Source organism: Medicago truncatula, chromosome 2, assembly GCF_003473485.1.
Source record: "Medicago truncatula cultivar Jemalong A17 chromosome 2, MtrunA17r5.0-ANR, whole genome shotgun sequence".
NCBI lineage: Eukaryota > Viridiplantae > Streptophyta > Magnoliopsida > Fabales > Fabaceae > Medicago > Medicago truncatula.
The window spans coordinates 50,862,730-50,915,996 of NC_053043.1; the positions used below are offsets into that span (position 1 = coordinate 50,862,730).

Sequence of the window (53,267 nt, forward strand, 5' to 3'; positions counted from 1 at the left end):
CTGTCTGTAAGGAGTGTTCAGTGGAGGAGATGTGGAGACTGGGGTGGATGGAAAGGGGTCTGGTGTGGGTGTGGAGGTGTCGTTTGTTAGCGTGGGAGGAAGAGAGTGTTAGGGAGTGTTCTATTTTATTATATAACATTGTTTTGCAGGAATCCGTTACAAATACTTGGAGGTGGTTATTAGATCCAATTCATGGCTATTCAGTGCGGGAAGCATATAGGTTTCTTACTCATTCAGGTGAAACCGTGGATAGGACTCTTGTGGATGATGTTTGGCATAGACATATTCCTCTCAAAGTATCTCTGATGGTCTGGCGTCTGTTTCGAAATAGACTACCGACAAAAGATAATTTGTTGACTCGAGGTGTTCTTCACAATATGAACACCACCTGCGCGACACCAGGGTGTGATAGCACCGAAACGACATCTCATTTATTTCTTCAGTGTCCCGCATCCAGAGAGCTTTGGTATAAAGTCTGGAATTGGCTAGGTATTTCTTTGGTTACACCTGCTCACTTGCGACATCATTTTATTTAGTGTTCCACTATAGTGGGCTTGCCAAGATCTTCACATTTATTCTTTAGGACAATTTGGTTTGCAATAGTTTGGGTAATCTGGAAGGACAGAAACTATTGTATATACAGCCTCTACTTTCATTGCTCTTCTTGAAAAAATCAAGCTAAATTCGTTCCTATGGCTAAAATCTAAGCATGCTTATTTTTGTTATAGTTATACAGAATGGTGGAAACACTCTTTGTTGTGTATGGGTGTTCAGGTGTAATTTACTTTTTCTTTTTTGTTGCTGCTGTTTCATTAGTGACATTGTGACTATGTAGATACTTTTTGGTGTTTCTCCTTCTGCGCACGCCTTGTGCAGGCTGAATCAGCATGGTTTAATTTATATCTCATTTTTGATTTGTTAAAAAAAAAAAACTTGGTTCCACTTTAAAATAACAAAAATACGTCTTAAATTGAAATTAAATTTCTTAGAAATGATTTTTTTTTTCTAGTCACCTTATTTGTTATTTTAAAATATTAATAAAACATTAATTATAATTAGAATGTTACTCAACCCATTATCAAAACAATTACTTTTTTAGGATATATACTTTTTTTAAGACATATATTTGTATTCATTATTATTATTATTATTTTTATGGAAAAATAAGTTAATTTTGTTTGACAAATAAAATGATAAATTTAGCAATTAATCCATACAAATTTGAGGAAAGAAAATCCATCCCAACTAAACTTCAAGATGAATTCACACAATGTTAATAAATTAAAACCAAGCTTGTTGGCTCCAACACAACCAATAGAAATACAGAAAACAATTATAAAAATGAATATAATGTATTTTTTTTATGTTCATATATATAAAACGGTTGTATAATTTAGCAGAGATTGTCTGTCTCTTCCTCGCAAGTTACTTGTTCTTGTTCATTTGAATGGCTCTTCAGCTTCAGCTTCAACTACAGCTTCCTGCTTCTATTGGGCGCGTGAAATCAATAACGTGCCCACCACGTGCACGAAAAGCCACAACCTTCGCTACTCTATCACAACCTCGAAGTGATACCGTGAACTGGGTGGAAGCAACTTCAAGCTTCTTCGACCAAGACAAACGACCCATCATGTTATTTGATGGTAAATAATAATCAAAACCCTTCTTCTTTGTATTTTCAATGGAACAAACGTCTTTTTGATGTATGTTTTTGTTGATTCAATTGTTTATTGTTATGAGTTTGACATACAGGGGTGTGTAACTTGTGTAATGGAGGCGTTAAGTTTGTTCGTGATAATGATCGAAATAAGTAAATTATCTATCTCTTTTTTATTCTACTAATTGTTATATGCTTTTCATTATGCTTCATATTAAAAATTGGATTAATTAGAGACAAAAATAGATTAGTTATCTTGTGTTATTGTAGTTCTTAGTTACATAAAGAACTTGATTAGTTTACTTAGTTGGTTTGTTTTATCGAATCTCATCGATGGCGTGTCTGATGTTTATTAGATTTTTATAATAGACTAACTCATCTTTACAAAACCGGTTTATAAAGTGACAGATGTTGTCACTTTTTTTTTTTTTTTAAAACCCAGTATCCCGGCCAAACTCCGACTAATTTGAGGGGTCCAATCCCACCTTCCACTAGTGGGGAGCCCATTTAAAGTCGGAGCATAGGACATAACTCTCTATGAACTTAGCCCATCGAAATTGACTTGATCTTTAACTGCTAAAGTTGTTGTCATGTGACTGGAAGGTCACAGGTTCAAGTCCTGGAAACAACCTCTTGTGTAAAAACAGGGTAAGAATTGAGGTTTTTCCTAATACACCCCCACACCCAACACTATTTGGTTTGGTGGGTGACCAGAATCAACCAAGGCTCTGATACCCTAATGAAACTGTTATACTTTCATTATTGTTTCTTAGAGTGACAAGTTATTGATACAAGGCTTTATATAGCCATGGTGAAGTAATAGCAACTAACTACCAACTGTAACCAACTCTTAACTAACTTGAATTGATTCAACTAATAGAGTCTAACACCGACACATGTAATTACATTGAATTATGTTATTTTCTCAAATTATTATTGGCGTTGACGTGTCATTATCGGTGTTTGTGTCTGTGCTTCATAGATTTTGGCACAAATTTGGAATTTGACATCAAAATTTGATAACAATTTAGATGATTGATGCAATTCATGGTCAACTCAATGCAACTATATGGGTAACTATGTAGGTAGATGGTTAATGAATATAACAATGTCTCGCACCTATGAAACACTAACACATACACGAATATCGGACATGTCGACACCATTAATAATTTGAAAAATGACATAATTGAATGTAATCCCGTGTGTATGTGTCGGACACGGCTTCTATTGGAATTTAGAAGTGTTAGTGCTACAAAGGTTGCAACTCATTGACCATTCTCCGACCGAACACAATTAACCACGTTTTTGAATGCCATTAACCGTGAATTTCTTTTACATTGTTATATTCATTATCCATCAAACCAAATATTTGAACTTTGTTAACTATACAATTTGTTGTTGAATTTGTGTATGAAAATATCATTCTCTTGTTATTTATATTTTGTTGGGATGGGTTTGACAGGTCAATTAGATATGAAGCTCTTCAGAGTGAAGCTGGTAAGATGTTACTTAGGAGATCAGGAAGAGCACCTGATGATATCTCAAGTGTTGTACTTGTTGAAAATAATAGGTATGTATGTCTATTCAATTTCACATTTCCAAAATCATAACTAATTAGACCAGAAATTTTCAGATTATTAGCCTATTTCTTTAGGGACTAGGAGATAAAGGTTTTATGTGTTAAACAATTTCAGTCCAATTAGAATTCTCTTTTTGTTAAAATTTCAATTTTCTTCTCAGCTGAATGGATTACTCTCTTATAATATTAGTCTGTTTGGGTTGACTTATTTGAGTGTTTATATTGACATAAGTACTTGTACGACTGTTTGGAAGAACTTATGAAAACAACTTATGACATGTCCATAAGTTGTTTTCAGCTGATTTTCATAAGTGTTTTAGAATAACTTATGAAAACAATTGGTCTTTATTTTATCTTTTGTTATGAAAATAGCTTATACATAAACACTTATATAATAAGCGCTTATCTTATCTTTTGCGAGTAAAGAGGAAATGTAAATTTTATCTTGGTGTTGGTGGTTTATTCTATAGATCATACATAAAGTCAGAAGCTGTGCTGAAGATAATGGAATACATAGACCTGCCCTTTCCCCAGCTAGCGTTTCTTTTTAACTTCATGCCTCTGTAAGTATATTTTATAGGTTCTTTATAATTTTTATCATGTTGTTTTTTTCCTAAAGAGAAATAAGGTTGATGATATATTCAACTTATGACTGCAGATTTGTCAGGGATTTTGTTTATGACAATGTTGCAAATAATCGTTACACGGTTTTTGGCCGCTCTGAATCATGTGAAATCTAGCATCATCCTGGTATGAATACTAGTGATAACTGTAATGTGTAATTAAGTAAGTTATCCTCAAAACTTCGAGTTGAATAAATTCTACATGTATATGTACTGTAAAGCTTAGCAAACATGCTTTAACTTGATATAATCGTTTTACTTGATGGAAGGATAGAACGTCAATTTGTAATAATATCTTCTGTCTCAAATTGTTTGCATTTTCAATTCTATCAACAGATACTTCCAATTTCTTCATTAGCTTCATCAAGGAATCAATAAATTGTTTTATTGTCTTTCTTGTTTGCCATTCTTTTTTAACCATGTCTAACTAAACTGAACTCTCTTAAGTCTAAACCTTAACTCATTTTTTACACTCATGCCAAAATATCAAGTTTCAGATAATTTCCTCAGGTTAACCAGGAATCATTACACTCAACCAAGACTTATTAGTTGAGTTGATCTAACACTTAACGATTATATATAAGAAAACGAAAAAGCACCAAATCCTTAAAATAAGTCTCCAAGTTCTAAGTACTTATAAGAAATATAAAAGTTTTTAATCAGTGCACATAATAAGTAAATTGAATCAAAGCCTCGACTCTTGTTCCTATTAGATGAACTAATCATTCCACCGAAAAACTAATAAATATTCATTGATGATGTATCTACATATAGTCGATTCTAGAATACAGAACAAAACATTTTTTGTTAAATGATGATCTATGCACAAACACTACTCCACATGAACCAAAGGAATTTCCTATATCCATATAAACAGTCATATAGATTATTGCATAGTTGGTGATATCATCTCATGCAGTGGAATTTGTATCTGTATCTTCTGGATAGTGTACAAATCATAATTCAGAGAAGCATTTGCGATCATGTACAAGTTTTGATCAAAAGAAATTGGGAGGTATACACTTCCAAATGGGCGATTTTGGATAGTACATGAAAACTGAAAGAACAGGCTGTGGAATCAGAATCAGTCAACTTTCAGTATTCCCTAAGTAGGAAAATACATCATTTGATTCTCCTATGTACAATGTAGCTAAGCCATAGGCATATCTGTCAAATGAGCAATTACATCAAATGTTAAATGAGGTTAACCAATACAGATCAAATTCCAATTCCATCATTATAATTGAACTTAAATTTATATACATTGTCACTGTTGATACTTTTCACATTGCCAATCAATCAAAATCGTCAAATTATTAAAAACTTTTGGCTTTAAACATAAGTATTCAAAAAGTCACACACATGAATGATAGTGATTTGTTTGATGGCATAATTTTTTTTTACATTGACAACACTGTATCGAAATTAAACTCAAAAGAAAATCATGAATTACTTACCCGATAAGTAGCGTAATGACTGACAAGACCAGGAAGAAATACTGATAGCCTTTATACTTGGATTTACGTTTTGCATCATATCCTGGTGGTATATATTTGTTATTCACATAACCAAATTGAGGGCGCATTAAAATAACAAAGCCAAGGAAAAATCCAGATAGGAATCCTCCTATATGAGCTGAATTGTCCACATGAGGTATAAATCCAACAGCCAAATTTAGGCCAATAATGAGCAGTAGACTTGTTAGAGCTGCACACTGTAGAAGTAAACATTGTTTCAAATCTATCTGTTAGAACAACAGCCCTGGTTCAAAAGTAAAAAGATACAAAAGATGCAAGTAGAGAAAACACATATTTGATCACTTGGTTTGACCATCTCTGTGTTTTCGACCGTAGAGGCTACAATGCCTCTTTATAATCAAGCTTATGATTTACAAAGTACAACCTGTACTTAAATGCTACAGTCCAATTTACAAGATTACCTTTGAACTGTACTGTAAGGGGTTTCTCCCCCTACACCCCGAGTCGCGGAACACTGTCCTTTTGCGCACACACCCACCCCATGTATTTTTTCTCTCTTTCTTTCAAGACAACAAAATATATCATTATAAAGTACCTTATTTAAATAGATAGTCCAATTGGTTAGAAGCTCAGAAAGCATGGCTCCCAGAAGTCCAAAAAGTGCACCTGATGCACCAACTGATACGGTGTTTGGTGCTTTAACATCTCCCATATGCAAAATAGATAACAAACTTCCACCAAAGCCAGAAAGCAAATATAGTACTCCAATTTTCACTGCCAAATCCAAGAATAAATATTATAAATAAATCAACTAAACAAAGATAACAAAGAGTTTCAACTTGTTGAAAAAAAACTCAATAGAAATTGAGATATGCTTACAAAATCCAAATTCATTCTCAAGGCGAACTCCTATGAATAAAAGACTAAACATATTAGCAAGTAAATGTATAACTCCTGCATGAAGAAACATGCAAGTAATGAACCGCCATACTTCATTTTCACCCACCACAAGGTCCCTTTCAAGAGCTCCTAATACCCTCAACCTGCAGAAAGTAAACACAATAACCCTAAAATGACCGTCTAAGTAAGACAATAGAAGCATAGTTCAAATTGCTGTTGCGCACCGCAATTTTTTATATTTTGGCAAAATGCGGTCGATTCAATTGAAATTGTAGCTGCAACGTCATTGCAGAGACCTCAAATTTCGTTATATATATTGTGGCTGCAATTGATGTTGCAAACCGCATTTTAAAACCATGCATGGATGTAATTCAGGATATGCATTTGGCATAATCATTCACATTGATGATTCAAAAATCCTATTTGTACCTTTTAGTTATTTACATCATTTCAAAAATCTTAAGTTTTCAATATGAAAATGCAATATACCATGATGTTTTAACGAGAAAGCTAGGTACATTGTTGAACATTATACCATGATATTGAAAATGATGATGATTATGTGAGAGAGAAATTGAGAGGGAGAAGATTCTCACGTGCGGACAGAAGGGCCAAGGAGAGGGTTTTCATTGAAAGGTTGAAAAGAAAATTTTCCCAAATATTGATACCAAAGGCAATCATCTTCATTCAAATAGCCAGGGCAATCATTGATATACATGCTATACACGAACATTGCAATATTGGCTAAAAAAAAGAGTGGCACCAACCATGAGAACCATTGTGTTGGCGGTGGCATGTAGAAAGTAGGCGGTGGTGGCGGGGGATAACGAGCCGCTTCAATATCGGAGAACGGCGACTTTTTCCCCATGGAAGGTTTTGAAGATTGTAACGAACATGCACATGCACATGCACATACAGAGACAGAGAAACAGAAATAGAAATAGGATGTTTTGTTGGCAAAGGGAAATGCATAAGAATGAAACGGACGAGTCTTCTTTGGGTTGGCTAGCCTAGCAGTTAAATTAGGTAACTCATTTTCCCCCTTGTATAATATTTTTTCTTCTTGAAAGCCCCTTTTATTATAACATAATTATGAATAATGATCCAATTTGTTTCTTCACATTTTCCTTGCGCACCAATTCAGTCCATGATATAAAATAGTATCCAAATTAGTATCTAACATTTTTATAAGGGCTTCCTTAATTTTTTTTTTATAAGGGCTCAATTCAGACCCTCATGGACTAATTTGTACTGGTTGGCTTGAGATCTTGGAGTTTGCTCTTCCAAAGGTCTCAGGTTCGATACAGAGCTTGCTCTAGCTTTAAATGGGGCCCCTGCAAGTGGGCGGTGGGATTGGTCCCATCGGATTAGTCGGTTCTTGGACCGAATACCGAGTTTTTTTTCTTCAAAAAGGACTAATTTGTCTTCTCTATGAAAATGTTAAGGACTAATTTGTTATTATTTATTTATCAGAGACAGAATTAAACTGCATGGAAAGATGACAACGATTTAATTTTTGTTTTTTTAAAGTCCGTTTTATAATAATTTGTTATAACACTATTATACTATAAGGTTAAATATGTTTTTGATCTCTCTAAATATATCAACTTTTATTTTTAGTCTTACTAAACAAATTTCTTCAAACTTTGGTCCCTCTAATTTTTAAGTTATTCATATTACTTGTTGCAAGTGACTTTTTTTTGAAGACGTGTCACTGTTAAGACCTTAAAATATCTGGTTTAATAATTTCGCTATTTAACCCTTAATCTTTATTAATTTATCTATAACTTCAAATTAAAATTAAATAGTTAAATATGTTTCTGGTCCCTAAAAAATTGGGACCTTCTAAGTTTATTCCTAACTTAATTTTAATAGTTTTTTTTGTCCCTACAAGAAAAAATTGCCGCAATTTTAGTTCTTGCTAAAATAAAATTTGTTTATTTATCCTTTAAATGTAAAACTTTTAAACGGTATTTCACACACATGTTTAGAACAATATAAAAAGCTTATTTATTAAAAATTTAGGTTAAATTGCATTTTTGGTCCCTTAACTATTTAGGTAATATCGCTTTGTCCCTTAATTAAAATTGGGTTAATGGTGCTTTACCCCCTGTAATATAGGTTATTTTTGGTTTTTCCCCTGTAAAATATTTTTTTTGATTTACCCCTCCGTAATTTTTTTTTTTTTTGGAATACCCCCCTAATAGGTCATAAAACAACGATTTTATTTTATTTTATTTTGAATTTTTTCGTTTTTTTATGACCTATTAGGGGGGTATTCCAATTTTTTTTTTACAGGGGGGTAAATCAAAAAATATATTTTACAGGGGGTGATGTAGTATTTTTGCATCAAACAATAGTAAGTATTTATATCGTCTCCACAGGGACTGGTGCGATATTCTAAGCCGTTCAACAATTAATATCGTTCTGAGCTAGGGTTTCGAAGTTGTTTTTGTTCATAAACTATATAGAACTACAGAAAGGTAAATGGGACGAGAGTTAACAGGGAAATGATTATGTTGGGATTAAACTTCATCAACCTATTCATATGTATTCTCGGATTAGTGTTGCAAATCCTAATTATCAATTGATATTATCACATATCGCTCGACAACATCATTCGTGTCCAAATGACGTCGTGCATTCTATTGAGTCGTTCAATCGTTGATTTCCCAAACTACTAAACGATCCACTAGTCGATTGTATCGTTGTATAGTTGATTTCCCAAACTATTCAATGATGCAAAAGCTTTAAGTTCCAATAGTCAAAGTGATTACCAAAACCTAATTCCATATCTAGAACAAGAGATTTGATAGAAGATTATTCTAACCTAGATTCAAAAGGTATTTTTCAATCACGATTCAAATCCATAAGATCAAAATGGAAAACAAGAATAACCTCAACATCAAAAGATAACTAAGAACAAACAACATCATAATCAAAGGGAATACATACTAATAGAGTTGATTACATTCAATCCCAACAAAAAGAGTTTAGCTACACATTGTCATGGTAACCTTACAAGGAGAAAAGAAGAGATGAAATGAGCAAGCCATGATGTCTCAATGATCTTGGAGATTACTTCAATCCTTGTGCTCCTTGCTCCTTAAGTTCTCTCTGGTTTTCCCTTGCTTTTTCTCTCTCTCAAGTGGTCTATGATATGATATGATAATATCTGGATTAAGGTTTGGGGCTATTTATATAATTCTGGAAAATTGCAGCGTGGCTTAGCCACGCTCACTTTGCTTAGCCATACTCAGATTTCTTCCCCATTGGGTTTCTGCCACATCAGCATTGGATGTCCAAAACCGCCTTAGCTCGCCTAGCCACGCATATCTCTCGCTTAGCCACGCTTCATGGCTTTGACTTTGCTTAGCCACTCTCCCATATTCAGATTTCTTTTGCTCTCTGACTTGCATTGCTTTGGCATGGCTTTGACTTTGCTTAGCCACGATGACAACATCTAATTTTCTTCACTTTCTTTGATCTTTTTCTCTTGGCAAGCAAATCCCTACATAATTGGTTGGTATTAAACATAAAAAGCATAAAGTGGTATTAATCTATTATTTTGGAGCTTTTCATGAGATAATTTGTAAAACAAGTAATTAAAGTGCCTAAAATATATATGTTATTTAACTAATTTCTGGCACTTATCAGGGGGGAAAACAAAAAATGACCTATATTACAGGGGGGTAAAGCACCATTAACCCATTAAAATTTGATTTATTTTGGTCCCTTAACTTCTATCCGTTACACATTTTGGTCCTTTTTTAATTCAAAAATGTTAGATTTTCTTCATTTTCTTCTCCTCTTTTTCATCTTCATATCATCTCCATCAACCTTCAACAACAAGAATCCCAGAAAAATTCCAGAAGAAAATGAAGAAAACCTAACGTTTTTGAATTAAAACTAACGGAAAGGACCAAAATGTGTAACATAGAGAAGTTAAGAGACCAAAATAAATCGAATTTTAATTAAGGGACCAAAGCGATACTATACGTAAATAGTTAAGGACCAAACATGCAATTTAGCCTTAATTATTATTTTTTAACATGAGACGAATTAAATATGAATTTTTTAATCGCGAAAAATTCAAGATAAAAGTAACTAAAATATGGGTCTAGAAATCAGATTTTGAGATTTTTTTAGCGGGGAAGTTTTTTATAACGATCTAAACATGTATACAAAAAGTTGTTAAAAACTTATAAGAGTTTAAGGTTAGTTAAACAAATTTTGTATTATTTGAGACAAATTATTAAACAAATTTTGTAATACTGATACCTTAAAAACTAATAAAATTATTAAAATTAAGTACGGACTAAACTCATAAAGTTTTTATTTTATAGGAATCAAAAACATATTTAACCCTTAATTATTCAATTAAAGATTAAATAGTTAAGTATTTAATTAGTTAATGATGTTTTAAAGTCTTAACAATGACATACCATAAAAAAAATCAATTGGAACATGAAACATAAACTTTTGTAAAAAGTGACTAGTATTACAGTCACTCACGGAATTATATTTTTCACGAAATATTTTTTCCTAATTTAAAACCCTTCAACCGTGTCCTAGATTTTCTCAACAGAAAAAACCGTGTTCTTGACTTGGTTTGAGAATATATATATATATATATATATATTTTTTTTTTTTTGAAATAAGATTTGGTTTGAGAATATATCTTCTAACTAAAGTATATTATATTTTCAAATCAAATAAAATTGATTGCTTCCTAAAAAATTGTTTCTTGTTGATAAAGCCAAAACCCTATTTCATAACTATAAATATAGAGACCCTGAAAGAGCAGACATATAACGGTGAGACGAAAAGAAGAGTTTTTCTTTTTCTTTCTGAAAGTGCTTTTTTGGTATGTTCCTTCTATGAATGTTATGTTATAGTAGATTGGTTTTAGTAGAATTTGTTTCATGTATTTGTTTTTTCATGTGTGGTACACTTATAGCTAGCATGCATAAACTTTGTTTGGGTTGATGGTGAGATTGTCGGAATTATGGTGAGTTATTATTATTTTGGCAAAAACAAAACTACACTTTTAAAATATTACCACCATGATTTTATCAAATTCATCGTTCATCCAAACATACACTCAAATAATAATTGTATACAGTATTCTTCTTTACGATTGAAAACAATATCTTGAAAAGTTCTATAACTCTTGGTGGTCTGATTTGAGGACCACTGTTTTCTTTATTGTTGAAAGGAACGACTGCAAAATTACATTACCATTGTTCTCTGTGTTTTTCCTTTGATTCTAATTCTGCATCTGAAGTGTAACGTATTACTTGTTGATTGAGTTTGACCGAGAAATTTTTAAACGAAGCTTGTTATTTTTCTCGTTCAGATTCTACAGTTGAAAGATGGATTTTGATGCTTCTGTGAAGAAGATGGCTACTACTACACTGCCAGTTAAGAGGTTATTTGATAGCAACAATTCCATGGACTTTTCTGTTAAGAGATCAAAGGTATCACTATATGATGATCGTGACAAAGATGAAGATGATATTCCTTCGTTGAATATAAATAAAAGGTCAGGCAAATCAGCTGATATTTCATTTTCCTCGCTGAGGAAAGAACTTGCATCGTTAAAAAAATCATTTGAGGAATGCAATGGACAAAAAGTAGAAGAGAGGCAATTGCGGTCTATAAAGAGAGATATTGAGAAATGCTGCAAAGAGCTAGAAAATAAGGAGACCGAGGTTAAGGAACTTGAGTCTGAAAAGGGTGAATTTGAAGGCCTGGTGGAGGACTTTGAATCAGAAAAGAAGCATTTCGAGAGCCGACAAAAGGAATTTGAATCAAAAGAAAAGGAATTTGAAAGAAGAGTGAAGGAGTTCCAGTCAGAAGAGGAGGAATTTAAAGGTCGAGTGAAAATGTTTGAAACAAAGGTAGAGGAATTTGAAGGAAAAATGCAGCAAATTGAAAACCAAACTGAGGACAATCTCAAATCTGTCAAAGCACTCGAGTTAAAAGAGAATCAGATTGAAGTACAAATCAAGGATCTATTTGATGAGGAAAAAGAATTTGGTAAATGTTGCTATTCATCTATTTTATTGATGTTGATATTTTTAATAACCTGATCTACATATTTAAAAAAAATAAATAATAATTTAATGATGTTAATGCAGTACTTGCAATTCAACTATTCTATATCACACAAATAATAGTCCTATTTGTAGTTTTGGCTATAATATCAATAATTCACTAAGGTTCTATATTGACTTTGAAACTGTTAGTATAATGTTTTTCTTTCTCACATGCTTTCATAGTATATATCTTTTTTAATTCCTTGTCACCTTCAATTTTTGTTGCTTAAGTAAATATGATCAAAGAGCTTGACTATCTGCTATCTAAATATGCAGATATATCTAACATGGATGACCAATTCAGTATTACCATTGATGGCACAAGCGAGGAAATTGGCATTCTAGATAATTTGCGAGAATCATCAGATCCAGCAAAACTTGTTTTGGATATAATACTAAACCCTACGATTCCACTGCCTAAGAAAGGAGACAAAGCGGTGATTATTGATGAAGGCTGGATCTATCTGCTAGAACAACTGATGATAATCTCACCAAATATTATTAAATCTTGTGTAAGAGATGAAGCGTTGAAGCTAGCGTGTGAGTTGAAAGCTAACATGAAAGAAAATACCGAAAATTCTTTGGAGGCTCTTGGATTTCTATTGATTTTATCGATTTACGGATTGGTTAATTACTTTGATGAAGATGAAGTCTTCAAGATTTTTGCTTATGTTGCGTCTGCTGCTGAATACAAGATAGCTGTGAAGCTGTGTAGGACACTGGGTTTTGCAAATAAAGTCTCTGGTATGTTGATTTAGAAATTCTTTAGTCGGTTCGGTCACCAATATTTCTCTTATTGTCTCTATGCTTATGTTACATCATATAATCATGTCTTGTAAGATTAATAAGATACTAGATGTAGGTAACTTGGTATAAAATTGATATTTTGTGTGTTAATGTTTGGAAAATGAAATAGACTTGAAATTTGTTTAGTTTTTTGTTAACACAAGAACTTATTTAGCCTACATTATAGAAGTTTAAATGATGTGAATTTTTCTTACACCTTGCAGATTTTGTTGAGAAATATTCAAGATGAAGAAATTTGATTCAGTTAATTGGCCGAGAAGGATCAACAAGTTTCTGCACTAGAAAAATTTATTGTGGAAACCTGCTAATAGGATTTGACTACCACTGTTGGATTCTTAGATTTTCATTTTCGAGGCTTAGTTTTGTTATGTAGAAACATTTTCATGTGTAATTTGTGCACTCATATTTTTTTGTAACGAAACCTTTAAGTTGAATGTGAAAATGGCAATCAATTTTAGTTTGAATTATTTTGTTGTTATCCACTCTTACCATCCATCTCAAAGAAATAAGAGCTAATATGAGTATTGAGATTGGTTTGTGCAGCTCTAAACTTATTTTTTGTTGAATTAAATTAATTCTAAAAAATTGATTGGATTACATTGAATTTGAAGTAGAAATATTTATGTTTGGAAAAGTTGATATATTCTGCCAAAGAAAGAAAATTTGATATAAAATTTATGGATTTGATTTGTTTAATAATGCAAAATCAAGAGTTATATATAGTCAAGATACGGATGATTAATTTTGCATGTATATAAAAAAATATTAAAGATTCATACCAATATGAGTTGACTCGAGAGAAAATAATTAGACATTCTTTTAAGGAAAATAATCAGACATCTATCATGTAGCGAATCAATTTTCAAATCTTGGTTAAGGTGGTCTGAAATAATTTTAGCTTTTTTTCTTTCTTTCTAAATTGGGTTATTTGGTCTTATTATTAGCTCATACATACTATTTTGCTTGTTTCCTAAATATCATTTGATGTTTGTTTTCCAAATCATTGTATTTCACTATAAATAGAACTCTCGTGTAAATATCACAAGAGAATAGTACAATCCTCTCTATTCTCTCCTTCCATACATCTCTTTAATCGTGTTCTTCTTACTATCATTCTAAAAGTTTCATAACAAAATAATTTTTTTTGGAAGAGACTAAAATAAAATATATTAACTGATACACGTGGTATTTCCCGCACAAGAAGTGCCAAAAGAAAATCAAGAAAAAAATTAATGAGTTACATCAAAAGTCTAAAAAGTAGTATATAAAACAGAAAAAAGAGGCAATCCGTTACAATATGACTCCCAAACAAGAGAGATGATTAATACACAACAAATAATAGTTAAAAGCAAAATTGATGTGATTCTCTTTTACCAAGGAATAAGATTGAAGCTTAATTTTTGAAGAAGATGTTGAAACGAGTCCTCCCTTTGTTGAAAATCTCGAGAATTTCTTTCACGCCAAATGACCCAGACACATGAAAGCCAAATCAGATGACTCAGCAGATAGTTTTTGGAGAACTATTTAAAGTTTTAAATTGGAGTAAATGTTCTGCACATTGAGCAGGGTGTACCGTAATAAAACCAAGCCACCTAGAAATATCATATCAATTTTTGTGAAATAGTCGCATGATAGAAAAAGATGAGCAATGTCCTCCTTCGATTTGCCACAACCACCCACACAATGCTGCACATTAGGCTAAAGAACTCACCTCCTGGTTAAATTATTCGTCTTAGGGATACAATTACGAAGCAAACACCAAGCGAAAAGACCAGCCTTTAAGGGGACCTCTTTATTCCAATTTATGCTTTCAAAAAAAGCCTATCTATTTATACAGGTCAGGCTTAAACTTTTTAAAAAAACCTATTAAATATTAATAGGCCGGCCTATATATAATAGTAAATAAATTATAATATAATAGATCAAATTAAAGTTAAATAAATCATCTATTTTTGTTGTTGGAGCAAAAGAGGGTTGCAATAAACCAACCGGGGTCTTTAGCTTATTTGAATTTAGGCTTAATAACATTTTTTGTCCCGTAACAAAAAAAACTATAAAATTGTCCCTTAAGTTTTGCAACTGTAGCAGTTTTAGTCCCCAAGGTCAATTTTTGGTAAAAAAATAAAATAAAATAACAGGTGACACCTCATTTAGGGTGCCACGTCAGCGTAGACCGAGTCAAAATTGGTCTTGGGGGCCAAAACTGCCACAAATGCAAAACTTAGGGGGCGGTTTTGTAATTTTTTCTTAAGGGACCAAAATCGCAACTTCTTGAAAGTTAGAGGGTTAAAACTGCTATTAAGCCTTGATTTTAAGCCTATATATTTAAAGGATATAGTAAAATAATATATATTTTATTTAAAGACTCAATTTAAAATAGTTTTGTAAAAAAAAAAGTCAATGTACACTTTTAAAAAGTCAGGTCAAACCTTAAAAAGTTACCTATCACGAGTAATATTGGCTAGTTAAGTTAATGGATAGTTCGATTCAGCCTATTGCCATCACCCTACTTGTGATTCATTTACTTTTCTTTCTCTTCTCCAATTTTTACTTACGAAGCTAGAAAGAAGAAATATATTAACTGAACCACATTGGCCTCCCCAAAATTAGAGTGTCAGGAAAGGATAGGGAAAAGTCGAAACAATTACATCAAGAGTCTAAAGAAAACTAAATAAAAAGAAAAACACCCTAAATAACAACACATAAACACAAAAGGGGAATGGGGGTGTGGGTGGGGTTAAGGCACCACATATTATAGTTAAAATCAAAATTAGTGTGTCTCATCTTTGACCATAAAAAAGATTGTAGCTTAATTTTATTTAAAACATGTTGTAACGAATCCTCCTTTTGTTGGAAAATATACGTGTTTCTTTCTCTCCAAATCATCTTGACACTGGATAGTCAAATGAGATGGTGAATTGAGCGAATACTTTTGATTCACACCTACAAAGTATCATCTGCAAATTGTAAGTGAGAGATCAAGACGTTTTCTGAGCGACCAGTCTTAAAACCTGTGAAGAGACCTACATGCACTATTGCATTCAACATATGATATTAAGGCCTTCAGCAACCATGAAAAAGAGAAAAGGCAAAATAGGGTCACCTTGTCATAACCCTCTTTCAAATTTGAACTCGTTGATTGGGCACCCATTCACTAGAACAGACGCAGAAGCAGCGGTCAAGCATTCCATGATCCATTTTCACCAAAGAGTTGGAAAGTTCATTTTAATCATTACAACATGTAGGTACCTCTGATCGACTAAGTCAAAGTGTGTGTTTGATATACCGATGGCGAGAATTGATTTTGATAGAATTGAGTTTGAGAGAATTGATTTTGGTTAAAAGTGAGTTTGAGGGGAATTGATTTATGTTTGGATACACTTGTTTAAAAATGATTATTATGAGTTGATGTTGTTTGGATAGTTTGAATTAAAATCGATTTTGAATGTAAAATGACCAAACACCCCTATTACATAAAATTTATCACATTTGCAAAGGCTACCAGACGCGTGATAAAAAACATCACTACAACCCAACCCAACTTTCAACCAAAAAAAAAAAAGTGTGATTCTTTTTTTCAACAAAAAACATAAAAAAGAAAAAACAATGTTTACACTCTTGTTTCTGTCGCTTTCTTTTTTCTTTTCTCCATAACCTTCTTTCATCTATCAACACGGATTCTTTTTTCCTACATCTCAATAATTTCATTCATCCTTTCAAACAGAGTGAAATTCAGAGGAAAATTAAAATCCCTTCTTTAATGGTTTCATGATTTATCTGTTTATGCCTTGCAGAGAGATAGTCAGATCTGTGTGTGGTTGTGAGTTTCAGAGGTAAAAAGTGCAAGATCTGGGTGAGGTGAAGAAGAAAGTTATGGGTAATTTGGTAAAATGTTTCAATCACCAAAATTTAAAATCCAAACTCGATTTTGCTTTGCCGTAGAAGCTAGGATTTTCAGCTTCATCTCTACTGGCGTTTTGGATCCAAAACCACGTTTCAGTGAATCACTTTTTCTTCATCCAAACAACACAAAAAATGGGAAAACTGCGTTTTGTAAAGTAAACGTGGGTTTGGCTTCTGAAAACGTGTTGCCAAACACACACAAAATCCATTTCAAAATCAACTTTAAATAATAATAACTCTTTTTTGTATCGTCGAGTGTAACACCCCGACTTCCCAACAATTATATTAATAAATAAAATCAGAGTTAAATCAACAACGGAGTGTTACACCGCTTTTCAAAATTTCTTAAATAGGATATAAACTATTTAATAAAACATCCTTCATAAATAGTAATAATTTGCAGCGGAAAATATCTTTCAACGTTAAACAACTTCCAATAAATCCTTGGCACTTGGCCTCAACAAAATATCCTTAATGATTAAAATCAATATCAACAGGTTCATAATGATACATAAGGAATGAAAACATGACAACGATATCCCATCCCGTTACGTATCAGAGCCCTAAGACACTTGAGCCACCACTTCTAATATTCTTCAATACCTGCAAGTTACCCATACGAAGGGCAACAATTCCAAGCAGAAGGGGTGAGATTCACAAACAATAATAATAGATATATATATAAATCATCAACTTAATTAAATAACATAATTAACAACGTATACCCAATGATAATATTCATACTTCTTCAATTTTAATAACACTTACTAATCCAATCAACAACAACGACACATCAATATTTATCAACGACTACAACAGCTCATTCAACAACACTCAACAACATCAACCACAACAACTCTCTCAACAACATCTACAACACCAACTCGCTCAACAACATCTACAACGACAACAACGTGGTACTAATTTCAACGGGTTGAATGACTAAGCATTCCGGGGCATAAGCCCCCAACAATTTGAATGACAAGGCATTCCAGGGCATAAGCCCTCAACAGTTGAATGACATAGCATTCCAGGGCATAAGCCCTCAACAGTTGAATGACAAAGCATTCCAGGGCATAAGCCCTCAACAGATTCCTAATCATGAAGGACTCAACTTGTGTATATCAGCATACAACTCAACTACGACAACGACAACCAACGACAACGACCGTGCATAATAACTATGACTCACTCCCCAACTTGATCAACATCAACAACCTATGACTCCGTTACTTAGAACGACAACTCGCCACTTACAACTCGAACCAACACATTGTACATTCTAATTGAATGCAGTTAAGTATAAACCAGCGATCATTAACAATCATAATCAATCAACAGCAACACAACAGTATACAACAGCATGATATAACAATATCTTATACAATCCAACGATGTCTAGCATTTTCACATAATCCAAGTATTACTTATACAATTTTTATCACATTAATAACCTCAATTTACCCTATCCAGCTTCACAGTTCATCATTTAAATCCTATACATCTTTCATTGCTATCTCAAGGTTCAACTCACAACCTCTCGTGCGACAAAGTCACATGAATTCCTAACAACGCAGTCTGTCAAGCACTAGCTCGCGAGGCGAGAGCCTCTACTCGCCACGGCGAGTTAGGGTAAAACACTCTAGAATCCATTCTGACCCTATTCCGAGTTCAAACTCATTCTAAAACTTTGCCTAATCATTAAGGTACATGTTCAGGCCCTCACAAACACCTAAGGTTAAACTCACAACTCAAAAACACAGAATCTTGCAAGCTCTCTGCCCACACTCGCCACGGCGAGTAAACTTGCTCGCTATGGCGAGCTGCGAAATGCAACTCGCGAGGCGAACAACTCCTGCTCGCGAGGCGAGCGATGATCTTCATCACTCGCTATGGCGAGGATCATCACTCGGGAGGCGAGCGATGAATAACAGTACGGCCAGGTTACAGTTTTTCTCAAAAATTCACCCAAACCCATTGTTCTAACCTTAAAACTGATTCTAAACATCAATATATGAAACATTTAAGGTCTGTTCATCATTTCTACATCAATTCACCCTAATTCCATCATTTAATCATCAATTCTCATCATAACCCTAATTCCCAATTCTCCAAATTTATTCATAACTTTTGTTAAAACATAATCAGAATCATATACACTAAAATTAATGTAAGTTAGCCTCACCCTTACCTTAGATAATCGAAAACGCAGCCCTTCTTGGTTCTCTTCCCTTTTCTTGACTTTTCTCCCTTTTCTCTGTTGTACGTAAAAACTGTTTTTTCCCCCACTTCTATTTTCTAATTCTTTAATAAATATAATCTCCCAATATTCACTTTACTCCCCCTAAGTTTACTTAATTCTCGTATAACCCCCAAACTCCAATTAAATCCTATTTCTCACTTATTCTATTAAATAATAAAATAGTCATTTAATAAAATATACCACACCATAAAATCAACGTAAATCATTTAAAAATCATATAAAAAACTTTAAATCAACTAAAAATAATTAAATAAAAATGGGGCGTTACATCGAGCATCATCCACCAACTCATTTTCTATTAGAATTCCATCAAGAATTTGTCTCTCTTGAATAAAGGTTGACTAAGATTATGAGATTATATTGCCCATCATACTTCTCAATCGGTTTCTTAACACCTTAAACAATACCTTATACAAGCAGCCCACCAAAGATATAGGGCGAAAATTAGCTAACCGTTGAAAGCGATAAAAATACTATTAATTCCTTTCGTTAGCTCTTCATTCCAATGAAATTCTAATAAAAAATGCATAATATATCATCTTTTAAATCAATCCAAAAATCCTTAATGAACCAGAAATTAAATTCCTTCAGGCACCAGACTCTTATAATTGCCATGTCTCACGAAAAATAAATTAAAAAAAAAACGACTTGTAAAAAGAAAAAGTTTTTTAAGGCAAATAAATAAAATTGTTATATTCACGAAATATCCGGATTGTAGATTTGGTTTGAAAATATATAATGTGAGTAAACTATATTTTCAAATCAAATAAAACTGTTTCAGTAAAATTAGCTTGGTTTTTAAATTTGATATAAATTTGATTTGATTCGCTTTTTTTCTTTCTTCTCACGCACGCTAAAAAGTTGTTTCTTAATTACTCCCAAACCCCTATCTCATAACTATAAATATAGAGAAGCCCCTAAGGAGTTTTTGAAGGTAGAAACAAAGGTGAGACAAAAACAAGAGTTTTTCTGAAAGAGCTTATTTGGTATGCTCTTTACACTTTTTTTTCTTTCTTCCTTTGTTATTTCTATTTCATGTTAGTTAGACTATGTTACTAATTACTCACAGCTTTACTCTATTATCTATATGCAAATTTTCTTGTTTCAATATGTAATAGCATCTATAATTAAACAATAGTGCACAATCAAATTTAAGGATCACTGTGTTTTCTTAGTTGTCGAAAGGAATCTTTGTTGGGAAGTATAGGATGTTTGTAGGATCTTATACCTTCTTTGCTTGTATTGCAAGTATCTCAATTGGAACAAATTATTAAAACCCTACTTCTTGTTATTATTTTTCATGCTTTTGTTATATAGATTTCCATGCCTTTGTCAAGAAAAATCAATGCCTCGCAATCTTAGACTTAAAAAATGTGTATATTTATATGTTGTATTGCTTATATCTGTTTACGTTGTCCTTGTTCTTTGTGTGTATTACTCGATGATTGACTTAAAAACTGTGTATATTTATATGTTTTTTCTTCTCATGTTTTTTTTTTTCCCTTTCAGATTTCAGAAGATGAATACTACACTGCCAGTTAAGAGGCAATTTGATGATAACAATTCCTTGAAAATCTCCAATAAGAAATCAAAGACATCGTTGAACATAAATAAAAAGCCAGGAAAATCAGCTGATAATTCATTTTCCATGCTGAGGAAAGAACTTGCATCGTTAAAAAAATCATTCGCGGAATGCAACGGACAACAAGTAGAAGAGAGGCGATTGCGGTCTATAAAGAGAGATATTGAGAAGTGCTGCGAAGAGCTAGAAAATATGGAGACCCAAGTTAAGGAATTTGAGACTGAAAAGAATATACTTGATGGTCAAGTAAATGAGTTTGAATCTAAAAAGGGTGAATTGGAAGGCCTATTGAGGGACTTTGAATCAGAAAAAACGAATTTCGAGAGACGACAAAAGGAGTTTGAATCAAAAGAAAAGGAATTCGAAATAAGAGTGATGGAGTTCCAATCAAAAGAAGAGGAATTTAAAGTTCAAGTGAAAGTACTTTTTGAAGCAAAGGAAGAGAAATTCGAAGTAAAAATGCAGCAATTTGAAAATCAAGTTGAGGACAATCTCAAATCTGTCAAAGCACTCGAATTAAAAGAGAATCAGATTGAAGTACAAATCAAGGATCTTAAGTCAAAGCTGAATAATTTTGGTGGACAACCAAAGGAGCTTGAGTTGACAGAGAAACAACATGATGAAGAAAAAGAATTTGGTAAATGTTGCTATTCATCTTTCTTTTATTGATGTTGATATTTTTAATAACCAGATCTATATATTAGTTTTTTTTGTTAATGATGTTAATGCAGCATATCCTAGTCAAGTTGAAAAGCTTGTACAATTTCCATATCAAACGCGCGCGCGCACACACACTCATACACACACTGTCAAATTAATTTGGATTATACTTTTCACCCTTGAACATTTTTAGAATCTCTTAAGTGAAAAAAACTCTTGTATTTTTATCCATAACTAAAGGGTTAAACCTAAAACTAATATGGTATTGCTAATGATAGATTAGTATATTAATGTACACTCATACACACACTACTCCAATGATTCAGTTAAGGTTTTATATCGACTTTAAACTGTTAGAATATATCTTTTTGAATTCCTATGATCACCTTCATTTTTTGTTGTTTCTGTAAATATGATCAGAAAGCTTAACTATCTGCTATCTAAATATGCAGATACATCTTACATGGATGATGATGGAGCAAGTGAGGAAATTGACATTCTTGATAATTTGCGAGAATCATCAGATCCAGCAAAAATTGTTTTGGATATAATACTGAACCCCATTATCCCACTTCCTAAGAAAGGAGACAAAGCTGTGATTATTGATGATGAAAGCCGCATCTATCTGCTAGAAAAACTGATGACAATCTCACCAAATATTAAACCTTGTGTAAGAGATGAAGCATTGAAGCTAGCGCGTGAGTTGAAAGCTAACATGAAAGAAAATACTGAAAATTATTTGGAGGTTCTCGGATTTCTATTGATTTTGTCGATTTATGGATTGCATACTTATTTTGATGAAGATGAAGTCTAAAAGCTTTTTGGATCTGTTGCTGGATACAAGATGGCTGAAGAACTGTTTGAGACCCTCCATATTGGTTTTGCTAATTAAATTTATGGTATGTCTCTATGCATTGTTATGTTACATCATTCAATATCAAATCCATATTGCAATTTTGTATCTAATCATGTTTTGATGAAGTGAATTTTTCTTACACCTTGCAGATTTTGTTGAGAATCTTATCAAGATGGAGAAATTTGATTCAGTTACTTGGTTGAGAAGAATGAACAAGTTTTTGCAGTTGAAAAATGTAATGTAAAGAAATGTGATGTACTAGTGGAAACCTGCTAAATAGGATTAGACTACTATATTGTTGGCTTCTTAGACTTTCTTTCTCTTGTATTTTAATTTGTTATGTAGAAACATGTTCATGAGTAATTTTTGCACTCATTTTTTATTATTATAACGAAACCGGTCACCAATGATAAGTTCAAATACTGTTTGGACATGTTACATGTTTCTTAGTGTTAACGTTATACAACAAATACTCATAGCGGTTTGATATTCACCAAGGTAGAGATTGTTAGGTACGACTCATAGACAATGTCAAATACCCTTGCGTCAAATTTAGAGGGAAATTGTCGCGCTGTTGTTCTAAATAGTAAATTATTCAGTGACACAGGAATCGTGCATGGATTATTATTATTCAATAATCACACAACAACAATCTAAATAATCAGCAACTAATTATGATTCCAAAAGAAGAAGAAAAAGAAAAAGATATTCAACTAGCAGCATATATATATATGGTAGCTCCGAGGTAGCTAGCTACTTGAGCAAGCAGTTTAGAATTGGTTTGGTGTGTGAGGCTCTTCCATGAGCATTATGGCAGAAGGAGAAAACCTTCATCTTAGGAACAGCAGATCTTACATAAACACGATCAAATACAAGGTTGGAGCACCCCACATTTTGGTCGCAGTTCAAATTTATTGCCTTGTCTGTTAATGATGTTCCACTAATCCCTCTATATGTTACATCACTCACTTTGATTGCTTTAGTCTACACATAACACATTCAATAAAAAAAAATTGTTACAAGCTGTAGAAAGAATATAAATGGAATTGATGATTTATCTTGAGTTACCATGTTTCTGCAAACCATTTGATTAACACAATAAAATTGGTCAATCCAAATGGGGTTATGGGCTCGAACAAATTTAATATTTTCAAAGGTAATCCTCCTAGCAAATCCACCTCCACCCTGTTGCAAAATACAATTGAAATTGAAAGATTATATTTAAAATAAAATAATTTACATAAGTCATGTGACCAAAATTATATTACAGTAATAAAGAAGTTAATAATACTCATGGAGTTTGGTTCCAATTAAATTAATTACTACCTGCTTTGTCTTGATCCTTACTCCAGTTAACGTTTCAGTCAACGTACAATTTTTCACATGCACATCCTCTACAATATCGGTGTCTCCACGTGCCCCCAATGATCCAATGCTACAAAAATATATATATATTTTCTTAATTAAGGTAAAGTAGCTAGACCATTTTAATTAAAAATAATCAAAATTCAAACACTCACTCAGTACTAACCTGATACCATGTCCTGGACCACATGTTATAGCAGTTATTTTGATTACTGATGATCCAGCACTAATAGCAATGCAATCATCACCTACAATTAACATGATTAGATAGATACAAATCAATAATAATAATATAGATTGAAATGAGTTGAAAACATTACCTGTTGCAATGAAAGAATTAAGTACTTGAATGTCTCTTGAGGCAGAAATATCAATGCCATCAGTATTAGGGCTCTCTCCAGGAGCAATTAAACGGATATTAGAGATAATTCCCTTTTTGCAGCTTGTTAGAGTTATATGGCTTCTTGCTGGATTAATACTTGTATATCCTTTTATTTGAAATCGATAGCATCTATTCAATGTTATTGCCTGTAACATGGTACTCTCAATTTTATTAACATGCATCAAGAAATATGTATGACTCCTCTAAAATTTAATTTTGTATTTTGCAAGGATCAATATTACTTACTGTTGGTGGACGGCAACTTGTCCCCTGAAAAAGGGAAGAAAAAAAATCATAAAAATGATGCAAGTATATATATATTACTATAAAAGATATATATAGTGTATTATTTAAGTAACAAAAGTTGAAATGTTATTAAGTTAAAAAAACTATAGTACTTACGGGTGGTGGATTTCCTATGCAAGGTTGTTTCCACCACATAGAGCCTCGACCATCAACAGTCCCTTTTCCACTTATAATTAAACCATTCACAAATGAGAAACCAATCCATGTGTTTATAGGGGATCCTGAATATTCCGATTTTGTTTTAGGTGCAATAATGTTCCCTGAAAGCTGAGTTCACAAAAGTAAGTACTAAATAGGTTACTTTAACTCAAAGACTTAGTTCTCAATTTAATTCAAATCAAATTATAAAATACTAGTCAACTGGAGATTGCTCTACTTTGTGGATTATTTTACTCCTTTTTTTATTCCATTGTACATTATTAACTATTCGTACCTTTAATGAATTATAAAGTGAGCTTTGACTTTTGAGTGGAAAATACCAACCAAAAAAAACTCACTTATGATCAATCACTCATGTCTATTTGAGAATTTATCTCTTCTGATATATGTTTTTTCATATATGCGATGATAATAAATTGAACCATAGACCAAATAGTTAAGAGACTAAAACATTTACCATTTGTGTCACAATGTATGTTTGATGATATCACTTTTTCATCCCTAGCAAATTATGACTTTAATAAACCATTTTCTTTTACAGATATGAATTTGTTAAACTTAAAATGCATTCCGTAAATAGATCTTTCCATTAATGGCGATGAATCATTTCATAACTCATTTATCTTGTTGTAGGGTACTTGTAGTGAGTACAATAGAGAAGCTCAGTTGAAAGGTTAACTAAATGATTAGAGTTTTTGTATCTGAACAGGTCATGTTTTGGGAATGATCTCAAAGGTGGTATTTATAGCTCTTTTGCGTCTTCTTTTGCGTAACAGCCTTTATGCAATTATTTGATCAATTACCTATAACATGGGGTACATATAGCCTATCTCTGTCCGAATATCCTTTCTAAAGATTCTGATCTGGTTGTTTTGAGAGATAAGGATGAGAGGACGACCTCACGGATTTAGGTGGCACCCTATATCCGCGACTTTTAGTCTTATCCAAATTATGGCGGTCCACATAGTATACTTTAGAAGAACTAAATTCTAAAGAAAGTAACACATGAATTATCAACGTTATATTGGTTAGAGTAGAATTAAACTTGAATCCCTTAAACAAAGTCTCAAGTTCAAACATTGTGGATGAAAAAAAATATACTTGAGAGGTGAGATCAACTTAAGTCTTAATGTGAATACTTGCCGGAAATAATATGGTTATAAAAATAAAAAAATAAAAAACTAAAATAACACATCAATTTTATCGAACTCCAACCTTTCAATGCATTTTGTTGAATATTTTTTGTTTGTTTGTTGGAGTATTGGTTGAAAGTTGAAACAGTACTCAAGTTATTGGTTTACTATACTTTTAAGTTTTAGCCACCGACCAAGTTCCAAAATTTTCACTTGATGAGGTTGTGTATTGCAAAAATAATCAAATTAATAATAAGTACCTCAATGTAAATATAATTAGATTTGCATGGACCACGGAATGCTATTGGCCTCAGTAAGAATGTCTTGGCTGCTGGTATGATGAGACGAGATGTGCCTGATTTGCTATTACACACATCTTTCCATGCTTTCAGAAAAGCCTATTGAAAAAAATATTATAGCATAAACTTTAAATTATTTTATCACATTTGGAATTTAGCAAATGAAATAATTAAAGTATTTTGAGGCAACTAAATAAAATGGTGAGAGATCATAATTAATTTACAGGAGAATCATTGGTTTTTCCATCTCCAACTGCTCCATATTGCAATACATTGAAAGTTGTTGTGATACTCAATCCAAGTTTAAACATACTTAGAATCATTAACAATGTGAAAAAATACTCCTGTATGAAATTAACATTTTATTGTAAGTGCTTTTGATTAAAAATAAATAAATCAACACACATAATGATATATATATATATATATATATATATATATATATATATATATGTTTGATAATGTGAAAAAATGATAAAAGGAGGACTATGTATTATCCTAACCATTGTATGAAACATTGTTGTACTTTTGAACAAGGTATTTCACACCCTCAAAGACTATGTAACATGTCTCACATTTTGCTTCTATTTATAACGGTGATAGATGAAGGGGTATTATTAGGAAATACATTTTAGAAGTTAAATAAATAATTGCTTCTCTTTATTGATAAAATAAAACAACTTACAATTAAAGTTTATTTTCAACTAGATACTAACTTAGTCAGCATAATGTTCGTAGAGTGGATCAATTGAGACATATTAAAGGGTTGTGGAAAATTAAAATTCACACAAGCTAGTTGGAAAAACACATGGCTTATGGAAATTTTCACAGTTAGCACATGAAGCAAATGTCCATACATACGTTATCTTATGTACGTATCTTGATTTGCTTCTTAATTTACACTCAATGGTAAACTTCTGTAAATATATATTGTTAACGTAGTTGGGATGAAAAAGTTCATCTACTTTGATTTCAAATCACGTTAATTATCTTATAGAGACATTGGAAAGGAGATGATCAATATGGTCGGCCCTTAATAAGGGAAGAAATATGCATGACTTCAATGCAAAATGAAATTGTTGAGCTTAAGAAAATATTTTTGCTTGTACATTATTTTCAAGATACGTACGGACTAATTGTCCTCACTTTCTTATGAACTAAGGTTAATTTCTTAAAATATTCATTTATCATTATATTTAATCTAGAAGCTTAATTATTCTTTTTTCATAATGAAAATTACTTATATGGTCATAAATATTTGGGCACAACATTTGGAGTTTGGACACACATTAAAATACATTTCATTTAATTATTTAAAAATACAAGTCATGAGTGATAGAACATGCTATGAGAAAAGTAAGAAAGCATGAATCCTGCAGCGTTATGAGGTTGAGATAATAGAAACTCTTAATGAGATCTATACTCTATGTGGAGTGGAGTACATAACTAAAGGAGTACTCTTGATAGACTCGCCTATACAAATGTGGAACTAACTAAGGCCGGTTCCTATGGGATTCGAGGCAGAATACCTAGAGCGTTCGTTAAAACTGAGATAGACGTGCAGGGCCATAAACGCACGGGCTTTTAGAACACACCTTAGGAAATGGTTTGTGTGTGGGTTCTATGTCTAAGATAGAGTTCAATGTTGTAAGCAACTCTTGTTAATTGGAATATTATCCGCTATGTAAAGATTCAAGTTGTGGACGACACCTTTGTTTATTAGCAACCTTATAGAAACGTTTTGACGTTATTATTGAAACCATTTTTTAAATTCAAGTGGGGGATTGTTGGAACACCAATTTATTAAATTTTGATCTAGTGTTGTGTGAATTGAAAAAAATAGAACTTGGAGGTCCCACATAAAATAGAACACACACATTAGTATTGTTTAAATAGTGGTGTTTAATTTTAAATACCTGATAATGATAATAATAATTATTATTATTATTCCTTATTCATGGATATCACTTCTCATAATTTTAGGTTATGTTTGTTGTGATAAGATTGAAAATCCAACTGAATTTTCTATCTTTCCTTCATTAGTTTGTTTCATCTAATCTTGTGGGTTTGTTGTTTTTTTTTGAACTTATCCGATTAGTTTGTTACTTGAGCTTATCTGCATTGAGTTGTTGGGAAATTATAGATCAAATGAACAAGTAAATTTAACTTGGAAACCATTAACCATTTGCGAAATAAACTCATCATTAACGACCAATTGGTAGTGGTTCTGAGTTTGTGAATTATAATCCCGTATTGCCAAAGTGGCACATTTGGTTATCCTATCCTTTTTGGTAGGATCTTTGATCTCATTAAAATCTGATAGAAAAGTAGAGAAAGGAAAAATTAATCATAGATGATTAAATTAGCTACAATGGAACACATTATCATGTTATTAATCATCTTCCAACAAGAATATATATCCATTGAATTGCAGCAGGGAATGAATAGTGAATCAACATAACCAACAGACTCACCACTTGATTGAAGAACTGAGCTTCTTCTTCTGCGGGGTTTCAGAGCAGCAGAGGACGAAGGAGGATGTTGCATTTTTTGATGTACGTCTGAGAGAGAATAATAAAGAAGAAGCAATTATGAATTATGATATTTAAAGAAGAAATTAGTGATAAGTGTGAATTCCTTCCACTTAACTAAGCAATCAAAATAATTCCAATGCCCAAACCTTCAGTTATAGTCCAATTGCTATCTACGCCACTCTTGCATCAAATCAACACCCAACATATACTCCAATGGTCAAAAGCTTAGGATTCTCCCATAAATCATAACGCTTCTGACAATCGGTAACTACCCAACGTTCGACGGTTACTGAATTATGTCGTTGGTAAGGGATCTCCAACGGCTCTGCCACCATGATTATGAGGCTCTATGACAACACCTATAAACGCAACCCTTCGTTGTTCCATCAGTTACGCAATCTTCCTATCTTAAAATCTCTCATTTTTTGCTTTCTTATTAACTTAAACATCAGAGTGCTTGCATGTACCCTAAACTCGTAATCAACGTCGTTGATGCTTGTTGCATACTGTTCTCCTGATCAAAACAGATCAACTATGTAATGGTTGCAATTTATTTATCCTCCCTTTGTTTATTCCACACCATTAATTGATTGGTTATGTTTATTTTGAAAGGTCTTTGTGTTGTTTGGTTATTTTAATTAAGTGATGTTGCAACACATTATTACAACTTTATTTTTTACGTTAACAATACATACAAACAAAACACTTTGTTATAATATTCATAAAAGCTCAACAAAAAATTGTTTTAACCCTTTGATTTCAAGGGAAAGGGAGATCATAATAATCCAGAGTTTGATCTATAATTGTTCCATAAAAAAATAGAACTCGGTTTCTCCATAACGATCCTTCCTTAGATGAACTCAGATAAGTAAAATCTCATCCCATGTTTTATTTTTTAATGTACTATTTTCATACAAAGAGGACTTCATTTCACAAAATAAAAATTAGCTAGACTTCATGACCAAACAGTCTCTCAAAATATCACATGGTATATATAATGTGGAATTAACACAGACAGTAAAACCTACAAACAAACATTTCCATATAAAAGAAGGGCTTATAGAAGGACCACTAATCCCGCATATAACAGAGGGTTTCACAGTTGGAAAACTACATTATTATCTTATTCATAAACTAAGAAGATCAACTACACTAGAGTGCAGCAGCAGCAGCAGTAGCAGTAGCAGTGGAGGGTAAGTAACCACGACAATAATCAAAACCATACCAAACACCATTAGGGATAAAAGCATTGTAGTAAAAAGTAGCAGGTTGGTAGTTATGGGTATATACTGTCACACTCTCTGGTTTCCAACCATCGTATCCGGACCTGTATAAATACAGATAGCATATCGGGTATGTACATGGTCCGTTGATGTTAAATGTATCTGTAGAGCACCGTTCAAATGTCCTTGAGCTAGGATCATCCAATTTTGGAACATAAACCTAATTCATTATCCAATTAACCAATATATTAATAAAATTTCATTGATATGAAACATCAATCAATTACAAATTATCTTACTTAACAATTCAAAAAGCCAAATGACATCTTCAATTCATCGAAATCATATTATAATAGTCATTACAATATACAATTCGACAAGGTTAAAGTGATTTATTTTAGACAAAGTTACGCATGTAGTCCTTAACTTAATTTCATATAACAATGTCCTTTATGTAGAAACATAGGTGAATGACTAAATCATATAAAATTAACTTAATGGACAGCATAAACAGTTTTTATATAAGATTGTGATCTCATTTTTAATCTTTATCATATAACATTCAATTTAAAAAATGTAAGAAATTATGATTGATTAACTTGGTAAAGAAAGAAAACATATACATAAACGAAAATGGAAGTAACCTGATAGCCATAAGCATCACCAAAAGAAAGACTGATACGATCTCTAGTAAATGAGGGAGAATTGCAGCTTGTGGTTATTGTGACCGTGTATGAACAAGAGTTACTCTACAAAAACAAAAACAAAAACATTCATATTAACAAGATCTGGAAATACTTATCTAAAAAGTGAAAAAATAGTACCTGATGATGTTGGGTTTGATTTGGTTTGAAAGATAGGTTGGGTTGAGGGTAATCGGTGATGGTTATCGGTGATGCTTGAGAGAAGACGATGATTATGCAAAATGTGAAGAAGAGGAAGAGGATTGAGGAGGTAACACTTTTCATCGCTTCACTCACTCACTGTCACTGCTAGCTAGCTAACTCTGTTTGTTTCGTTGGTTTTATCGTAGCCACGCCACAAAGGTGAGTGAGTGAGTAGGTAAGTTTCTACTTTTTAACCGCGTCCTTTAGTCCTGATCTTACAACCTCATTTCGTCTAATATTGTTAATCCTATTGTTTCTATTAATTGAATTTAACTCATTTTTTAATTCATAATTTAAATTGTTTTATAAAAATTATAAAATTATTTAAATCAATAGTAAAAATGGAATGAAAAAAAAATACAACCCATAAAAAGATTGTACACTACTATAGTATATGTTCAATTCTATTTTACGGTGATGAAAATTGATTTTAAATTAATTTATTTTTACTTAAAAATAAATTGAATGTAAAATATATTTTTTTTAATGTATTTATGTAAAATTGAGTTGAACAATAAATTTTAATATAAAAATCACATTTAGACCTAAAATCAACAAGTTATAGCTTTAAGTTTGAATCAATTCTAAAGAGAAAATAAATTTTATTAAAAAAACATATAAACATAACATGATATCAAAATCAATTTAAAGTCTTGAAAATCAATTCTAACTATCCAATCATGAAACCAAACATAGGCAAAGATACAACTTAAAAAATTATTTTTTCCAACTAACAAAGGTACTATTATTTTAGTCTGCCTCGCGAAACTCGTGTATGTGGGGGTGATAAACGCCAAAGAACGCTGAATATTGCCTTCGTAAAATAAATTGAATAGTGCCTCACTTTAATTTTCCATGTACTTCGAATCCATATTTAATTTTAAGACAGTACATTGGTAGCATATCTAAACATGTTTGATGTTTCTGTCAAAAAAAGAAAATAAATGTGTATTAAGCCTCCCCCATCTTTCTTTAACTACCTTATTTTGTTGAGGAGTGTTATAGATATTCTCTTTCTATCATTCTTTCTAATATTCATTATTTTAGTGATGAAATCAATGTGATTAAATGGTAAAATTCACATAAATTTCATTTAAAAAAGAGTGAAGTGTTAAAAAGAGTGTACTAATAACATTTCTCCTATCTTAGAATTCCCTCTACTTCTTTTTCTTAGTTAAACTTCATCTCTTATTTCAAAAATTAAAGTGATCCAATATAAATCGTTACTTATAACAACAACACATTTTTAGTTTCCCACATGATGTATCTTTACAGAATGCACCACTTCTATATCCAAAGAAGATACAATATTGACCAGAATATGGAGAACAAGTCAAACAATATTACCATTTTTTTGTGGTGTTCAAGGTTCAAACCCTACTACGCCTTTCATATATTATGCATTGTCATTATCAACTCAGCTAAGCTCACAAGGATAACCTATATTACCATATAATATAACATATTATTCGGAACATCAGACAAGGAGGACATACCACTTTTTTTTTTGTAATATAAGCTGAAAAGATATTTAATAGGTTTGTTTTTAGTCCCTTTTCTAGTGAAAAAATGTTTAATCCTTTTTTTGGGCTACCTTCAAGTGGAGAAATGAATCATCCAATATCCCTTCATTCATTTAGAGGTCAAGGGCCTTGTCTTAATGTTTATGATAAGAAAAAGTCTATTAGCAGAAAGCACATAACATGTCAACATCTGATACAAATATCATCATAGGAATAAAAAGCATTTCATATGTACTTAAAAGAGCAAACCAAGAAAGAATGTAAACAAAAAAACACACACATTGCACAAGGTAAATATAGAACAAAATTAACAAAGTAGATGTTATAATAGATCAAAATGTAATCTTTCACATTCTGCAAGCGAAGAAATTAGAAAAACTATAAAACTATTATGACTTAGAATGACAAGTAACCAAAGCCAGGCAAACAAACCTTTGTATGATATTTTATTCTCAATTAAACAATTTTTTCTGTTGTAACATGCAATTGATTCCTTCATGGCATCAAAAATCTAAGGACTGACCATGGTCACAAGATGCTCAAGACATGACTCAAGCTGCTGATTCTTTATTCAAAACTTAGAATTAGGCTCCAACCATGGTTTTAAATTGTGGTTCGCATATGCAATTGTTGCCACAATATTGTTGGTGTGGTAGTCTCTACAACTGCATTGCACATAAATTGCGTGTATTTCTTAATCACGTAATTCAGTGTAATTACAAGTGTCGGTGTCGGTGTCGGACACGACACCGAGACACGCCTAATCTGAGGAGTGTCCGTGCTTCATAGCGTGTGATTGTTTCATAACTGAATTAGGAATTGCATCAGACGATTTCGACCGATCAAATCTTCTCTCCAAAAATTAGAATTTTGAAACTCAAAATTCCAATATGCTTCGAAAGTGTGTATTTCAAGCACTTCTCAATCAAATACAGAGTGAACTAAGACTCTCCAATGGTCGGTAAATAGTGTAGAAGCATATTGGTGTCACTTTATATAGTTTCTGAGAAAATAAATTATTTCATGCCGCAAGAACCACAATGCGCATCGCGGCAGCTGCAATAGCCACAATCACCTCAACCACATCTGCTACCGCAGTTTAAAACCATGGCTTCAACCTTATCAATCTCTTGATTCTATCTTTTTCCATATTTTCCAAATACCCCTTCAACAATAGAACACAGAAATGCATAAGATGCAAAAAGATGAAGATTGGATCAGTGATGTGTGTAGTGAACACAGACAAAAAGTTGCAAGTTTTGCATAAAAATATGGGGAAAACCCCGTCTATTTGTAGCAGTAATCTGATTATTTGTTTGCTCCAATCCATATATACGGTAATAAGATGGAGTATCATTTCATGTGCATAGCAAAGTATAACTATAACGTGATGGATCTCATGCAAAATAGTTAACATCAAATAATAATACTTATGTAACTACATAGATACATATGATGGCATACACATGTGTCTCACAGCACACATGAAGTGTTGTAACTGCAACATGAGCAGCACTGTCAATAGAAAACAAGTTAGACAACACAACTCAACAATCATGAAAACTAGTAATTTCAAAATGACTATCTTAGTGATAAATAAATAACTAGGGTTAAGATGAAGATGAAGATAAAAAAAGAGTCGTAATATTTGTTTTTCTAGTAGCATGCTACAATCATTCAATAATAACAAAAACCAATAAATCAAAGACCAATAAATTAAAGGAAAAGCAAATGAATTTGTTTAATCATTCCCAGTTCAAACGTATTCTTGTTGTTCTTCCTCCTCCTCTTCCTCTTCCTCCTCCTCCTCCTCCTCCTCCATGTCACTGTCGCTGTCGTCATCATAATGTATGTGGTTGGTTTCAAGAATTTTGTTAAGGACTCGTCTCCAGCGCCATGAGAGAATGGCTGTGACGAAGAATTGTTTGGTGGGCAAATTGTATAGGATGCAACTTAGTACTTCAAAGGGTAAAGCACTGATTCTGTCTGCATTTGGCATTGCTCGCCAGAGTGGTTTCCATCGCTTTGAGAGAAGGCTTGTGAGGGCGATTTGTTTGGGGGGCAAATATGAGAGGATGTGATATATTATTTCATCGGGTAAATCGCTGATCCTGTCTGTTGTTGTTGGTGGTGCCGCCATAGTTAAGAAGTTTCTTTGTTGATTGAATGAAAGAAAAAGAAGATTGATCGATGATGATGAGATAGAGAATTTTGCGATGTGCTTCTCTCCGCCGTTAGGGTTTAGGGTTTCATCCAATTGGTTCAAAATAACAACATAATAACAACTCCGGTTTTTTCTATTGAGCTTTTTGGGCTTTGAATTTATTTACTTATTTTTGAGTTTTTTTTTTTTTTTTTTTTGAAGGAGCTTATTTTTGAGCTTATTAAATAAGTTTTTAAGTTAATTTATAAATTTCTTCAAAAAAAATTTAATTTATAAATTTTTACTAACGAAATTTCTATCATGTTTTTTTATAAACTAAATTGACAAGCTTATAAATTATGCAAAAGAGATCATTTATTTGCCTAAATTGTTTGAATAAACTCAAAATAAGCCTTATCCGAACGGCCATGACAAAGGTGAGTGTGGGTGGGTAGGTAGGTCAGGGGACTTGATTCACCGTAGAGACGGTAGGATTCAATAAAATCATGGTCATTGAAAAAATAAAGGCAAAATTACACAATTTATCTCTTAACTTTGAAGTAGATAAAATAGTCACAAGGAATTAAGTCGGGTTTGAATTGTCACCCTTTAAAAATTAAACTTATAACTTAAAATTGATTCTCAAGTTGAAGCTTGGAATGGTTAAGTTAAAAGCAGACTTCAGAACGTTCTGATGTTTGAGTGCAAAAACAGTTTAATAAAGTAAATGTGTTTGTGTGTGTTGTGTATGCAGTAAGTAAAGAGTATAGGGAAGAGAGAATCAAAACATAGAGATTTTGTAGTGGTTCCCCCAATGTGGGTTAGCCCACTCCTCACAATCTTGTGAGAGTTTCCACTTTGATGTTTGAGATAACCTCTCAAATCCTGCACCTTACCATCTGTGATCACCTGAACACTTACAACACTGTATTCTCTAAGCCTCAGCAGGCTTGCACCTTGTTGCTAAGTTAACCACTTAGACTTTTACAACCTTTGCTCAAACTAACACTTTAACACCCCTAAAGCTAGATGAGACTTTCTTTTCTTCTTGCTAAGCTACCCACTTAGACTTTTACTCCTTCTGCTCAAACTAACATTTTAGTACCCCTAAAGCTAGATGAGACTTTCTTTTTCTTCTTGCTAAGTTACCCACTTAGACTTTTGTACATTCAGCTCAAGCTAACACTCGTACCTCTAAAGCTAGATGAGACTTTACAAGATGTTTGAAGCTTGAATGATTGAAATCAGACAAGATAAGAAAGGAAGGAAGTGTTATCTTTAAAGAGATAACAGAAAGAATTGATTTACACTACAAGAAGATATAAATAATCTTCAGTGATGATCAATTCAGATGCTAAAGCTTCAAAATAACCTTAAGTTGTTTTTCTTGTATGCTTTGCAATTTTTGTGGAGTTTGAATGTTTGAGAATCAAACAGAGGAGGGGGAAGAAGAAGTTATCCTTGCAAGAGATAACACAAAGAATTGATTTACACTGCAAAGAAGGTATAAAAGACCCTTCAGTGATGATCAATTCAAATTGCAAGAGCTTCAAATAATCTTTGTTGTTTTCTTGTATGTTTTGCAATGGTGCAAGTTTTGCTAAGACCTTGATCTCTATTTATAGAGTCTTTGGGCTCATATAGCCGTTGTAGGGTGTCCAATGGTGTTATGCCATGTGTCATGGGTCCCACAAGCTTTTACTTGAAATTCTGGGCAAACATTCTGATCAATGATGAACTTCAGAATGTTGTTGTGTTCATGATTATCTTCATCTAGGTTTATCATGATCTTCATCTGGGTTCATCATGTATGAATGAACACATGAATTTCTGGGCGTGTTATATGCTTTTCATATGAGTTTCTGGGCAATAACCAACGTATGGGCTTTTCCACATACATCATAAAGTTACTTTCCCAGATTTTTCTAGGGACTGGTGCAGAAGAGATAAAGTGGATTCTGCATCTTCATGCTAATGCTTTGAGAGATTGTGTGGTCCATGTACTATACCAACTCCTATGCGTTGTCCATCTCTGATTAAGCAGGACAGAATTGCTTTGCTTTTTGCTTTTTGCTTTTTCACCTATTATACTGTTCATAAAGTAAGCATGCATGTGGAGAGCTGAACATTCTGACCATCAGAATGTTCCTTTGTTTCACTTAAGATGATTTGTAAGACTACCATTTGATGTAATCAAATCCTAGTAGTTAAACAACAATATAGAGCAGTGATATTAACATCTAGGATGATATTCCCTTGTGGAATATTCCTATTAAATCAATGTTCATAGTCTTAAATGAACATGAGTATCCTTTATTGCTTGATTGATCCATGCAAATGTACTTTCCTGGACATATATCCATATCACATGTGCCTTGGATGACCTTGATCAATGTTCTTGAGAATCTTGGCTTGTATAAGAACAACCTTCTGATCTCTGCTTGAACATTATGATCTCTGAGCAACATTCTGATCTAACTTTCTAACCTCAGTGTTAGATCATGAATTCAAATGTCCTTTGATTTCTTGATTCTTGGTATGATTTAAATCTTGTTCCTGTCTTAGTAAAACACTCAAGAGCACAAATTAAATACCAAAGAATTAATCAAAGTCCATTAATTCTTTAATCATAATGGTTTATTATCTTTAAAATAAATTAGGGATTTTGCCTCAACAAACTTAATTGTGGGAAACACTTTCGTCATTTAATTTTTTTTGTCTCGATTTAGTCTAAAAAAATTAAGATTGAAAGTGTCAAAACATAGCCAATATGCCATGGAATGGCACCATTAGGTATCGTTATTTTGTTGAAATATGATTTTTAATACCTCTTCTCATCTTACTTTAACATACTCTGTCTTTAAAATTCCCTCTATACCTAAACGCACAAACATGAAAAACAAGATACTGAAATACGATATTTATAGTGTTTGGTTGATCATTTTGTCAATGCAAACGTGCGTTTCAACTGCTTTTTGCCGTGGAATCAAGAAGCTCTATTTGTTAGCTTTAGAAAGAAAAAAAAACTCACGACTACTACCTCTTGGACGTGGAAATTTATTTTAATCCCCTTTTTTAATGATATTTTTTTTTTTAGGAGAGACTAGCACACAACATGTCAAGATCAGGTACAAGTATCATCATATAAATAAAAAGCATTTCATCCGACAAACATATACTTAGAAGAGCAAACCAAAAAAAGAGTGAAAATAAACACATTGCGCAAGGTTTATGTAGAACAAAATCAACAATATAGATGTTACAACATTAAAAAAAAATGAAAATGTTAATGCAAGTATTTATGGGCCAAGCAAAATCCTCGCCTGCACCATTCTAGAGAACGAAATATCATACAAAGAGGTTTGCCTGGCTTTGGTTACATGCCATTCTATGTCACAAGATGCTCACCACACGACTCAAACTGCAGATTCTATAATGACTGCCTCAGAATTTCTCATTCAAAACTCAGTAGGAGGTTTCAACCTTATCAATCTCTTGATTCTATCTTTTTCCGTATTTTCCAGATATCCCTTCAAAAGAAATACAAGGAAAATGTAAGTGCAACATCAAGAAGAAACTCCTCTTTGCAACAATTGAACAAAGGAGTATATAAGATGCAAAAAGATACAGATTGGATCAGTAGTGTGTGTAGTGAACAGAGACAAAAAGTCGCAACCAAGTTTTGCATGAAAATCCGGGGAAAACATGTCTATTTTTAGTAGCATTTTGATGTTTGCTTCAGTTTAAATTTATTCGAATAAGACGGAGTATCATTTCAAGTGAATTGAGTAGCAGACGTTAATCACTAACGTGATTAAGTGATGAGTCTTGTGAAAAATATTTAAACAGCAAATAACAATATTTATAATAACTAGATAGATGCATATAAAATTGTGAATGTCATAAAGTGATGTTTCTCTAAGTAGAATGAATGAGTAAACTGAAAAATTTCAAAAGGTGGATGTGATCTTTTACTAAACATTGTCCGGCATGTCTTCTCACCTTCCATACAATTTCATCCAAACACAAGCAAATTCTTCCATACTTATCAAGGAAACGGCGCTCAGTTGGGGGCTTCCCACATACATCCTTTACAGCTGAGGTTATTGTAAAGATAACCTCCGACACTGGAGCAAAACAAAACATTTGTAAATTAGTACTATCAATGTAAAATTATGAAAGTTCTTGACAGCTTTCGAACATTTAGATTTTTCCAAATTGCGATTTCAAACCCTTGGTGAAATAACAATATGCTTGAGTCACTTGGCAATTGGCCTAGTTATGAATGTTGATACCATCAAATCACAATATGAACGACCAACCTTGTTTTTTGATTAAATATGTATACTTTTCTTGGAAAGTCAGACAAAATTGTCCACCAAGTTTAGTTAGATTCTAAGATATACCCCTACTAGTTCACCTGATAGCTAGCTTTTCTCACTACTTCATTATTTAAGATGTAATGTCATACTTTCAATACCACAAGAGTATCCATTAATAGCTAGTTTATCATCTTTACCTTTGCGAATATGGGGGAACATTTCCATCTTCTATTAATAGCTCCTTTTTCTAGGGAGCAATTCATTGCTAAATGAGAACGGTGCATTGAGGGGAAGCTACAGAGAGAAGCTTGCAAGAATTAAGGCAATAGATCAAAAAGGAAACAGAGCAACAGTTGTGGATGGACGCTAGGTTTATGGTAAGTGAAATATCGTGCAAGATGGACAAGATTCTGGGGAACCCAATTGACAGCATGAGGAGAAGCAAAGCCACAGGTGCTAGGCACAACAATAACAGAGAAGAATCAAACTTGGTTGATTAGCCAACAAAATATAATCAATACATTAGGAGGTAGAATTGATGTCTAAAAGAGATCCAAGAATCAAAACTGCAGACAAGGACACACAAACAATGTAGGACCTACATTGTTGATGAAAGGACTGTCAGTAACAAGGTTGGGTAGTTGGGTTGAGATAACTAGGAGAAATAAAGATGTTGCCTATAAATAACAAGAGGGGTCAAGAGGGAGTGATATCTTGTTATTTAAGAGAGAATTGGGGACTTTGGGTACAAGTAGATGAAAACTCCAAAGTTTTGCGGTATTCTATCTTTGTAATTGGGGTTTGTCCCTATTTATTTCTAATAAGATACAGGGTTGTTATCAAAATTCAATCTAAAAATAGCGAGCAAATCAACTTTCAAGCATCAACAACTTAGATGATTGATTTATATGTTTTATTTTACTATGAGCAAGTACAAAATATTGTGCAATTTTATATTAAAGCATCAACAATTGAGATGAGTAACTTGTTTGCTTTTATTTTACCATTTACCACCATCAAACATAAAAGATTGGTTCATAGAATACATACAAGCAAGTTCATCGTACGCGTCCTTCCCCACAACGTATATACTGACATCTCCAAGTACTGTGTATACAATATAGACTGACCTGATAAAGATAAGAAGTAAAAGTAAAATAATAAATCACTGTTTACTAAAAGGGAAACTCAAACATCACATATGAATGAGACATAATTTTCAAAAATGAAGGCATATTAATATTAATGAACAATAATTAGCATTTAGCAGTGAAGCAAAAAAGTTTTTCTTCTACTCCACAATCTTGTATCTATTCCTGATTTTTGATTGGACAAGTTCACATGTTAGTTGTTTAGCTTCCATTTTTACAACTCTATTCCAAATTTTTCATTAATGATAATACTATCTGAAATATCCTAGTAATATATCAATGTTATTCACTTTGTTCTCATCTACTTGCATCACAAAAATTCAAAATACAAACTGTGCAAAGTCTATCACTATCATAGAGCTTAATCGATAATCATTCAGATAAACAGATTCAACGGCCCATTAACCTTGCAACTAGAATTCTAATAACTAAAATTTAGTCCTTGGACCAGTTCAGAATCAGATAAAAGTTAGAGTTCTCTTAGATAAGGTAAATTATCCATGTAAGATATACATTCATACATCAGGTACACATGACTTGAGAGAGGCGGAGAGCAGTATACTTACTTGTGGCATGCAACTAGGAGTTCTTCATTTTTTACACCCCTAAGATTATCAGCTCCTAGTTTGACCAAGAAAGAACGCCAGTGTAGGCGCTCCTCTGCAGGAACTCCATGAAAACTGCAATCATGACAAATCCACTCAGTTCTGATAATCAAAAAGTTGGAACCAAGTATCTTTTACAATGCAGGTTGACCAAAGAAAAACCACACAAGAAAAAGTTCAAGTCCATTTACTTTCTAACAACATTTTCAATTTTTACTTTGTATGCGAGTGGCTGGAATGACATGTGATATGGATTTTGATTTTCCCTTTTAATTGTGATAGAGAAGAGATAGAAGCTACCTAGAGAGAGTGCATTTTCAGAAACACTGGAAACATTATTTTAAAAATTTACAAAATTATTCAAACTATTTTTAGAATGCATTCTTACATTTTCCATAATGTAACCGAGTTTTCAAAAAAAAAAAAAAAAAAAACATAATGCCTTGGCGCAATGGTAAAGTTGTCATCATGTGACTGAAAGGTCACGTGTTCAAGTTCTAGAAAGAGCCTCTTCCGTAAAAAAACAGAGTAAGGCTGCGTACAATGTACCAAATGGTGGGACCCCTTCCCAGACCCTGCGTATGCGGGAGCCTTAGTGCACCGGGCTGCCCTTTTAATGTATTCTCTGATATTTATTGTATCATTTGAAATTAAAAAATTAAACACCAGAAATGAACGGGCTGAACCCCTCAATCTGAAAATACCTAGGTTTGTGTTTGAATGTTTCTTACATTTGACAAGAAGAAGCAAAACTTCTTCTCAAGATCACTATACTTATTCTTGAGATCACTAAACCCCTGCCTGAGAGAACTTAGATTTGGATTCAAATCGAGTTTGCTACTTAACTTAAGTGAAACTCTATTCTTATTCTTGGAAGCAAGGCAACAACTTACAGAGAAGTGCCAATGGGGGAAGTCTATATCAGCTGACCGGAGAAAGGCTAAGCTTACTTTGCCGCAGCACCTTCAAAGCTTGACTAACAAGCGAGAGAGTTCGTCCCTATCCAAGAGGATGCGCGAACCTCCAAGGCTTTATCTGATAGGGGCTACCGTTGTGGGTCAAGAGATAGATTAAAGTAGAAAATGTATCATGTATAATCTAGTTTTCCAATTTCCCAGGCTATTATCATATTACTCTAAGGTATGAATCTTACTAAGCCTAACATTTCCTCAATTAAGGCCATGTTTAGATAAACAACTTATTTTGCAGCTTACAGCATGATAAGCACTTATGTATAAGCTGTTTTCAAAAACTATCTTGAAGAGCTTATGAAAATAAGCTGAATCAACAACTTAAGATTTACGGAAATAACAAGCGTGTTAGTGTAATCCTATTAAAAATGAAGCTAAACCAATTTCATAAAAATTTCAAACAGAATCCAGATCAAAGAAAACGCTGAAAATTAAAAATGAAATAAATAAAAAGATGAGAAAATGAGGAATTTAATTTTGAATTATTAGAATATATAGATCAGAAAGAGAATGAAGAGAGAGATCGGAGTGTACCGACCGTTCGATGAGGATGTTGCCCTCGGCGTTCGCAAAAAGCACCGCAAGGATCATATTCCGTTTTTCTCTGAAATCAAACTCAACCTTGCTTACAGGAGTTGTAAAAATCACCTGTTCCAAATTACTTAGATACCCTTTATATATTTTCTTTTTCTAAATTTTATTAGACTTAATTAATTATGTCAAAGGTCTCTCTAATTATCACCTATTTAGATTTAGATTTTGTTATTTCTCGTGAGTTTAGATCAGTTCGTATATATAAGGTCTGGGGTTCAAATCCCAGTCACCATAAAAAAAATTAAATTAAATTTTGTTTCATGTAGTTATGAGATTGCTATTCCCTCCTTTTCAAGCAATGTGCACTATTCAATTGTCTTACTTTGACCATACTTTTTAACTAATATATAAATATAAATATTAACATATAAGATGTTGTTTAATTTGTCTTGACAAATATTTTCAAAATATTAAATTTTTATAATTTTTTTACTTTAAATAATTAAAAATATTAACAGTCAAAATTGTGTATTGACATATGTGAAGTGGTTGATGACTTAAGGGAATAATAAAAATGTCATATGATTAAATAATTCCTATAAAAGTAGTTAAATAGTTGAATAATGTATTCATTTTGATGGATTACCTACACATGGACGCTGCAAACAAAATGACAATAATAGATCTAGTGGATAACGTAAGGCAATTGCTATTGAATGGTGAAAATATTTGAGATTTGTTTCAAGAGATTGCTAATAAAAATGTAGTTATATTATATGGTTAAATAATTGGCATTCGTCAATGACCTAGATTTAGCTAACCAACTAATTTCATTTCATTCATTCTGTGCTGACTAAGAACTAAGAAGGGGTCTTGACTTAGCTAGCTACTATGACATCCAATTGTTTTTGCTGCTGTTTCAGTTTATGAAGGAGAGGCATTAACATAAGCTTCTGTCGTGTTAGCCTCAGTTTGCGGCTTTTTGTCGTGATCACAACAACCGAAACAACTGCTCCAACAATTGGGTGTCATAGTAGCTAGGTAGACCCCTTCTTGCTGCAGCAGCATGATTTGCCATAACAGAATTGCAAAAACAATAACACAGTCTATCTTCATAATTATTTAGGTGGTTTGTTTAGTGTGGAATACGATTAACTTAATTTCAAAGCAATCCGATTTATAGAGCCATTCCTGCATATAACATGCATAATTCATATGCAAGAAAATAGGTTACCAGCACACAATGAATGAAATAATTAGTTGGTTAGGCTGAAGATAGAGCAAAGCAGATTGAATAAGAATTTTTCAATAACTCATATGGCTTGAATTCTCTTCTCTTACTTGCATTTAGTTAAAAGTGACATATGCATATAAATATTGTGTTAGTGTAAACAAAAGTCTCTTTAATACATTTTAGATATTTAGGTTTATGTTAAATAGTCTTAAAAAAAAAGGACATTAAAATTTTACAATAGTTTCTTATGACAAATTAAGCCTATGGCTAACTAGGCAATTAAGCTCCTGTCCCTTATAAGTTAAATGACAAATTAGAAGTTAGAAATCAATGTACAAAAAGAAGAACTTAATTAATTTAAATTAAAGGTTATTTAAAGTATTCCAAGGCTTTAGCCTTACTTAATTAAAATTGCTTAATATTCATTCATTAGCATGGTTGAATAATTAAAATTGCTATATATCTATCGTATCTACCTGATCATATGGAGAACAACTCATGGTTCATACAACAAACAATGAATTAATGTGACAAACCAACTAGCTAGGAATTAACTGCTTCAACGTGTCTACAGTCCCCACATGAAATCAATTTTAAGTTTTCACGTTCTTGTTAGAGACACAAATGCCTTGGCCTAAAGAACCTATAAATTTCTACCAATGGGGTTTGTTACTCCCAAAATTCATGAATATTTCAGTATTACATTCTTTATAGAATATATATGATTTCATTTTTCATTTCCTTTTTCTAACATCTCACGTCACTCACCATCCCATAAATTCAATGTGTGACCAAGTTCAATAAAAGATGAAAAATGTGGGAACCATATTGCCTTGTTTATATTAAGATCAATATTGCTACATCAACAACGTGGTCTAGGCATGTCATAGTCATTGAAATTATATATATCTTTGATTTTTCATATAATAGAAGTTTATGACATAAAGGTTTTTCATTTTTCATACACATATTGATAAAGTTAAAGTAAATTGAAGTTGTGAATGTAACTAATTTAAGGGTTCCAAGTCAAGTATCATTTGCACACACATATCAAATGAGTACGTTTTTCACAAACCGATTTTCACCTCCACAGCATAATAGAGTGAAGAAGAAAAATGGCTTATTATTATGGAAACCTAATAAAGATAATGTCTAACATGCTTACATCTATAATGAAGTCATAAATCCTTCTTTGTCGTCTTGCTACTTTTACCATATCTATATGTGAGGAATCGTAAGTAGAATGTTCACACTCATGGCATGTTAGGGAAGTTACAATAGGTTTAGACTTTTTGGATCACCAACCTCCCAAGCTTAAATACTAAATAAATATTAAAGACTAATATACAAGAACTCTTTCTTTTCCCACCCTATTTTCTTTCTCACGCGCCCTATACAATTTTGATTATAGAATCCAAACGTCGTAAACATATCATAAAAACCTAAAAAAAAATTAAGATATTTCGAATTTTAGAATCTAAGTAGGACGCGCGATAAGCTTATAGGATGAAAAAAGTAACGGCCATATATAAATTATAAAACCCTCTCTCAATTGGGGTTGTGCCAAAAAAAATTAACCCATTTTTAATCAATACTAATCACTTACACTTAAATTTTCAACATGCTAAATCTAAATGAACATGACTCAAAGTTTTTTACCATGTGAGCCATTTTCGACTCTACGAGGATCATCTTTCAAATGTGAGCTATGAAATTCAATTTAAATTGAATGTTTCTTATTTCTTTTGACAAAGTGTTTTGAGTTTTCCAAAAATTTGAAACTCAATCATCATCTCTTAGTAAATGCCCGTTGCTATGATAAGAAATTCTTAAGTTAGCACCAACTTCATATGTAAGGGCCTTATTTGGTCTCTCTAATGATTACTATTTTTTCCCCTCCTCTCACGCATTGGTGCAAATTTGCAATTAGTCTTGCGTAGCAAATAACACAGCTAATATCTATTTTCTTGTTCAACCATAATTGTTTTCCTCTTTTGATAGGTTTTGTTGATTTTTTTTTTCTATAAGAAATTTAGTCCATATTGTATACCTTGTTAATGTGAGCAAAAGTTGAACCAATATTAAACATTAGAAATTGACTTACAAAACTAAAAATTATGTTTATTCTTTTATTGAAATCGTCAATAGAAATTATGGGTCGAGACATTGAAGGAGTATTAAGAAGGAGATCTAACGTTCTACATATGATCGCTAACAAATTTCCCCTTCTCCAAACAAACTAGCCACTAACATTTGCATATAAAATAACATAAGAAATTATGCATGGAGTGGAACTATAGAGTAATTCCAAGTTAGTTAATTAACTGGATAGTTTTTCTTATAGACATAAAATTTTAGCTATATGGTAGAGGCCGTTGCACATGTGGTAAAGTAAAACACAATATATCATGATATATCACACTCTTACTTAGGACAAAACAAACAAACAAAAGACATCATCATGGACATCAAATTAAACTCCTTCAATGAGGTCCACACATGAAAGTTAAAGCATAGAGTTTAGTTTCTATTGAGAAGTTCTTCTATCATCTGCAAAGCAATTTTCTGTTCATCATCCAAACCATTTTTACTTAATTCCTCTGGCTTTGCCTTCTCTGGCACAGAAGCACTTTTTTTCCTTTCTAACTCAACCATCATAATCCAATTTGATTCCGAACGAGGACCTGCACCTTTCTGCCACACTCCAATGTGTGAATTCTCTGCATCAAGCCTCAGACAAGTGAGTGAAGGTGAAGGAAACTTGCAACACTTCCTTAACTTTGCACTAAGAACTGCAGAAAATGCTTTGGAAGAAGTTGAAGAAGATGAAATAGAATTGGTTTGATTTTCCACATTAATTGGAAAGTTAGTTTTTGCATTTCTTCCACTCATCAAAATTGCTGCTTCATCATATGCTTTAGCTGCTTCTTCAGCTGTTTCAAATGTTCCTAACCACACCCTCCTTTTCCTATTCATACCACCATATAAAATATAATAACTCAACTAAGACATAAAAATATAAATGAAATTTACATACATAACCAAATTATAAACTGAAAATGCGTGCATGTTTGGATTGATGATGAATTTAGCAGAATTATAATGTGTCATGTGGTTTTGCAAAAACTACACTAGCTTTAATAAAATCATAGTATCACGTCTGATTTTGTCAAATCCGCCCTGTATCCAAATATGCACTATAATATATTTTATAAATTAAAAAAACGTGCATGTTTGAATTGACAATGAATTTAGCAGTCATGTGATTTTACAACAACTACACTAACTTCAATATAATTACAGTATCACGTTTGATTTTATCAAATCCATCGTCTATAACATGCACTAAAATATAATATTTTTTCTAAAGTTTGAGAAGGAAAACAATATAAATAAATGAAAGTGTGAGATTAATACAATAAAGGATGACGAATCTCAGAGACCCAAGAGCCCCAATGGCGTTGCCTGACACCTCTGAACTTCTTTGAATGTACCATGTTGATGAGAATTTTCTTCTCTTTCTAGCTAGGTGTGTGAGGGAGAGAGAAAGAGAGAGATGTGAGTTGAAATATTGAAATGATGGAACAATTTAAGGGTATTTTATGAACTTGTTGTGTTCAGTATGATAAGGTGTCCACATAATAAATACAAACCATAAGGACCAAATTATATTACCTTGTATGTACTTCAGACGTTGACATCCCATGAAATGGCTTTAACATATATAGAAGGGCTAGCTTAGGGGTATAATACAAGCTAAATAAAACACACATGCTGCTTCTATGCATTTTTGTAGTATGTTTGGATTCGATAGAATCCTTAGAAGCTTAGACTATAACATATAGGTAGTAACTTATTTGGTTAGAGCAATGAATTTACAACCTCAACTTTATATTATTTTGAATTCACGTTCGTGAGAAAAGTAAAAAAAATGATTCATAGTACGGATACCTCTAAGGTCTAGACGTGTTGCGGCGACACTTTTATGATACTTGTACGGCATATATCGGACAATCAAGATCGATGTCCTAAATAAAATTGTTTTTTCTTTACTTCGACACTCTTAGACCGGTGTCCCACACATATACAACACTGGTGTCGGACAACTCAGACAAATGTTTAGAACATTTTTTCTCTCTCTTGGTTCCACACAACGTAGATAAGAGTTATATATGTGTTGAAAAATGTTGATCAATTAGGGGCTTATAGAAATTAAAGTTGATTACAACATTTTTAACTTTTTTGATAGTAGATGAATAAATAAAGGTCAAATTCTATGGTATCTTGTTTTATAATTTTTTTTCAATGAAATAAATTGCTCAATTTATATGCTTATGTATGTACATTTTAGACTATTTATAAATAAATTAATATATATGTAGCAGTGTCAATGTCCTATATTTTTTATATTAACGGTGTTGACATGTCTGTGTCAGTGTCATATCAGGTGTCGGAGTTTGTACTACATAGCATACACATGAAATTGATTTGCACGTGATTCAAATTTTGTAATTTTAATAAAAGAAATTTATTGTCCACCACACTTGGTGTAAATTTTTTATATTAACTCCAAAGGCTTGGTCTAGTGGTAAAAAGACAGGTCTTGAATCCGAGAGAACCCGATTTCGAGCTCCGTTAGTGCCTTTGGAGGGAGGTAAATGTAATTACCTTTGTAAGTGCTCTTTGAGTCCGAAGATCTTCCCTGCCTTGGACCGGGGCACCATCCCCTCACCCTAAAATTTTACACACCAAAAAAATGCAAATATAAACATTAATCTTTTAAATTCAAATTATTTTTAACAAGAATCAATTTTTATATAATCACACACTTGGTGTTAGTTTAGAATGGTGTCATAAGACAACTACAACATAAATCCTACTTGGTTGGTTCGGTGTCGTTGGTTTGGAATCTCGGAATGTGTTCCTCTTAAAATCTCAAATTTAATGGATTAATTTAATTTTTTTTAAAATGAATAAAAACTACAACGTGAAATCTTGAATACTCCAAAGCTTGAATTTGTAGCTTTACAAAATTCACGGCCACAATATATTGGGACGCAAGAAATGGACCCGAATCCCCTGCTGTAAAAACAGCACGCTGTAGCAGATCTCGTCCATTCATTTGTGATCTGACGGTTCAGATTATAAAATCAATTTTGCACAATAAAACTATCTCAACCATTGATCAGAGATTGTACGGCTAAGATCTGTTACAGCATCTTGCTGTAACAGCGTTGAATCCAGATCAGTAATAGTGTCATTACTAATCCTTTTGTCAGCAAAAGAAAAAAACAACTTCACCCTTAGAAAAGCATAATATAATATAAGAAGAATAGATATCATAAATATATAAACTGCATAGAACTTTCAATCTTAGTGAGGAATAATTAACAGAGACCATAAAATAAATGGAAAATGAGATAATAATTGGTTGGTGGTTGTCCTTTTCTATGGCTGAAGACTGATTGGGAATGTTAATCAATTGCATGAAGGAAGCAGCCGTTAGGTCCCAATTTTGAAAGACTTTTGTTCTGTACACTATATTAGAAATCGATAATTATTCTCATGCAAATTTCACTAACCAAGCCTTTCAGTAATTTTAAATAGTGCATGTATATGTTCCACTTTATCATTCCCGAGAATATGAAGTGTTTATAAACAATTTAGTGCATTATATATTCTACAAATAATGATCTCCTTTGGGTAAAAGCATTTTTTCTCAATTTTTGTATATACCTACCGCAAAACAACAATCAAACTGATATGATTTATCAACAAAACTGCATAATATTAATAACATCATGATCCATAGTAGGCTGATGACGACGGCCGGAGCTAGTTGGTTACGGCGGAAGATGGCATTGCTACTCCACGGGATGGTACTCAACTAAGGTATGGTTTTAGGAGAGTGAAAGGTTTAAACAAAAGTAGAAAATGTACCGTCTATTATAGGTATCGTGATATGATTTGTGGATCACCGTCTAATTTTAATCAAAAGACAGTGATTTGATCACAAAAATTATCTAGTGTTGCGGGAACACATTAACACTTAATTTGGATCAAGGATGCATCCAAATTGAGTCTTGGATCAGTCAAAACACACCATGTTTAGCACTTATCTTATAAAAATAATATGATCTTATGATTCAAACTTTCTCGACACGAGAAGGTTGATTTGAACTTCCGTCTAACATTCTCAACTCATGCAATACTTTAATCTTGTTTATCGAGTTGAGGAATCCCAATTGTAGAGGGTTAGGTATGTAGTACCCCAAAGCAGCGGCATATGATTCTGGACCAGGCATTATGAATGTAAAATATTTAACTTTAATTAATACTAGTCATTAGAGAAAGTAAACTAATTTACCCCGACGTCCAATAACAATCAAATTTTTTTCCTTTGGTAAATAATATTCCCTCCGTCTCAAATTGTATGATGTTTTGAGCATTTCACACATATTAAAAAATGTAATTAATTTATCAGGAGAGGCCTGAACCAATTACAAGCTTCAAATCAAAGAGATTCTAACAAAAAAGCCTATATTCGCAGGAAAAACATTAAACAAAGGAAAGTCTAGAGAAAGGGAGACCTAAACAATCTCTGACATAAAAAGAAGAAATGAAGGCAAGAGGGTGGGATGAGTACAAAGCAAGACCTTGGCCATTCTTAGCCAAGGCATCAGCCACCAAGTTGCCTTCTCTATTAACATGAGTGCAAAGACTCCTAATAGACCTACAAAAAAGTAAGCAATTATGCCACCTAATATGCATCTTCCAAGGCACACCAGTATTAAAATGAAAGGCTCTAATAACATTGACTGAATCAGTTTCAATCCAAATGTTTGTGAGATGAAGCTCTTTAGCCTTTTCAATGGCAAACATGCAAGCACTGTATTCCGCTTCCAAAGCTGTTGCATATCCAATATTCTGCGCAAAAGCACCACAAAACATGGTTTGAGAGGCACGAAAAATCACACCAATCGAACCACAAGAGGGAGAACCAACAACAGATCCGTCACAATTGATTTTCATACAGCCACCATGAGGAGGGACCCAAATGATCTCCCTACAGGGATTCACTCTGTTGGTCTTGAAGGGGATGCTAAACAATCTGGCCAGTTTAAAATCCTGCATAGATGATGCTCCCTTAACAATATCCAACATAAAGCTGAGGCGCAGTACTTCAGCTAAAATGGTGTTAAACAGAGTGCTCATGGGCTTCTGGACACCATCAAAATATTTGTTGTTGCATTCAAGCCAAATACTCCACATAATATGCACTATAGCTGAGTTCATGACATGCTGAACCATACGACTGATGTTGAGAATACTAGAGAAGTCCAGATGCTGATCAGTAGCCTTAAGAAGCCAGTCCCAAAGCTGAAGAGTGACAGGGCATTGTAAAAAAATATGTGAAGAGGTCTCAGCTTGCTTACGGCAGAAGCAACAACAAATTGAAACAATATAGCATCCACGCTTCCTAAGATTGTCATCCGTGGGCAGTTTATTGTGTAAAAACCTCCAAGTGATAAAAGCTCCGGTAGGAGGGGTATATGCGTTCCATAGCATTTTTGCCCAGTGAACAGTTGGACCATGGCCAGGCAGAAAAGAGAAGGCTAATTTATTGGACAAGTCACCATCCACCGAATCAGTCCATATCAGCTTATCTAGGGTCTCATCAAGAGGGAGAGCAATTTGATGAATTTTCTCTACCAGCGCATTATCCTTATAAGCAAAAAAATCAGAAAGGATCCATTCTCCATTAACCAAGTAATTAGCAACTTTCATCTGTGAGAAAGAGATATTATGAGTTGTTTTACAAAATAACATGAAAAGTAACATTAATATTTCATTGGTATTGTAAAGCAATATATAATTTGGGACAAATATTTTTTCTAAAGTGACATACAATTTGGGACGGAGGGAATAACGATCAATATTTGACTTAATTTGTCAAAAAATCAATATTTGACTTGTGCCCTTGGGCTCAAGTTTAAAAACTAAATATAGAAATTTTTCTTGTGAATTGTACATTCATTATATTAAAAGTTTAAAAATTTATATTTTTAATGCAAAAGTTATCTTTTAATTTCATTTTTATTTTCTTAACTCGTGCCTTTAGAGCACAAGTTAAGATGACCCTTATGTTTAAAATGCGATTATAACTTAAGGAATCAAAACGTGTGTATGCGCGTGAGCCAAACTTGTGCAGTGAATGGATAACATGACGTGGAATGGAAACTTTGACTCGAGTCCTTGAGACTGTGTTTTGTTGTTTTATTTTCTTCCATTTTTACTTCGTGCGAAGAGTTTGAATGCACCTGTGTGAGGATGGAATATGTGAGGGTGCAATCACCCATCATGAATTATGAATCTATATCACTTTTTATTAATATCAAATATTATAACATTATGTGAGTACTGAGTACTAATGTAGTTCAATTGTGGCTTGATGTTGGCCTGATGCAACTGGAAGAGACCATTGCACATATGGTGCAAATTTTGCATTGTTGTGATGCATATTTTTTGTGATTTACAACCACATTAGGGGCTGTGGTAGCTGCAAACTTTGCTGAAATCAAAATATTATTGCTGCATCACATGACGTGGTCCACAATTTATAACCCTGGTATAGACCACAGCCATAGAGAATTACCGTTAGTATAGATAAGTCCATGTACATGAAGAGTGTGGAGGCATCCATGAACTAAGGACACCGGACATGCACTGATACGTTGAAAGAATTGGTTCATGAGATGGGATGGAGTTTTTGTTGGAGAGTGTTGGGCCGCTAAGAGGAGAATTCGATAATTGGGTGTGGCTGCCGAGCATCAATGATTGATTACTCCTCAAAGATGAATGATATTTGTACAACTATTTTTGACAACTTCTCCTATTATATTCACATTATGTTAATTTCCTCTCTCTATTGTTTTGATTTTTGTGTCGATTTCTCATTTTCTTTATAAAATTTTAGTTGTCTTAAAAGTTATCATATAAATTATTTTTCAAATAACACAACTCCTCTTCAAATGAGACATTTAAAATGTTTGACGTTTGGGGGTATCAGAGAGCATATTTTCAAGAATGGAGTTCAATATTTTCTGTAACATGGAAATTTTCAAAAAGGATGACATTGAAGAAAGTTGAGTTATTGGGTTTGGATCAGTGTTGTGTGATCTACTTAGTTGTTGAGAAAACAAGATTTGTTTTCAGGGTGGTGTAGAGGATTGCAGTATGTTGGTTGCTCGAATAAAGATGGTGTCTTACAGTAGTTTTTTTTTTTTAGATTAAGTAGGTCTTCCTTGTATTGACTCTATTTTAAGTAATGATATGAATTAAATTTGCTTTGGTAAAAAAAGTAGGAAAACTGAGATGTAATACCTCAACATGATTTCGGCAAATCAAGTCATACCAAACATGCACTTCACTTCTTTATTGCTATATATTTTGAAAGCCAATTCTTGAATGGGTTTTCAATTTTGTTAGTTATTTGGGCTTTGTTTAGATGTTTGGAGGAGATGGGAAGGGATGGTTTTGAGAGGACAAAAGAAAATTGTTTTTTTGATATAGAATACTTCCTATTGATATAAATAAATGATCAAATTACTTCCAGCGGTAGTTAACTGCCTCTGGCATATGCGCCGACAGTTAACTGCCGCTGACTTTGCTGCTTTTTATTATGATTTTACGCGTTTCGGTCGAAAAATCAAAATAAATCGAAATTTATTCAGAATTCTACGAAACTTTACAAACCCTCTATATATAATTTTTAGAGTTGTCTGCAAAACACCAGATCAAAATTCAATTTCTAGGTCGACGTTTTGATGTTTTGGTTTCTTGAGTTATTGGCGTATTAAAAATTCATATTTAATCCATCCGTTGTCGAAAAGTTCTAATTTTTTTGCGGGATTTTTTTTTTTTATGTTCTTAATATGTCTAAAAAAAACAATGAAAAAATTCAACCTCTATAAAACTTTTTCGGACACGCAGTTAGAAAAATATTGCAATTTTACGCGTTTCAATAAAAAAATCAAAATAAATTGAGGATTACTCGAAATACTAAGAAAATTTTCAGATCCTC

The 53,267-nt window shown here is 32.7% G+C and overlaps 8 protein-coding genes across 8 annotated transcripts; 3 read left to right on the forward strand and 5 right to left on the reverse strand.

The window, feature by feature from the left end:
- Window positions 1–1,227: 1,227 nt before the first annotated feature.
- Window positions 1,228–4,216, forward strand: LOC11434785 (DCC family protein At1g52590, chloroplastic). The gene is made up of 6 exons (XM_003597833.4): window positions 1,228–1,347; window positions 1,392–1,643; window positions 1,753–1,810; window positions 3,123–3,230; window positions 3,710–3,802; window positions 3,898–4,216. Exons 2-6 carry the CDS (start codon window positions 1,448–1,450, stop codon window positions 3,977–3,979), a joined length of 537 nt encoding a protein of 178 aa, XP_003597881.1. The 5' UTR covers window positions 1,228–1,347; window positions 1,392–1,447; the 3' UTR covers window positions 3,980–4,216.
- Window positions 4,217–4,950: 734 nt separating this feature from the next.
- On the reverse strand, window positions 4,951–7,108 carry LOC11436369 (RHOMBOID-like protein 5). The gene is made up of 5 exons (XM_003597834.2): window positions 6,837–7,108; window positions 6,220–6,383; window positions 5,936–6,114; window positions 5,320–5,576; window positions 4,951–5,029 (listed from the first exon to the last, which is right to left on the reverse strand). Exons 1-5 carry the CDS (start codon window positions 7,106–7,108, stop codon window positions 4,951–4,953), a joined length of 951 nt encoding a protein of 316 aa, XP_003597882.2.
- Window positions 7,109–11,625: 4,517 nt separating this feature from the next.
- Window positions 11,626–13,162, forward strand: LOC11442042 (kinesin-like protein KIN-14P). The gene is made up of 2 exons (XM_003597836.3): window positions 11,626–12,282; window positions 12,618–13,162. The coding sequence occupies exons 1-2, from the start codon at window positions 11,643–11,645 to the stop codon at window positions 13,097–13,099; spliced, it is 1,122 nt and encodes a 373-aa protein (XP_003597884.3). The 5' UTR covers window positions 11,626–11,642; the 3' UTR covers window positions 13,100–13,162.
- A 7,091-nt stretch (window positions 13,163–20,253) lies between these two features.
- On the forward strand, window positions 20,254–22,449 carry LOC11430694 (uncharacterized). The gene is made up of 3 exons (XM_003597837.4): window positions 20,254–20,300; window positions 20,824–21,533; window positions 22,009–22,449. Exons 2-3 carry the CDS (start codon window positions 20,834–20,836, stop codon window positions 22,368–22,370), a joined length of 1,062 nt encoding a protein of 353 aa, XP_003597885.2. The 5' UTR covers window positions 20,254–20,300; window positions 20,824–20,833; the 3' UTR covers window positions 22,371–22,449.
- Window positions 22,450–22,986: 537 nt separating this feature from the next.
- Window positions 22,987–26,657, reverse strand: LOC11431564 (probable polygalacturonase At1g80170). Its single transcript, XM_003597838.4, has 10 exons — window positions 26,560–26,657; window positions 26,281–26,400; window positions 26,018–26,155; window positions 24,562–24,732; window positions 24,406–24,429; window positions 24,098–24,305; window positions 23,944–24,025; window positions 23,739–23,847; window positions 23,481–23,597; window positions 22,987–23,396 (listed from the first exon to the last, which is right to left on the reverse strand). The coding sequence occupies exons 1-10, from the start codon at window positions 26,572–26,574 to the stop codon at window positions 23,166–23,168; spliced, it is 1,215 nt and encodes a 404-aa protein (XP_003597886.1). The 5' UTR covers window positions 26,575–26,657; the 3' UTR covers window positions 22,987–23,165.
- Window positions 26,658–29,518: 2,861 nt separating this feature from the next.
- LOC11433082 (embryo-specific protein ATS3A) lies at window positions 29,519–30,859 on the reverse strand. Its single transcript, XM_003597840.4, has 3 exons — window positions 30,638–30,859; window positions 30,458–30,562; window positions 29,519–30,033 (listed from the first exon to the last, which is right to left on the reverse strand). Exons 1-3 carry the CDS (start codon window positions 30,779–30,781, stop codon window positions 29,743–29,745), a joined length of 540 nt encoding a protein of 179 aa, XP_003597888.1. The 5' UTR covers window positions 30,782–30,859; the 3' UTR covers window positions 29,519–29,742.
- A 6,686-nt stretch (window positions 30,860–37,545) lies between these two features.
- On the reverse strand, window positions 37,546–42,112 carry LOC11433582 (TSET complex member tstD). The gene is made up of 5 exons (XM_003597843.4): window positions 41,954–42,112; window positions 40,406–40,519; window positions 39,739–39,818; window positions 38,369–38,493; window positions 37,546–37,896 (listed from the first exon to the last, which is right to left on the reverse strand). Exons 1-5 carry the CDS (start codon window positions 42,004–42,006, stop codon window positions 37,825–37,827), a joined length of 444 nt encoding a protein of 147 aa, XP_003597891.1. The 5' UTR covers window positions 42,007–42,112; the 3' UTR covers window positions 37,546–37,824.
- A 3,458-nt stretch (window positions 42,113–45,570) lies between these two features.
- LOC11435277 (ethylene-responsive transcription factor WIN1) lies at window positions 45,571–46,813 on the reverse strand. Its single transcript, XM_003597844.4, has 2 exons — window positions 46,601–46,813; window positions 45,571–46,151 (listed from the first exon to the last, which is right to left on the reverse strand). Exons 1-2 carry the CDS (start codon window positions 46,678–46,680, stop codon window positions 45,704–45,706), a joined length of 528 nt encoding a protein of 175 aa, XP_003597892.1. The 5' UTR covers window positions 46,681–46,813; the 3' UTR covers window positions 45,571–45,703.
- Between the last annotated feature and the right edge of the window lie 6,454 nt (window positions 46,814–53,267).

Coding starts and splice junctions, on each gene's coding strand:
- LOC11436369 (XM_003597834.2), bottom strand. CDS start 7,108: ATGGGGAAAAAGTCGCCGTTCTCCGATATTGAAGCGGCTCGTTATCCC. Junction 6,115..6,219: donor TGAGAATGAATTTGGATTTT/GTAAGCATATCT, acceptor TGGATTTGGCAG/TGAAAATTGGAGTACTATAT. Junction 5,030..5,319: donor GTCATTACGCTACTTATCGG/GTAAGTAATTCA, acceptor CTCATTTGACAG/ATATGCCTATGGCTTAGCTA.
- LOC11434785 (XM_003597833.4), top strand. CDS start 1,448: ATGGCTCTTCAGCTTCAGCTTCAACTACAGCTTCCTGCTTCTATTGGG. Junction 1,644..1,752: donor ACCCATCATGTTATTTGATG/GTAAATAATAAT, acceptor TTTGACATACAG/GGGTGTGTAACTTGTGTAAT. Junction 3,231..3,709: donor GTACTTGTTGAAAATAATAG/GTATGTATGTCT, acceptor TTTATTCTATAG/ATCATACATAAAGTCAGAAG.
- LOC11430694 (XM_003597837.4), top strand. CDS start 20,834: ATGAATACTACACTGCCAGTTAAGAGGCAATTTGATGATAACAATTCC. Junction 21,534..22,008: donor TGATGAAGAAAAAGAATTTG/GTAAATGTTGCT, acceptor CTAAATATGCAG/ATACATCTTACATGGATGAT.
- LOC11442042 (XM_003597836.3), top strand. CDS start 11,643: ATGGCTACTACTACACTGCCAGTTAAGAGGTTATTTGATAGCAACAAT. Junction 12,283..12,617: donor TGATGAGGAAAAAGAATTTG/GTAAATGTTGCT, acceptor CTAAATATGCAG/ATATATCTAACATGGATGAC.
- LOC11433082 (XM_003597840.4), bottom strand. CDS start 30,781: ATGAAAAGTGTTACCTCCTCAATCCTCTTCCTCTTCTTCACATTTTGC. Junction 30,563..30,637: donor ATCAAACCCAACATCATCAG/GTACTATTTTTT, acceptor TTGTTTTTGTAG/AGTAACTCTTGTTCATACAC. Junction 30,034..30,457: donor GTGATGCTTATGGCTATCAG/GTTACTTCCATT, acceptor ATAATGAATTAG/GTTTATGTTCCAAAATTGGA.
- LOC11431564 (XM_003597838.4), bottom strand. Junction 23,848..23,943: donor GGTCCAGGACATGGTATCAG/GTTAGTACTGAG, acceptor ATATTTTTGTAG/CATTGGATCATTGGGGGCAC. Junction 23,598..23,738: donor TAAGGATCAAGACAAAGCAG/GTAGTAATTAAT, acceptor ATTTTGCAACAG/GGTGGAGGTGGATTTGCTAG.
- LOC11435277 (XM_003597844.4), bottom strand. CDS start 46,680: ATGGTACATTCAAAGAAGTTCAGAGGTGTCAGGCAACGCCATTGGGGC. Junction 46,152..46,600: donor GAGATTCGTCATCCTTTATT/GTATTAATCTCA, acceptor TGGTATGAATAG/GAAAAGGAGGGTGTGGTTAG.
- LOC11433582 (XM_003597843.4), bottom strand. CDS start 42,006: ATGATCCTTGCGGTGCTTTTTGCGAACGCCGAGGGCAACATCCTCATC. Junction 40,520..41,953: donor GGCAACATCCTCATCGAACG/GTCGGTACACTC, acceptor TCATGATTGCAG/TTTTCATGGAGTTCCTGCAG. Junction 37,897..38,368: donor TGGATGAAATTGTATGGAAG/GTGAGAAGACAT, acceptor TTTCTTTTGAAG/GGATATCTGGAAAATACGGA.